The sequence below is a fragment of the Lolium perenne genome, chromosome 5 (assembly GCF_019359855.2).
Source record: "Lolium perenne isolate Kyuss_39 chromosome 5, Kyuss_2.0, whole genome shotgun sequence".
In the NCBI taxonomy this organism is placed as follows: Eukaryota; Viridiplantae; Streptophyta; class Magnoliopsida; order Poales; family Poaceae; genus Lolium; species Lolium perenne.
The window spans coordinates 242,194,219-242,265,286 of NC_067248.2; the positions used below are offsets into that span (position 1 = coordinate 242,194,219).

Sequence of the window (71,068 nt, forward strand, 5' to 3'; positions counted from 1 at the left end):
ACAAGCAACTTATAAGAGATAAAATGCATAAGTACATATTCAATACCACAATAGTTTTTAGGCTATTTGTCCCATGAGCTATATATTGCAAAGACAAAGAATGGAAATTTAAAGGTAGCACTCAAGCAATTTACTTTGGAATGGCGGAGAAATACCATGTAGTAGGTAGGTATGGTGGACACAAATGGCATAGTGTTTGGCTCAAGGATTTTGGATGCATGAGAAGTATTCCCTCTAAATACAAGGCTTAGGCTAGCAAGGTTATTTGAAATAAACACAAGTATGAACCGGTACAGCAAAACTCACATAAAATACATATTGTAAGCATTATAAGACTCTACACCGTCTTCCTTGTTGTTCAAACCCTTACTAGAAAATATCTAGACTCTAGAGAGACCAATCATGCAAACCAAATTTTAGCAAGCTCTATGTATTTCTTCATTAATAGGTGCAAAGTATATGATGCAAGAGCTTAAACATGAGCACAACAATTGCCAAGTATCACATTATTCAAGACATCATACCAATTACCACATGTAGCATTTTCTGTTTCCAACCATATAACAATTAACGAAGCAGTTTCAACCTTCGCCATGAACATTAAAAGTAAAGCTAAGAACACATGTGTTCATATGAACCAAAGGAGCGTGTCTCTCTCCCACACAAGAATGAATTTATTCAAACAAAACAAAAACAAAAACAAACAGACGCTCCAAGTAAAGTACATAAGATGTGATGGAATAAAAATATAGTTTCACTAGAGGAACCTGATAATGTTGTCGATGAAGAAGGGGATGCCTTGGGCATCCCCAAGCTTAGAGGCTTGAGTCTTCTTGAAATATGCAGGGATGAACCACGGGGACATCCCCAAGCTTAGAGCTTTCACTCTCCTTGATCATATTGTATCATCCTCCTCTCTTGATCCTTGAAAACTTCCTCCACACCAAACTCAAAACAACTCATTAGAGGGTTAGTGCATAATCAAAATTCACATGTTAAGAGGTGACATAATCATTCTTAACACTTCTGGACATTGCACAAAGTTACTGAAAGTTAATGGAACAAAGAAATCCATCAAGCATAGCAAAACAGGCAATGTGAAATAAAAGGCAGAATCTGTCAAAACAGAACAGTCCGTAAAGACGAATTTTTAAGAGGCACCAGACTTGCTCAGATGAAAATGCTCAAATTGAATGAAAGTTGCGTACATATCTGAGGATCACTCACGTAAATTGATAGAATTTTTTGAGTTACCTACAGAGAATTCAACCCAGATTCGTGACAGCAAGAAATTTGTTTCTGCGCAGTAATCCAAATCTAGTATGAACCTTACTATCAAAGACTTTACTTGGCACAACAATGCAACAAAACTAAGATAAGGAGAGGTTGCTACAGTAGTAACAACTTCCAAGACTCAAATATAAAACAAAAGTGCAGTAGCAAAATCTGTAGGATAACGTTGCATAGAAAACAAAAAATTTCCTACCGCGAACACGCAATCCAAGCCAAGATGCAATCTAGAAGACGGTAGCAACGAGGGGGTATCGAGTCTCACCCTTGAAGAGATTCCAAAGCCTACAAGATGAGGCTCTTGTTGCTGCGGTAGACGTTCACTTGCCGCTTGCAAAAGCGCGTAGAAGATCTTGATCACGATCGGTTCCGGCGCCACGAACGGGCAGCACCTCCGTACTCGGTCACACGTTCGGTTGTTGATGAAGACGACGTCCACCTCCCGTTCCAGCGGGCAGCGGAAGTAGTAGCTCCTCTTGAATCCGACAGCACGACGGCGTGGTGTCGGTGGTGGTGGAGAACTCCGGCGGAGCTTCGCTAAAGCTACGCGGAAGATATGGAGGAGAGGGGGCGGCTAGGGTTTGGGAGGGGGTGGCAGGCCACTTCAAGGGGGGCGGCCAGCTTGTGGTCTTGGGGTGGCCGGCCCCCTCCCTTGGCCCCTCATTATATAGGTGGATCCCCAAGAGTTGGTCTCCAAGTCTTCGAATAAGACCCGAACCAAAAACCTTCCATATGGAGGGGAAACCTAGCCAAGCTAGGACTCCCACTAGAGGTGGGAGTTCCACCTCCCATATGGGGGGGTGGCCGGCCCCCTAAGGGGGAGTCCACTTGGGACTCCTCCCCCACTAGGGTTGGCCGGCCATGGAGGTGGAGTCCCATGTGGACTCCACCTTCCTTGGTGGTTTCTTCCGGACTTTTCTAGAACCTTCCATAGAACCTTCCGCGACATTTTAATTCACATAAAATGACATCCTATATATGAATCTTATTCTCCGGACCATTCCGGAACTCCTCGTGATGTCCGGGATCTCATCCGGGACTCCGAACAAATATTCGAACTCCATTCCATATTCAAGTTCTACCATTTCAACATCCAACTTTAAGTGTGTCACCCTACGGTTCGTGAACTATGCGGACATGGTTGAGTACTCACTCCGACCAATAACCAATAGCGGGATCTGGAGATCCATAATGGCTCCCACATATTCAACGATGACTTTAGTGATCGAATGAACCGTTCACATACAATACCAATTCCCTTTGTCACGCGATATTTTACTTGTCCGAGGTTTGATCTTCGGTATCACTCTATACCTTGTTCAACCTCGTCTCCTGACAAATACTCTTTACTCGTACCGTGGTATGTGGTCTCTTATGAACTCATTCATATGCTTGCAAGACATTAGACAACATTCCACCGAGAGGGCCCAGAGTATATCTATCCGTCATCGGGATGGACAAATCCCACTGTTGATCCATATGCCTCAACTCATACTTTCCGGATACTTAATCCCACCTTTATAGCCACCCATTTACGCAGTGGTGTTTGGTGTAATCAAATTACCTTTCCGGTATAAGTGATTTACATGATCTCATGGTCATAAGGACTAGGTAACTATGTATCGAAAGCTTATAGCAAATAACTTAATGACGAGATCTTATGCTACGCTTAATTGGGTGTGTCCATTACATCATTCATACAATGACATAACCTTGTTATTAATAACATCCAATGTTCATGATTATGAAACTAATCATCCATTAATCAACAAGCTAGTTTAAGAGGCATACTAGGGACTTCTTGTTTTGTCTACATATCACACATGTACTAATGTTTCGGTTAATACAATTATAGCATGATATATAAACATTTATCATAAACATAAAGATATAAATAATAACCACTTTATTATTGCCTCTAGGGCATATCTTCTTCAGTCTCCCACTTGCACTAGAGTCAATAATCTAGATTACATTGTAATATACCTAACACCCATGGCATTCTGGTGTTGGTCATGCTTTGCCCTAGGGAGAGCTTTAGTCAACGGATCTGCTACATTCAGATCAGTGTGTACTTTGCAAATCTTTACTTCTCCATCTTCGATGTACTCGCGAATCGAGTGGTAACGCAGCTTGATATGCTTCAGCCTCTTGTGTGACCTTGGCTCTTGTGCATTGGCGATGGCACCCATGTTATCACAAGTAGAATGATTAATGGGTCCAATGCACTAGGAACCACACCGAGCTCTACAATGAACCTCTTCATCCATACCGCTTCGATGAAGCCTCACGAAGCCGCTATGTACTCTGATTACTGTTGAAGACTTCGCCACCGTGCACCGCTTCGAGCTTGCCCACCATCGCGGCACCATTCAATATAAACACGTACCCAGATTGTGACTTAGAGTCATCAGGATCAGTGTTCCAACTTGCATCGGTGTAACCACTTACAATGAGCTCTTGGTCACCTCCATAACAAAGAAACATATCCTTAGTTCTTTTCAAGTACTTCAGGATATTCTTGACCGCTGTCCAGTGTTCCATTCCTGGATCACTTTGATATCTGCTAGTCAAACTAACAGCATGTGCTATATCCGGTCTAGTACATAGCATGGCATACATGATAGATCCTATTGCCGAGGCATAGGGGATTTTACTCATCCTTTCTCTTTCTTCTGCCGTAGCCGGTCCTTGAGTCTTACTCAAGACTTTGCCTGGTAACTTAGGTAAGAACCCTTTCTTACTTTCGTCCATTCTAAACTTCTTTAGAATCTTGTCCAGATATGTACTCTGTGATAGCCCTATTAGGCGTCTTGATCTATCTCTATAAATCTTGATGCCTAATATATACGATGCTTCACCAAGGTCTTTCATTGAAAAACTATTATTCAAATAACCTTTAACACTGCTTAATAGTTCTATATCATTCCCGATCAATAATATGTCATCTACATATAATATCAGGAATGCTACAGGGCTCCCACTCACTTTCTTGTAAATACAGGCCTCTCCATGACACTGTATAAACCCGAAGTCTTTGATCACCTTATCAAAGCGTCGGTTCCAACTTCTCGATGCTTGCTTCAGTCCATAGATTGAACGCTGAAGTTTGCATACTTTGTCAGCATTTTTAGGATCGACAAAACCTTTGGGTTGTACCATATACAACTCTTCCTCAATGTCTCCATTAAGGAACGCCGTTTTGACATCCATCTGCCAAATCTCATAATCGAAAAATGCAGCTATTGCTAACAAAATCCTCACAGATTTTAGCTTCGCTACAGGTGAGAAAGTCTCATCGTAGTCAACTCCTTGAATTTGTCGGAAACCCTTTACGACAAGTCGAGCTTTATAGACAGTAATATTACCATCGGCATCTGCTTTTTCTCTTGAAGATCCATTTATTCTCGACAGCCTTTCGGCTATCAGGTAAGTCTACCAAAGTCCATACTTTGTTATCATACATGGATCCCATTTCGGATTTCATGGCTTCTTGCCATTTGTTGGAATCTGGGCTCATCATCGCTTCTTCATACGTCGCAGGGTCCTCATCATTGTTATCCACAATCATGACATTTAGACAAGGATCATACCAATCAGGAGTGGTACGTTCCCTTGTCGATCTGCGAGGTTCAGTAGTTTCCTCGTTCGAAGTTTCATGATCATTATCATTAGCTTCCTCTGTTGCCGGTGTAGGCGGTACAGGTACAACTTCCGATCGCGCTACTCGATCAACGAGTATAGATTCATCAATCTCATCGAAGTTCTACTTTTTTCCAAATACTTCTTTAGTGAGAAATTCTTTCTCAAGAAAGGTTCCGTTCTTAGCAACAAAGATTTTGCCTTCGGATCTGTGATAGAAAGTGTACCCTATAGTCTCCTTAGGGTATCCTATGAAGACGCATTTCTCCGCTTTGGGTTCTAGCTTGTCCGGTTGTAACTTCTTTACATAGGCTTCGCAACCCCAAACTTTCAGGAACGACAGCTTAGGTTTCTTATTAAACCACAGTTCATACGGTGTCGTTTCTACGGATTTTGATGGTGCTCTATTTAAAGTGAATGCGGCTGTCTCTAATGCATAACTCCAAAATGATAACGGCAAATCAGTAAGAGACATCATAGAATGAACCATATCTAAGAGAGTTCGATTACGACGTTCGGACACACCGTTACGTTGAGGTGTTCCCGGCGGTGTCAATTGTGAAAGTATTCCGCATTTCTTTAAATGCATGCCAAACTCATAACTCAGATATTCACCTCCACGATCAGATCGTAGAAATTTAATCTTCTTGTTACGTTGATTTTCTACTTCACTTTGAAATTCCTTAAACTTCTCGAAAGTTTCGGATTTATGTTTCATGAAATAGATATACCCATATCTACTCAGATCATCTGTGAAGGTTAGAACATAACGATAACCACCGCGCGATGCTACGCTCATTGGTCCGCATACATCGGTATGTATAATTTCCAATAAGTCAGTAGCTCGCTCCATCATACCAGAAAATGGAGTCTTAGTTATTTTTCCCATTAGACATGCTTCGCATCTATCAAGTGACTCAAAGTCAAGTGATTCAAGTAATCCATCAGTATGGAGTTTCTTCATGCGTTTCACTCCAATATGACCAAGACGACAGTGCCACATATAAGTAGAATTATCATTCAATTTAATTCGTTTAGCATTAACGTTATATATATGCGTATCACTACTATCGAGATCTAACAGAAATAAGCCATTCTTTTGTGGTGCTCGACCATAAAAGATATTATTCATAAAAATAGAACAACCATTATTCTCAGACTTGAATGAATAACCGTCTTGCATTAAAGAAGATCCAGATATAATGTTCATGCTCAACGCAGGTACATAATAACAATTATTTAGGCTTAAAACTAATCCCGAAGGTAGATGTAGAGGAAGTGTGCCGACTGCGATCACATTGACCTTGGATCCGTTTCCAACGCGCATCGTCACTTCATCTTTCAGCAGTTGTCGTTTATTCTTTAGTTCCTGTTTCAAGTTACAAATATGAGCAACCGAACCAGTATCAAATACCCAGGTACTAAAACGAGAACCAGTGAAATGAACATCTATAACATGTATATCAGATATACCTTCTTTCTTCTTCTTGACAAGGCCGCTCTTCAGATCAGCCAGATACTTGGAGCAATTACGCTTCCAGTGTCCCTTCTCCTTGCGAATAGCACTCAGCATCAGGCTTAGGGCCGTTCTTAGGTTTCACAGGAGGCGTGGCAGCTTTCTTGCCACCCTTCTTGAATTTTCCCTTAGACTTGCCCTGTTTCTTGAAACTGGTGGTCTTGTTGACCATCAACACTTGGTGCTCTTTCTTGATCTCAATCTCAGCAGCTTTTAGCATGCCAAAGAGTTCAGGTAACTCCTTGTTCATGTTCTGCATATTGTAGTTCATCACGAAGTTCTTGTAACTTGGTGGTAGTGATTGAAGGACACGATTAATCCCCAGTCTGTTAGGAATCACTATTCCCAAGTCACTGAGTTTCTTCGCATGCCCGGTCATGGCGAGCATGTGCTCACTAACGGAGCTGCCTTCTTCCATCATGAAGCTGAAGAATTGTTTCGATGCTTCATAGCATTCCACGGCCGCATGAGTCTCAAAAATAGCTTTCAGCTCTTTCATCAACTCATGAGGATCGTGGTGCTCAAAACGTTTTTGAAGATCGGATTCCTGCATCGCATAGGATGGCACACTGAACTTGAGAGTACCGTATTTTCTGAGTCTCGTAAACAGCTTTTACTTCATCGGTTTCAGTTTCTGCAGGAGGGTCACCTAGCGGTGCATCAAGCACATATTGCAGATTTCCGCCAGAGAGGAAGATCCTCACATGACGGAACCAGTCGGTGAAGTTGCTACCATTGCTCTTAAGTTTCTCTTTCTCTAGGAACTGATTAAAATAGATTGGGGACGCCATCTCTACAACATATATTTGCAAAAGTTTAGACTAAGTTTATGACAAATTGAGTTCAAATTTTAATTCAACATAATTAAAAATCTAGGTGAACTCCCACTCAAAACAATATCCCTCGCATTGTCTTAGTGATCACACGAACCAAATCCACCGCACCTAAACCCGATTATCACGAGAAAAGGTGTGATTTCAATGGCGAACACTCAAAGTGTTCATCATATCAACCATATGATTCATGCTCTACCTTTCGGTATCACGTGTTCCGAGACCATGTCTGTACATGCTAGGCTCATCAAGGCCACCTTAGTATCCGCATGTGCAAAACTGTCTTGCACCCGTTGTATGTACTTATTGAATCTATCACACCCGATCATCACGAGATGCTTCGAAACGACAAGACTTGGTAACGGTGCTACTAAGGATGAACACTTTATTATCTTGAGATTTTAGTGAGGGATCATCTTATAATGCTACCGTCGCGATCTAAGCAAAATAAGATGCATAAAAGGATTAACATCACATGCAGTTCATATGTGATATGATATGGCCCTTTTGTCTTTGCGCCTTTGATCTTCATCTCCAAAGCACGGACATGATCTCCATCATCTTCGGGCATGATCTCCATCATCGTCGGCGTAGCGTCAAGGTCAATGGCGCCGTCTTCATGATTGTCCTCCATGTAGCAACTATTACAACTACTTTGAAATACTACTCAACATGAATTTTAAAGACAACCATAAGGCTCCTGCCGGTTGCCACAATACAATAATGATCATCTCATACATATTCATCATCACATTATGGCCATATCACATCACCAAACCCTGCAAAAACAAGTTAGACGTCTCTAATTTGGTTTGCATATTTTACGTGGTTTAGGGTTTTCGAGAGAGATCTAATCTACCTACGAACATGAACCACAACGTTGATACTAATGTTTTCAATAGAAGAGTAAATTGAATCTTCACTATAGTAGGAGAGACAGACACCCGCAAAGCCTCTTATGCAATACAAGTTGCATGTCGAACGAGGAACAAGTCTCATGAACGCGGTCATGTAAAGTTAGTCCGAGCCGCTTCATCCCACTATGCCACAAAGATGCAAAGTACTCAAACTAAAGATAACAAGAGCATCAACGCCCACAAAACCATTGTGTTCTACTCGTGCAACCATCTATGCATAGACACGGCTCGATACCACTTTGTAGGATAACGTTGCATAGAAAACAAAAATTTCCTACCGCGAACACGCAATCCAAGCCAAGATGCAATCTAGAAGACGGTAGCAACGAGGGGGTATCGAGTCTCACCCTTGAAGAGATTCCAAAGCCTACAAGATGAGGCTCTTGTTGCTGCGGTAGACGTTCACTTGCCGCTTGCAAAAGCGCGTAGAAGATCTTGATCACGATCGGTTCCGGCGCCACGAACGGGCAGCACCTCCGTACTCGGTCACACGTTCGGTTGTTGATGAAGACGACGTCCACCTCCCGTTCCAGCAGGCAGCGGAAGTAGTAGCTCCTCTTGAATCCGACAGCACGACGGCGTGGTGTCGGTGGCGGTGGAGAACTCCGGCGGAGCTTCGCTAAAGCTACGCGAAAGATATGGAGGAGAGGGGGCGGCTAGGGTTTGGGAGGGGGTGGCCGGCCACTTCAAGGGGGGCGGCCAGCTTGTGGTCTTGGGGTGGCCGGCCCCCTCCCTTGGCCCCTCATTATATAGGTGGATCCCCAAGAGTTGGTCTCCAAGTCTTCGAATAAGACCCGAACCAAAAACCTTCCATATGGAGGGGAAACCTAGCCAAGCTAGGACTCCCACTAGAGGTGGGAGTTCCACCTCCCATATGGGGGGGTGGCCGGCCCCCTAAGGGGGAGTCCACTTGGGACTCCTCCCCCACTAGGGTTGGCCGGCCATGGAGGTGGAGTCCCATGTGGACTCCACCTTCCTTGGTGGTTTCTTCCGGACTTTTCTAGAACCTTCCATAGAACCTTCCGCGACATTTTAATTCACATAAAATGACATCCTATATATGAATCTTATTCTCCGGACCATTCTGGAACTCCTCGTGATGTCCGGGATCTCATCCGGGACTCCGAACAAATATTCGAACTCCATTCCATATTCAAGTTCTACCATTTCAACATCCAACTTTAAGTGTGTCACCCTACGGTTCGTGAACTATGCGGACATGGTTGAGTACTCACTCCGACCAATAACCAATAGCGGGATCTGGAGATCCATAATGGCTCCCACATATTCAACGATGACTTTAGTGATCGAATGAACCATTCACATACAATACCAATTCCCTTTGTCACGCGATATTTTACTTGTCCGAGGTTTGATCATCGGTATCACTCTATACCTTGTTCAACCTCGTCTCCTGACAAGTACTCTTTACTCGTACCGTGGTATGTGGTCTCTTATGAACTCATTCATATGCTTGCAAGACATTAGACGACATTCCACCGAGAGGGCCCAGAGTATATCTATCCGTCATCGGGATGGACAAATCCCACTGTTGATCCATATGCCTCAACTCATACTTTCCAGATACTTAATCCCACCTTTATAGCCACCCATTTACGCAGTGGTGTTTGGTGTAATCAAAGTACCTTTCCGGTATAAGTGATTTACATGATCTCATGGTCATAAGGACTAGGTAACTATGTATCGAAAGCTTATAGCAAATAACTTAATGACGAGATCTTATGCTACGCTTAATTGGGTGTGTCCATTAGATCATTCATACAATGACATAACCTTGTTATTAATAACATCCAATGTTCATGATTATGAAACTAATCATCCATTAATCAACAAGCTAGTTTAAGAGGCATACTAGGGACTTCTTGTTTGTCTACATATCACACATGTACTAATGTTTCGGTTAATACAATTATAGCATGATATATAAACATTTATCATAAACATAAAGATATAAATAATAACCACTTTATTATTGCCTCTAGGGCATATCTCCTTCAAAATCATGGGTTGTCTCCCATAAGCGCTTTTCTTTAACGCCTTTCAGCTAGGCGCAGAAAGTGTGTATCAAGTATTATCAAGAGACGAAGCATCAACATCATTTTCACAATTTATCCCATTAGGTATCTTAGATGCTCCTTTTTCTATAGTGGTATTAAGAGCTTTATCAATTTTAGGCCTATACTAGTTTTTTGGTTTAGGCACCTTAGAGACATACATGAACTTTTGCTCCTTACCCACATAAGCTTTCTCTCTAAACTCAATAGATGAAAAAGTTGAACCCAAGGTTCCCATAGCTTCTTCAAGTTCACTAATCCTTTGGGTTTGATTATCATGAGTAGCACAAGCTTCTAGGATGGTGATTCTCTCATTAATTCCACCTAGAGATTTGTCAAGTTTATCAGTGCTATTAAGTAATTCTCCCAGTTTAGTCTCAATACTTGGAAGGTTTTGCTCTATGGTTTCCAACTTTTTCATGACATCTTCAAGAGAGATTTCAATTTTAACTTCATTAACAGGCGGTATTCCAAATAGACTCTCAATAATGCAACTAGCTTCTAAGGCAGGGGTACCTAGGAAATTACCTCCCGCGAGACAATCAAGAACATACCTATTCCAGCTAGAGATACCAACATAAAAATTCCTGAGTAGGATAGTGGTGGAGTGTTTCTTAATGCACCTATTATGAGCATCACTAATTCTATACCAAGCATCTTTTAAACATTCTCCCCCTGTTGCTTGAACGAACGGACTTCAACTTCAGGATTACTCATTTTAGCAATAGTAAATAAAGCAAACTGGATAAAGTAAATGCAAGTAACTAATTTTTTGTGTGTTTTTAATATGGAGAACAAGACAGTAAATAAAGTAAAACTAGCAACTAAATTTTTTGTGTTTTGTTTTAGTGCAGCAAACAAAGAAGTAAATAAAAATAAAGCAAGACAAAAACAAAGTAAAGAGATTGGAGGTGGAGACTCCCCTTGCAGCGTGTCTTGATCTCCCCGGCAACGGCGCCAGAAAAAGAGCTTGATACGCGTACAGCACGCGTCCGTTGGGAACCCCAAGAGGAAGGTGTGATGCGCACAGCGGCAAGTTTTCCCTCAGTAAGAAACCAAGGTTTATCGAACCAGTAGGAGCCAAGAAGCACGTTGAAGGTTGATGGCGGCGGAGTGTAGTGCGACGCAACACCAGAGATTCCGGCGCCAATGTGGAACCTGCACAACACAACCAAAGTACTTTGTCCCAACGTAACAGTGAGGTTTTCAATCTCACCGGCTTGCTGTAACAAAGGATTAGATGTATAGTGTGGATGATGATGTTTGCAGAGAACAGTAGAACGAGTATTGCAGTAGATTGTATTTGATGTAAAAGAATGGACCGGGATCCACATTTCACTAGTGGTGTCTCTCCGATAAGAATAAGCATGTTGGGTGAACAAATTACAGTTGGACAATTGACAAATAAAGAGGGCATGACCATGCACATACATGTTATGATGAGTATTGTGAGATTTAATTGGGCATTACGACAAAGTACATAGACCGCTATCCAGCATGCATCTATGCCTAAAAAGTCCACCTTCAGGTTATCATCCGAACCCCCTCCAGTATTAAGTTGCAAACAACAGACAATTGCATTAAGTATGGTGCGTAATGTAATCAACAAATATATCCTTAGACATAGCATTGATGTTTTATCCCTAGTGGCAACAGCACATCCACAACCTTAGAGGTTGCTGTCACTCCCCCAGATTAAATGGAGGCATGAACCCACTATCGAGCATAAATACTCCCTCTTGGAGTTACAAGCAAAAACTTGGCCAGAGCCTCTACTAGCAACGGAGAGCATGCAAGATCATAAACAACACATAGATGATAGATTGATAATCAACATAACATAGCATTCACTATTCATCGGATCCCAACAAACGCAATATATAGTATTACAGATAGATGATCTTGATCATGTTAGGCAGCTCACAAGATCCAACAATGATAGCACAATTAGAAGAAGACGACCATCTAGCTACTGCTATGGACCCATAGTCCAGGGGTGAACTACTCACACATCACTCCGGAGGCTACCATGGCGGTGAAGAGTCCTCCGGGAGATGATTCTCCTCTCCGGCAGGGTGCCGGAGGCGATCTCCTGAATCCCCCGAGATGGGATTGGCGGCGGCGGCGTCTCTGGAAGGTTTTCCGTATCGTGGCTCTCGGTACTGGAGTTATTCTCGACGAAAGCTTATGTAGGCGAAAGGGTAGGTCAGGGGGCGCCACGAGGGGCCCACACCACAGGCCGGCGCGGCCAGGGCCTGGGCCGCGCCGCCCTGGTGTGTGGCCGCCTCGTCGCTCCACTTTGTTTCCTCTCCGGACTTCTGGAAGCTTCGTGGAAAAATAAGATCCTGGGCGTTGATTTCGTCCAATTCCGAGAATATTTCCTTACTAGGATTTCTGAAACCAAAAACAATAAAAACAAAGAATCGGCTCTTCGGCATCTCGTTAATAGGTTAGTGCCGGAAAATGCATAAATATGACATAAAGTATGTATAAAACATGTGAGTATCATCATAAAAGTAGCATGGAACATAAGAAATTATCGATACGTTGGAGACGTATCATCCCCCAATCGTTCGATCCGGCGCATTTGTCAAACGGGGTTTGGGAGACGCAGCTGGATATGCTCTTATATGCTTGAGGTTTCTTTTGAAGCAAGGATTGACATTCCGTGGACATGATGAGAGTGAAGAATGAAGAAATTTGTGAATGTTATGTGGGAATGATTTCTTGCTAAGGTGACATTGTTGCAATACATGTGGCATTCTAGTTCCCTCACCGGAAGAAAAGTATGTGGCTCATGGAAGATCACATAGGTATTATCAAATACAAACAAATGATGATCATTATAGAAGAGAAGTCTATCTTGTTGGTGTTGATCAAATTATTCAAGAGCTCTACAATTGGTAAGATGATGTCAACATGGAGTTGCTAATTTGCATGGCACGTTTGAATCCCTTGAGTTAATTTGCTTCTTATGATGCACAAAAGGTAATGATACTTGCTCAATTATACCCCAATGACAAGCGCGGATTTGATAAGGCTTGATCTCCAAATTGAAATCTTTATGATGATATGAAAAAAATATGATAGGTTCAAATGTATCAATCATCTTGGTGAGATATCTATTTTTATTGTTGAAACAAAAAAAACATGTTGTTTATGATTTGGTTTACATGCTTCTCAAATTGATATTGCTCCTACCGATGACAACGACAAATGTCAAAAGAGTATTTTATACAATGAGTCTAGTGAAAAATAAGTTGAGAAATAGCATGGGTGATGAGCTCTTGAACCATTGCTTAGTGACATTTATCGAGCGAGATGTGTTATTGAAAGTGAAGCTGACAAAGTCAAACTTTCATGGGAATGCGAGGGCGTAGAGTAAAGAACTAGTAGTGACACAAATTTCTATTTATGTTATCCATTATGTAAGATGGTAATCTGTTGTCTATATATATTACTCATTTAGAAAAAAATTATCACAATTAGGGGAGCGAAAAAATGAGGTGTGCCCACCATCTAACTTTTTCATGCGTCCGTCACTGGTTCTAGCTAGAGAGAAACGTGAAAACCGCTACGTCATGGCGGCATTGGTCGAATGCAACATATGTGCATGTGTGCTCATAAACCCACATGAAAGGGGGTTTCATCTACGTTATGGCGTAGCGACATTGTGCGAACGCATCCCAGTGAATCACGTGTGCACGCGAACCCACATGCAAGGGAGAGTGGCGGATTCTAGCTTAGCTGAAAGCGGAAAACTCGACATGGCCACGTGAAGGAACCTGGTGCATTGTCTACGTGTGCACGTGGACCCCACGGGCAAAGCCGTGTGTGATAGTTCCAACTAGAGAAAAATGTGGAAGCCGCTGAGTCATGACGGCGTTGGCTGAATGCAGCCCGTGAGCAATAGCGAAGCCCGGGACCAAAAACTGTGGGGTCGGACTACCTATACAGCAAGCACGAATACCAAAATATCCAAAATTTAAAGGTGTTTTACTAAAAAGTTGTGACCCATCAGCCTTGTACACAGCTCCGCCACTACCCGTGAACCACGTGTGTACGTGGGCCCACATGAAAAGAGGCGTCGACGTAGCGGTGTTGGTGGAACATATCACCGTGAGCCACGTGTGTATGCGGGCCCACATGAAAAGATGCATCGACGTAGCGGTGTTGGTGGAACACATCACCGTGAACCACATGTGCACGCGGGCCCACTTGCAAGGGAGAGGCACGAATTCTAGCTCAACAGAAAGGAGAAAACTGGACGTAGCCACGTAAACGGATCTTGTCTGTGTGCGCATGTGAACCCCACAGGCGACGCTGCGCGTGATATTGCCAGCTGGAGAGAAACGTGGAAGGCGATGCGTCATGGCGGTGTTGGCCGAACGCAGCCCGTGAGCCACGTGGGCCAGCTCAGCAGAAGGTAGCCACATGTGCACTGCATCCTATGTGGCGAGGAAGAGGTGGAGACCAGCGAGGCAGAAACCAGTGAGCCAGCTCAGCAGAAGGTAGCCACGTGTGCAATGCATCCTATGTGGCGAGGAATAGGTGGAGTCCAGCGAGGCAGAAACCAGGGAGCGAACGCCAGATGAGACATATCCTGCTGTTTTTGTCCAACGCGTCTTTCCTTTTCGGCCTCTGTTGCCCGTGCGTGGCGGTGCGGCTTCACGTTTTGCTCCACGCCCCGGCGTTCACCCGACGGCTCCCGGCCGCGCCGCCGCCACCAGCCTCGCGCTCCGCTATTTCTACCCCCTCCATAAACCCTAGCCCGACCAGCCCCCGTCCCTCCCTCCCTACCCCGCTCTCCATGGACGGCGCCGGCGACGACCCCACGCGCCGCCGCCGGCTCCTCCCACTGCCCAGCCCGCGTGCCCCCGCCGTCGCCACCGACCCCTCATCCCTCCGCCGCCTCCCGCCGGTCCACCCCACCCCCGCCTCCCCCCGTTTACCCGCGGGTTTTGGCCACTACCAGCCGCAGCCGGGCGGTGGCGGCGCCGGCGCCGGAGGGTCCAACCACGCGCGCTCGCTCTCGCAGCCCCAGTTCTTATCCATGGACTTCCTCTTCCGCCCTCACTACCCCGATCTGGCTGCGCCGGCGCCGATCGCTGTCACCCCGCCACCGTCTGCGCCGCCACCCGGTTCCGAGAAGGGGCCGTCCGGGCTGCCTCCGCTGCGGGCGGGGCACCGGCGGTCGCAGAGCGACGTCCTCCTCGCCATCTCCTCGCAGCCCAACCCGCAGATGCCACCCCCGGCGCCGGTCACCGCGGAGGCCCTCGCGGCCGCCAACAACAGCACCCTCGACGGGATCCTCGGCGCCTACATGGGCCCCAAGGCCCCGGTCACGGTCGCCTCCGCTCAGGAGCGGCGCGACAACCAGGACGGCCAGGTGCGCGCGTGGAGCCCCGCCGACAGCAGCGAGAACGAAGCTGACAGCGGGGACGGCGGCCTGCCCAGGCACGCCCGCAGCTTGTCAGCGGACAGCTTCGTAGGGAAGCTCGCCTTCGGAGCCATGGGCCTGGAGCCGTCCAACAACCTGCCCCCGCCGTCTCCAGGCCCCGGTGCTGCTGCCGGCCTGGCACGCAGCGGAAGTGGTTCCATTGGCGGCGCCGCCGCTATCTTCGCCAAGGAGTTCGCATGTATGGGATTCAGTGAGGCCGACAAGAAGAAGATTATGGAGAGCGATCACCTTTCCAAGATTGTAATGACCGATCCTAAGAAGGTCAAAAGGTTTGTGCTTTCTACAGGGAGTCGGTTCAATTACAATGTTTTCTTTAGTACTGAAACTGATCATCTTTTCAACTTCTTACAGGATTCTCAACAATCGGCTATCTGCTGCCAAGTCAAAGGAGCGCAAGGCAAGGTACATAGCAGAGCTCGAGCGCAAGGTTCAGGTGCTGCAGTCTGAGGCTACCACATTAACTTCACAAGTCAATATGCTTCAGGTATATGCTCTCTGAAGGTGGTGCGCATTTTGATTTTGGCCTATGAAGGTTTGGCCGTCTTACTTACTGTGGCTGTCTATATTTTGCAGAGGGGCTATTCTCTGCTTTCAACCCACAACAGTGAGATGAAAATCAGGCTGCAAGCTTTGCTGCAGCAAGCAGAGTTGAAAGATGGTTAGTTTGCTTCATTCTTTTCAAGTGTTCATTTCTTGAGTTGTCATAGATATAGATAGTACATTGCAGTATAACTCAGCATATGTATCTATGAGTAGATGCCCAGTGCTATACAACAATATCAACTGTTTAGTTCATACTTCAGAAAACTAAATGCCATGATGTAGTAGGCTATAATACTAAACCGTTATGTTGAATTCTGGTGTAGCCTTAGCAATCTGGCACATGTACGCTTCTCTGGACTAGTCACTGCACTGGATATCACAAAAATGTTCGGAATGTGCCATATTTTCTTTATCTTATCTGATAATGGTTCTTCTTCCCAGCAACTCAATTCAAATGATTCTTTTGATGAACAGTAGAAAATCAAGGTTTTGCACTATGGCTAATGCCCACAGTAGTTACCTAAAAATACTAAAACAAACAAAAAAAAACTACTACTTCAGTTATGTTTTTTACTACTTCAGTTATGTTTTTTACTACTTCAGTTATGTTTTTTTACTAGCGTTAAGCTCCCTTGATCACATTACGTTGATGCGGTTGAATAACCCTGTTTTACCCATGTTAGCATGAACTTTGTTGCTTTTTTGCCATATTTAATCTCCAATTTAACTTGTGTATTCACTATTCTCTGTCCAGCTCTGAACGAAGCACTAAATTCTGAGGTCCAGCGCTTAAAACTTGTTGCTGGTGAGACCAGTGATCCTCAAATGCCGAACGCTTCAGAGCAACAAATGAGCACCCGTATGATTCAGCTGCACCAGCTGCTGAAGAAGCCATCAAAGGATCAGCAAGATCAGCAACAGAAGTGGAGCTAGGGTGAATTTCCAAACGAGATCTTCCAAGGGAAATTTCACATCACAGATTCAATTGGTAACACCATATGTGCTGGAAAGTACTTTGCTTGGGTTCCAGATCAACAATCATAGGAAAATCCATTCTTTTCTGTCAAAATTGTTTCGTTCATTGCCGTGTAAAACCCAGGTTGGATTTTGTACTGTACAAAGTGTCTGTTTCTGTCTGTCTGTAACTTTGTGCTGGAATTATCAAAAAACAAAAAGATATGGTACCTTGCTTTTGATGGGATAACTTGAGGGAAATGTACAACATATTCTGTTTGTGGTATGCTTGTGTTCTCCATTAGCCAGTTTGAGGGATGCATAATGATATTGTTGATATAAAGTTAGCTTTATGTTTGGTAGTATGATCGATGTTGCATGATGGTAGCTGGTTGCAGCTTGGTGATAGTTGCTGTTTTGAAGTTTTTGGTTCTGAACAAGAGTTCAGCTCTTGCTTCAGTTTATTCGATACAACTTCGCTACCATTAGGAAGTTTGATATAGGTTCCACAGTTGTAGATATAAGATAGGAATGTGCTTCTGCATATTGGTATTGCAGTGGCACTGCATAATTAGTGGCACATACATATATCATGCATTTCCAATAATGCTTGAATTGCTCTCTGATATAATTAACTGCCATTTTAAGCAGCTGAAAGTATACAAATTTTGTAAAGTCTTGAGTGACATACAGAGATAGTTTTGACCTGCAGAAACCATAAGTGGTTTGTTATTATACTAAATATTAGCTTTTGTAAATCAAAACTCATTTTCTCTACCCTGAGTACTAAACACTACAACATTCTAATGAATATTAATTTTTTTGACTTGCATTTGAAAGAAACTGGTTATGAACCTGCTAAGACCTGTCCATAAGTTCCAGCTAAATTTCTGCTTGACAAACCAAACCATGATTAAGTCGCAGGAGGCTAGTATTACATTTTTCATGCAGACGTTGCATGGTCTTTATATCTTTGGTGCACGAAAGTTGCAGGTAGCAAGCTCAAATGGATAACAGTTTCAAGAACAAATAGCACGCTGAAAGAATTTTACATTTCGACCTATGTTTTCATGCCAGAGTTCTCAGTGGAGCAAGTTTCTCAGATACCCAGCTATCCAATGATTGTTTTTATCAACACAAAAGGTGGTGGACAACTGGGACATGATTTAATTGTCACATACCGTAAGCTTCTCAACCATGCTCGGGTACATATTTTAAGGTCACCAGATATACTTGTTTGCTATTACAGCAACTCTGCATTTTTACTGCAGAGCCAAATATATAACTTAAGGTATTTGATCTAGTTAAGTCTTGCACAAACTCTATAGAAACTTGGAAAGACTCAAGCGTGAATGGCAGGGGGCGTGATGGTGATGCTTTTGCTGCTGAAACCCATAGAAGATTGAGGTTAATAGTGAGTGCAACTAGGCATCGATTCTCCGGATATATTGCTAATGTTTCTACTTGTATTATTTTGTCCCTTACCTTATTTGAACAAGCTGAATTTACACACTATTGTTATGGAAATTTAATTAGGTTGCTGGAAGCGATGGAATGACAGGTTGGTTGCTTGGAGTTCTATCTGATACGGTCTAGAGCGTTCCCAAAAGTATACTTTTTTACTTGAGGTATATTTTTGATGAATATCCGAGGACTAGAGCATTCCCAAAAGTACTTTATTTGCTTGCGGTCTTACACTTTTCTGTATACTTAGTTTATAGATTTTCATAAATGTGACTTAGTTTTTTTTTACATGGTAACTTAGTTATAAGTTTTCTTTCACTGATAATAGAAATATGAGTTTACTTGATTTACATTGTCCGTTTGTCCATCTAAAGATTGAAATGCAAATGCCAAAAGGAGATTGTTTTTTTAATCATGTGAGTCCCATAGTATCTGTATTGCCATATTTTTTATTTGTCCCAGGAATATTCTTACACTGTGTGGGGTTTTGGAATTATTTCAGTATGAGTTAGTTATTTTTCCAGTGCACTTTCTGTGTTCGTGATTGATTTTTAATTGTTTCTTGTTATTTTAGGAAATTGAGCAGAAAAAATAACATAAATCAAATTTTTGCTTACCATATTAACTTGTTTTAGCTCAGTTTTCTAGTAGAACGTGGAATTCTAGTGTACAAAAGTGGTTTTCGAATTTTGATTTGAACTTTTTTTATCAAAGTCAACTCAGTATTCATAAAGTCAACGCAAAATACGTTGGTGAGTTGACTTTGATAAAAAAATATTCATATCAAAATTCGGAAAGCACTTTTGTACACTAGAATTCCACGTTTTACTAGGAAACCGAGCTAAAACAAGTTGATATGGCTTGCATATTGGTATAATGCATGGGTGTGTAGCTACCCATGCGGGTAGCAAATGCACTCTCCTTCTCGCCACAGTCGGCATCTCGCTGTGCTCTCTGCATCGCACGGATCAGCGACATATCACCTTGCATCTGCTGGAACTACTCCTGCATGCATCACCACCTAACTACATGCAGAACGAAATAAACATCAAGATTAAAACCTAACATTTTGAGCACAGATGGAACTTTGAAGTTTCAGTTATAACATTACAGTTTCCGTAAAAAAGATTAAAATAAGACAACCTATAAGGTTAAAGGCACGAGGATTTCACAAATAAGATCTGTACTTATAGGAGGATCCGACTTACAAACCTCGTTTCTGCTAATCTATTACTCTTCTTCTAAATACTTGCCAGGACAGTCAATACCTGAAATGTTTCGGCTATGGTAATTTTCTAAGTATTTAGTTTGATTGTGTTAAAAGTACATTTGAAAAAAAAATATGGTTGACGTGCACTTCCATAACATCTGATAACTTCCATATGTACAAAATGGATACGTGCAAAGCCAAAAATAGGGCCAGGTATTGGCAGATGGAGTATGTTTAGGTTGATTTCATAAGCAATATGATGTCAGAATTCTTCTTCAAAATTTGACACTACTTGGTAATGTTGTTAACAAGTTTTTACACAAATTCCAGTCTATTGTTTGTCTGATGGACTGAATCCCTGGGGAACACCAAGAGGAAGCAAAGAAAACTAAGTGTAAAACATGATGTTAACACCATTTCTAGCACTGAAAAGTCTCTGGTGCTATCGTACTTAATTTAAACATTTCTCTCTTAATACAGACAGATTTGGTAATGCCTCCACTTGTTGACGATGGACTTCTAGAGATCGTGGGTTTCAAAGATGCTTGGCACGGCCTTGTGTTGTTATCTCCAAAAGCCCATGGCACTCGTCTCGCATTATTATTTGGTTACCTATTTACTACTACTCCGTTCTAAGATGTAAGGTGCCACACATCTCGAGTTTGACCAACGATTATACAAACAATAAAATGGGACTGATGTGACCCAGAAGTGATATCATTGGAAAATATTTTTCAATAGAATTGAACGATATTATATTTATGTCACAATTCACATATACCACATTTTGTCAATCTAACTGTTGATAAACTTCAATCTTGAGATGCATGGGGGCCTTATGCAGTTACATTTCAGAATAGAGAGAGCAGTTTCTACCACCAACCTGCCCTACGTGGCTGAACTTTAAATCACCTCGTTAGTCAACAGTCATGGGACGGATGGAGTAGACAATATGTAAACTAGCTTCAACATATTTTTGCACTCAGGTTAAACTTTCATGGACACTGAAACTCTATTCCTTCCCAGGCCCATGGTGTTCGATTCAAATTTCACAGGGGTGCAGCTGACCATGCTTACATGAGACAAGCAACCTCTTCCACAGGATGACGGTAAGGTCGTGATGGGGATATCCCATGCTGGGCAGGTCAACATACTTGCCACCAAAGACTATAGCTAAAGGCATCAACGAATCCTCGGCTATGTCAACAGTCAATACAGATTCAAGCTCCAGCGATGACTCGGACAATGACTTCACAGAGGGGCGGAAGAACTTCGGTGCTGCCTTGTCGTTCCGCTATATGAGTGACGTATAAAAAAAACAGTAGAAACTTGCATCCTAAAATTGGCTTTGTAAAGTCTCTCTCATAGGAGATAGCTTGTTGCACTAATTTTGTGGAACAGTGGACGTTGCCCCTGTAAGATCCTATTGCTGCCAAGGTTTGTTGTGTATGACAAAGTAGTGGGGTACTGACTATATTGCACCATAAGCATTTGCAAGTTCAGTTTCACAAGCCAGTAAGGTGGCAACACATAGACTGAGAAACAACAATGATTAGATAAACTGGAATCAGTCAGTAAGCCCAGAAGGTTGATCATCTGGCACAGCATTGCTTGTACTCCCTTCATCCCAAAATAACTTGCTCAACCTTTTCTAGATAGATGAAAGATTCTAAAAACAGCGGGTAACAATTGAGTTGTCACAACAATCCTGAACTTTACAATTCAGGATCATCTGCAAGTAAAAGCTAAGGCTTCATGGCTTTTGGTCTAAAAATAGAGCTATTTACTCTTGCAGGTAATCATGCACAGTATGATGATATAACAGCGAGTCGTCCTCCCTGTAGTGGAGGAGGTAGTAGCATTGCTTGCAGAAATAACAGGGATTATTCGGAGCCCATTTGTCGTCCACCGTCATCTTTGTTGCAAGGTAGATCTGGCACACTGAACACTTCTGGAAACGCTTCTGCATCTGGAATGTCATGAGAGGGTACTCTGCTTGGTTCTGTGTGTCCTCCGGGTGGATCAGCCTCATGTCTCTAATGACAAATGTGTGCTTGCAGTTCCCCTGAAAATGCTGTCCGTGTCAGAGAAATGAGGGAAATCATGATTTTTTTTAAGATGATGTGCTGTTTTTGCTGTACAAGCTTATGCACTGCAATGATATTAAGCATCACATGGTACTGCAGTTCTAAGTTAACTGTTCATGGATTCTGGACAGATAAAACACATTGTAACTTGTTTTCTTGACGGAAAAAGGCTACCTATCACATCATTTATAATGATTAATGAACATTCGATTGCACATACAGGATATGATATAAAAAAACATTAGGACAACAGGTGGAATAAGAGACTGGGCACCAACTTTTGTTTCTCAAGAACAACGAAATTGTGGGGAGACATAAAAGAACAACATTGGAACCTGGTGGCAGTAGAGGTACCCAGCACCGAGTCGGAAGTGCAGGTCTGAGAAGTAGGTACTTTGCATTTTTGCAGATTTAAACTCTGGTACATTTGAAATATTCAAACCCCTCAGTAAGTCTTTTTGTCGTTTCTTTAACGCCCCAGAACTTATGGCATCCCACTTCTCTGCCACCTCATCACTGGACTCGTTAAGCCAGTCAAGTATAGGCTTACTGTAATCAACGGCAGAATAATGTCTCATGTCATTGTAGAACGTGTCCTGATAAAAAGTGGAGATTAGCAAAGTTGCAACACTTCTGTAAGAAGTAAGAACTTGTCATAAAGTTACAAAGGGATATAAGAGAGAACATACCTCAATAAGAAAATAGCCAGAATGATCGCGTTGATTGTTCACCTCCATCAACTTATTAGTTGAACAGTAGATATTGTCCTTAAGATCTGTAAGGAGCTGACTTCCCAACACAAGAAATTCCTGGCTCTGCAAGGCACGGAGATCACCACAAAACTAAATCGACACATACTTCACACTGCAGATAAGCATGTGTAACAAAAGTTCAAGATATTACTTTCACAGAGCTCTGCCTCTGATCATAAATTTCGACACAAAGAATTACGTCTGGATAGACTATAGGTATGTGTTCCTCAGATTTCGAAGCTTTGTGCTGTAAACAAAAAGTGCTGTTGGTAAGAGAAAAATTCTGAAGACAAAAGGGAGAGCTTGTGTAAAGAAGTGTTGCAAGTGATAAAAACTGTAACATTCAATGCAAACCTTCCAAGGGGCACTGTTGTATGAAAGAGATTTTGCCACGTCAGTTTTCTCCGCTGATGCCTTGGAACTTCTGGACATCGCAGAATCACCACTGCACTCAAAGAATGATGGACATCACAAAAAAGCTATGATAAGGAAAACAACAAATCAAACAAAAACTCTTAGATTGGGAGCACAATATTCCTATGGGCTAAATATCATACGTGTGTAACTGATAACGCCACCATGAGGATCTACGTCCAAAAGGAGCTAGGTCCAACTTGACGCAAAGGCTAAGGCCAACTTCATTGTTCTTATAGTTTCAGCCAGCATGCATATTTTAGTGCAAACATGGATTCAGCCTCATAGCTGGATCCAGCTAATATTTGAGTACAAAAAAAAATCCTTACTTTCTTGCACTGTTTTTTTTTCCTAAAAATACTCCATCCGTTTCATTAGATGTGTCTGCTGTCTCAAGATGTTTTGGTGATGTTTTCTACCTTGTGACCCTAATAGAAGATTCTGATCTTTGTGTTCCCAAGCTTCTTCGCACTATTGAAGCAACCTTTTTCCATTGTAAAACTCATGTTTGATCTACTCCTAGTACTGGTATTCGTATTCCATATCTCCACATAGTTCAAGTTACAATGTCACATTTTATCTACTCCATCTGTTTGCTCTATTAGTACAACTCTTGTACCCTTGCATTCAAATTGATGAATCCATGCATTCCAAAATGGCTAAAGTGAACCAATTTAGGCAACTGCAGCTGACAGTCATGTGGAGTATAGTTTCTTTCGATGCTTTGGTTAGGATGGTTTATTTTCAACTAAACAAAAAAATATCAGCACACAGTGGCTGAGGACATATGTAGTGAAATAAGGGGACTTATAGTAGAAGGTTATGTTATAATGTTATATGAAAGAGACAAGAAGCTGTTTAATTGAAGTTAATCAGTGCTTCCCAAGGCTTCGAGATTCTGAGTTCAATATCGGAGTCAGAACCATAATGAACTGGGTACATCTGATTCTGCTTACTACTTAGTCAAACTTCTCCTGCCACGTTTTTGCAAAACAAAATATACCAAACTAAGTCCTTCTATATGTAAGAGATTGAGGATCCCAGAAATTTAAGTTAGAACCCATCTGTTATTTCAGCAAGCATTGTGCAGACAGATTTTATATCTGATGACTAATGAATTAGTTACATCCCACTAAGAATGGATAAAACTCTAGTCCAAAAGGCAATAAGTATATAGCCAATCACAATCATAACACTGATAGATGTAGATGAGCGAAGTTTAACCATGTTACCTGAATGAGTGCAGCATGGCTCCACGTCTGTCTTCCTCTTGCTTGATCTTGATTTCTGCCATCTTCTCTGCTTTAGTAAGATACCTCCCCTGATTATGGCGGTATCATGGATATAATATGGTACAAAACCACGATCAGAATTTGCAGACGCTAAAAGGGGATGCACTTCAACGACAAGAGAAATCAAAGGTTAATGCTAACAAACTAACAATCAGTTCTTACAAGGTACAGATATCACCGAAACATAGGCCTAACTCTCATTAAAGCCTAAGTTTCGGAGGGAATTCTTTTATTGAATATTAAAGCCAAGTTGTAAAAGAGATTTTGCAAATAATGCAGCTATTTTATTATAACTGGCAAATATGTAATATGATTTTGCCAAAATGACCGAACCATGTATATCCTGCTTCCTAACCTGAGACCTAAAGCAATACAAGATGAATATGCCCCGAAGAACTGATGCAACAGCGGCACAAATCAACTACACTGCTAGACAAGACAAATTAATCAAAAACCGCATTAACAAAGCACATATAGGCAATAAATGGAGTGACATACTTGAAAAATATGTGCTCGAACTTCCCTATCAAAATGCCTGCCTCTCTTTTTGCCTTTTCTACATTTTTTTTGTCCATCTACGCCTTCTGGGTCATGCGGAACAACTGCCATATCCTCACTAGGCAATACACGAGCGCCAGTGTCCCAGTCCTCCTACAAGCACCGGAAAAATATGTACATTAAAATACCATTCACAGGCCCGCAGCAGAGGGATAAGAGCAACCGGATTAGCAGTGGAGACTGAGGTTACCTCCATAGCCTCCTGGAGAGCGCGCTCCACAAGCTCCTCTTCAGAGAGCACCTTCAACGCATCGACGCTGCAAAACACACACAGAGACCAACCTGCATCATTGGAGTAATATCAAAGTGCACACACAGCACAGCAGGCATTGTTGTGATATGACAGGATGGAATCACGGGCTTTACCAGAGCTCGTCCTCGAATTCGTCCCCGGGGTCGCCCAATTCGTCACGCAGGGACTGCACGCACGCGGACGAAAACACAGTGTCATCGTCATATCTTAATTCCAGCGGGGTTTTGACAGGGGATAATAATAGGCACCTACCTGAATCTGGCGGAGCGTGGAGGACAGAAACTCGGGGACGGTGGAGATAGGGCCGACCATGAAGGGGACGAACACCGGGCCGCCCCGAGCGAAGGGCACGCGCGGCCGCTCTCGGGCGGCGGCGGAGCTCTCCGCCTCCTCTCCAGCCGCTGCCATCGCCTGGCTACGCGGGTAAGTTTCGCTGTCGCTTCACTGGGTTTTGGCGCCGATACGGTGTGAGAAGCTCCATTCCATGGCAAAAATGGAGGTTTCAATTGGGAACGAGGTCGAGCTAATTACCGCCGGCAGCAACATGGAGGAGGTCGACGGCGGCGGTGGATTGGATCGAGCGGGAGGTCGCCGTCGAATCTTCCTGCTGCGGGTGGAGATACGGAGGGGGGGGGGGGGGGGGGGGGGGGGTTGGTCTCCGGAAAAGTTCCTGCTGCGGCGGGAGAGGCGGACGCGTGGTGGCTGCGGGGGGGAGCAGCGCATGAGTGGTGGCTGCGGGGGAGCGGCGGCTGCGGGGGAGTGGCGAGGAGCAGCGGCGGGTGGCGAGCGCTAGAGAAGCTGCGGCGGCGGGGGAGGGGGTGGAGTTCCGGCAGCGGCGGCGGGGGAGTGGTGGAGGAGCGGCGGCGGGTGGCGACCCTAGCCTGCCATGTCGGGGGCGAGCTCGACGAGTTGTTGTTCTGGTCGAATAGTTTTTGCTTTTTTTTTACTTTTCTTTTTTTAATGACGAAATGGTTATTTTGTTAAGGAATGTCTACTGACAATTTTTTTGCCACTTTTTTTTACACTAAAATATAACAAAATAAATCTAAGAAAAAATAAGAGCGTGCTACAACATTATTCCTCACCACACAAAAAAGATCACATGGGAAACTTACTTTTTTAGCAAATGGCATGGCATATTATCGTGAAATTTTTACTCTCAAATGCATTCCACTTTATTAATTATATTAATTAGAGTTATCATGATCACGGTATGCTTAGAGCAAGTAGTACAATAGAGTCTAGTAAGCTGACTAGTGACTATAAGACATTAAATAATATATTTTAGATGAGTTGGAGGAGAGAGAAGCGAGGTGGGCTGTTATGCAATAGCCAGCTCTTGCACGTGCTTCTAGTCACTTTGTGAGGGTGAAAGATGGGTCATATGTTAGTAAAGTACTTCATTTATATAGCTAACTATTGTACATGTTAGCTATATGTTGATTATAAATGACATGGCATCTTGTTATAGCCAACAATTGGCTATACTATTGGAGTTACTCTTATAAATAATTTGTGATATTAAGATTGGAGCCAATGTAATAACAAGTCTTTGAATATCACCATTCAAACAGAGCAATCATTAGACATTATTTGGGCTATCAACCCCTCGAAGATGGTAAGCGCATGGCAACCAATGGTCGACGTTCATAATCTGCGAGGTATGAAAAACTAAATTGATCACTGGAGAGGGTCAAACACATCTACATATAGCTCTCGTGCAAAGGTAGGTAGCGCCTGTTGCAGCCCGGTTGCTATGGAGGAGGCTGAAGTGTCGGCGACACCACGGCTTGAGACCCCACGTAATCTGTCGCCACCATGCGCAGGGTTGCGCCAAGGTGGAGACTCCCATCGGCGGCGGCGGGACTAGGACCCCACCTGGTGGTTGTTGGCGGTCTTTTTGAGCCACTTGGGCATCTTCATCGCCAGCGAGAGTAGGCGGCGATGGTTTGCAGGCAATGGCGTTAGCCGTGGGAGTGGGGGAGGAGAGATGGGCACATGATTGGTTTAAGTACCCGTAGCCATCAATGCCGGCGCATGCACGCGCAGCATCCAACGCTATCGGCTTCAATATCGGCGCAAGAGTTGAGGTGGTGGGGCCAGTGGTGAGCGATGGCTTTTATGGCCATGGCTGTTGCGGATGGTCAGCCTTCTGCCACCGGGTCACTTCCAAGCGGGCTGGCAGCACGCGGAGAGAACACGCGCGCTATCCGCGCAACGTCGGCGCCGACGTATCGTTGTCCCAAATCTGGTGGGCCAATGGGTTGCGTCGGACAAGTTGATCCGTTTGTATCGCCCTACTAGAACGTGCGTGACCGATCCGCTTGTCCCCGCGGACCGTTTCGAACTGACCAACACTCAGATATTACGTCAATGTGGTTTGTGGGAGTAGCAAAACCACCTTTGTGAGCGAGGTGGCGTCGTCTTTCCAATGCCCACCTCATCACGCCTAACAGTTCAGAGCAACAAATGAGCTCCAGGATGATTCAGCTGCACCAGCTGCCATCAAAGGCCCAGCAAGATCAGCAACAGAATGGAGCTAGAATGAATTCGCAAATGAGATCTTTCAAGGGAAATTCAAGGTCTGGCGTTAATTGGTTATGCCTGGCAATGACTTTGTTGAAAGCATTGTCGAAGATTTTCTTCAAGGTGAAAACTTAAGATCTATGATCGGGCGATGACGATGTTTATGCACTGTTTCGCTTTTGAAGAGCTGGACTTCAGGTGCTATCTTGGTGGTGGTAATGTTGTTGTTTCAAGGGTTGAATCACTGTAGCGGGACTTTTTTTTTGTAATTCTTCTTTCTTTTTTGGTTGTGTGCATCCGTAGTACCGCTAGGGCAATACATTGTTGCATAGGTATATGCTTATGTTCTCCCTTAGCCGTTTTCAGGGTTGCATAATGATGCAGCCCTACCCAAGGTCGACACTACATCAAGACCGACTAGCCCTCCTCGTGGCCCCATGACACGAGCTCGAGCCAAAGCACTACACCAAGAGGTGAATTCGCTCCTCTCCATGTATACATTTGATACTCCCTTGTATGGTATACTACTTCATGCAAATACCTTGTGTTCCATCAGGTACATCGACCAAGACGCGAACCATGAAGACCGAGCCAATGAAGAGAGAGCTGGAAATGACGAAGATGGAGCTACAGCGCCCAGGCCGGAACTTCCGCCCTCCAAGACCCGAACTTCCGGCCAGATTCTCCCAAGATGCCCCCAAGATGCCCTCCAGCGCGCAGGAAAAAGCATCAGGCCGGAACTTCCGCCCCGAGGGACCGGAACTTCCGCCCCGCCGGAACTTCCGCCCAAGTTCCAAAAATACGCGAAATCAACACTGGATGTTACTGCAAGGAAATGGACGGTTTCCAGAACTTGGCCGGAACTTCCGGCCCGGCCGGAACTTCCGGTCCCCAGGACCGGAACTTCCGCCCCTGACCGGAACTTCCGCCCAAACCCACCGGAACTTCCGCCCTGTCGAGTTTCAGCACAACAGCACTTTTCAGCATGTAACTTACCCCTTCGCCCCACCTAGTATAAATAGCCATGTTGGCTCAGATCTGAGATTTAGACTTGATGATGAATTAAACCTGAGCTGTGCTCACCCTTGTGGGAAAACCAATCTAGATCTAGGATCTTGAGATTACCCACCCGGGCTCCGATCGAATCCTTTGTATCTCTTTGGCGACTTCTATCAAGTTGGTCTTTTGCTTGCACTTCTATCCTTTGGATCTTTTGCATGCACTTCTATCGATTTGGTCTTTTCGCCCTTCTAGATTCATAGGATCTCGATACGTCGATCTTTTTGCGAGACTTCTACCTAAGGGTCTTTTCTTGCAACTTCTATCGAGTTGGTGGTTCGGGCCAACGAGGGAAAACCGATTTGTGTGTGTGTGTGAGTTGTATCCCGCGCTTCCCCCACGTGTTCATCGCGTTCATCCACCTCCCCCACGAACTCCACCCAAATCCGTGAAGATCGGGCCATCCCTAGGGCTTAGCCCACATCATATGGTATCAGAAGCTCTTTGGTTGCCACGGATTTGACCTCCACCCCGCCCAATTCCACCAATTTCGCCCAAAAAATTTACAAAAAATTTTCCCAAAAAATAGCCTCCAATTGGCCTTGGATCGATCTCTCGATTTGTTGAGTTATTTGTGGTTTTGCTCCAATAGAAACTTGTCTTTGGTGTTGATCTGCAATTCCCCCACCTTCCCACAGCTTCTAGTGCCAAATTTTCCTCGAATTCGAAGGATTTCGGCCCGGATTTCCGCCCAAATCGAAGAACAGCCCGCAGATCTGGTTGCGACCGGAACTTCCGCCCGGCAGAACCGGAACTTCCGCCCGGGACCGGAACTTCCGCCCCTCAGGACCGGAACTTCCGGCCGGCCGAAATTTTCACAGCTTCCTTCGTTTTTCGTTTTGGTGCTAACCCCTTGTGTTTGGACTTCGGTTTGTGTGCCCTTTCAGCTACCACTAAGCTTCCGCAACATCAACAACGACGACGGCACCCCGAGGATCCAAGCGGTTCATTTGACACCTCCACCATAGCAAGTTCATCATCGTCGACCACCATCATCAAGTGGTATAACTTGCCCCCTAACTTGTAGCCGTAGCCTCTTTTGCGTACCTTTCCTATCGAGAGTGGCTTTCTAGTGTTGCGAAGCATTGCGCAAGCGTCCCGACCGTGAGGGTGTGCGTGTGTTGAGCAAAGCTACGAAGCAAGCTCGTGTGAAAAGAAAAGCAAAAGAAGTGTGACATACTTACATAGATAGTAGTATCCTTACATAGCGAGAAAAAGAAAGAAAAATACAAAAAGAGAAAAAGAGTGTGAGTAATACAAAGGAGTCCAAAGCTTATAAGCAAAAGAGAGAAAAGAGAAGAGAGGCGTCTTGCGCAAATCTTGTTGCTTCTCAATTTTGCAACCAAGCCACGGTCTCTCTTGTGTTAGCGTGACACCGAGCTAGTAGTCTTCGTTAGGACCAATCTTGTTCGTGCTCATTTTCCAAGTCGCGCTAACCCCATTTTGTCCCACGTGTGTGTTCCACCTTGTGTATGCCTTTTGCGATCACCGCCTTTGACTTGTGACTTTTGGATCTTACCCACTTTTGACAATAGACTTTTCGTTTGGTTCTTCCATTTGGCTTTCCACATCCATACCTAACACCATATAGAGTTTTGTTTTTGTGTGTGTGCATACATATCGGTTGTCCTTCGCCTTGAAACACCTTTTCGATTTTGGTTCGCAAGTTTTGACTTTCTTGGTAGTTTCTCCTAACCACCCACCACATAGTTCTTGTTTTAGTTGTAACCATGTCTAGTGGAGAAGGGAACCAACTACCGATGACTCGGCACCAACATTGGATAGCTACTCAAGCCGTCAACAAGAGCATCCATGACCTCACGGCAAGGATCGATGAGACCGTCGCACGCTATGAAGAACGAGCTCAAGTGCAAAGGATAGATCTCAATCAACAAGTTCAAGACCTCCGTGAGAAGATGGAAGATCAAGACCAAGAGTTGAAGGCCACACTCGCCATACAAGCTCAAGAAACAAGGGAGATGAAGACGGCGTTGGACAATATCCTCACTACACTCAATAGAAGACACCACTCAAGGTCTTCCCGCTCTCAAAGCTCAAGGTCAAGAGCTCCTACACCGTCTCACCATGACTCAAATGAAGACCCACGCCACCATAATGTGGATGTTCAAGTGCTTCAACAACAAGCTCAAGAAGCGGAGCAAGCTCGACTTCGAATCTTCCAAGAACGACAACGCCTTGAAGAAGAGCGTCTTCGGCAAGAGGATCTCAATGTTCAATTCCAACAAGAACAAGAACGCCTTCGACATGATCAAGAGCTAGTTCGTGCAAGGAAACAAGAGCGTATTCGCAATGAACAACAAGCACTTGAAGAACAAGAGCGGCAACGACAAGTACAAGAAGCTCAAGCTAGAAGGCAACGCCTTAATGAAGAAGAAGAAAGGCATGCGCATCAAGAGCGCCAACTCATCAATGTTGTGCAACCTCAACATCATGGTGCACCCCGCCCTCGTGGTCGAGACAACCGTCGCCATCATGATGATCGCCCTCATGGAAGAAGACCACCTCCTAGGGAAAGAAATGAGGAATCAAGTAATCAAGCATCAAGTGAAGAAAGTGTGATGCCTCGACAACGACACAACAATGACGACCAAGATGAAGATCATGGAAGACTACCTCCTCCTCAGCAACATCAAAACAACAATAGAGATGCTCAAGGTCCACAACCTCGCCCTTCACAACCTCGCAACCATAATGAGGATGAAGATGATGCAAGACCGCCTCCTAGACGCAATGACCGCAATGAGGAAGAAATCTTTGGGAAGCTCAAGTTCACCATGCCCAAGTTCCAAGGAGAAGAAGACCCCGATGCATACTTATCTTGGGTACTCAAGGTTGACAAGATCTTCCGCATACACAACTTCTCCGAAGCAAAGAAGGTGGCTATGGCATCACTTGAGTTTGAGGGATATGCAAACGTTTGGTGGGAAGAAGTGAACAAGAAGCGTGCTAAGGAAGAATTGGAACCCATTGGCACATGGGAAGAGATGCAACAAGTAATGCACAAACGCTTCGTGCCCAACCACCACAAGCGTGACCTCTTCAACAAGCTCACTCAACTCAAGCAAAGCTTCAAGTCCGTCGAGGAATACTACAAGGAGATGCACATGACAATGATGAGTGCAAATGTGGACGAGCGAGAAGAGCAAACAATGGCAAGATTCTTGAATGGATTGAACATTCCCGTCAAGAGGATAGTGGAGTTCTTGCCGTACACCAACATGGTTGAGTTACTTCATCAAGCTACAAGAGCCGAGCGCCAAGTGCGAGAAGACATAGCAAGTGCCAAGACAAAGTCCTTCTTTGCCGCAAGAAATGCAACAACCACCTCCTCAAGCATCAAAAACACAAGTGCTATCGCCTCCAAGGATCCTCCCAAACAAATGAAGAGTGCCTTCAAGACAACAAGCTTCAAGCCGGATCAATCCACTATGTCCTCCAAAGCTTCCACAGGATCTAGTAACATCACTTGTTTCAAGTGTGGTGCCCAAGGACATAAATCCTTTGAATGCAAGAACACAAGAGTTATGATAACTCGAGATGATGGAGATGTGGAGTATTTGAGTGAAGGTGAATATGAAGCCTTGGTACAAGCCGCAACAAATCATGAAGATGATGACTTGGAAGATCAAGAGAAAGTTCTATGTGTGCATGACGCAAACCCATCACTTGTGGTGACCAAAGTGTTGACAACCCATGTGCTCCCAAATGAAGACCAAAGATGCAATATCTTCCAAACAAGAGGCAGAATCAATGGCAAATCAATAAAGGTTATCATAGATGGTGGGAGTTGCCACAATCTTGCAAGCACCGAACTATGCTCCAAGCTCAACCTCCCACTAAGGAAACACCCCCATCCTTACCATGTGCAATGGCTAAGCGACAATGGAAATGTGAAGATACAACACACCGTCTCCGTATCCTTTAAGATTGGATCCTATGAAGATACCGTTGATTGTGATGTAGTGCCCATGTCGGTGTGTCACATGCTACTCGGTCGGCCTTGGCAATATGACAAAAGAGCAAACCATGATGGCTACACAAATGCCTATAGCTTCAAGGTCGGCGACAAGACATACATCCTACGCCCAATGACTCCTAGCCAAGTAATTGCGGACAATGCAAAGGCTTTAGCGAGGGCTAAGGAAGCTTCTACCACAAGTGAGATGAGCGGTGAGAGAGTGACCCACCACAAAGAAAGTGAGCGCCACAAGCCATATGTGAGTGAGATGAAGAGTGTCCTCATAGCTACCAAGAGTGAGATGAGAGAAGTGCACCACAACCCATCCACCAAATTGCACTACGTGCTCATATGCAAGGGGCCATCTTCGGAGACTAACAACTTAACATCACTTCCTTCGTCTTTGTTGTCTATTTTGAAGGAATTCCAAGATGTCTTCCCCGACGAGCTCCCTCGGGGACTACCACCGCTTCGAGGCATCGAACACCGCATTGACCTCATACCCGGCGCTCCTCTACCAAACCGCGCCGCCTACCGCACCAACCCCGAAGACACAAAGGAGATCCAACGCCAAATACAAGGCCTCCTCGAAAAAGGGTATGTTCGCGAAAGCTTGAGCCCTTGTGCGGTTCCCGTTATACTCGTACCTAAGCCGGATGAGACGCAACGGATGTGCATGGATTGCCGTCCCATCAATTCCATCACCGTCCGCTATCGCCACCCCATCCCGCGCTTAGATGATATGCTAGATGAATTGAGTGGTGCCACCATTTTCTCTAAGATTGATTTGCGTAGTGGTTACCATCAAATTCGTATGGCCATAGGCGACGAATGGAAAACCGCCTTCAAGACCAAACTTGGTCTCTATGAATGGCTTGTTATGCCATTTGGCCTCTCTAATGCACCTTCGACTTTTATGCGTCTCATGAATCACATCTTGCGTCCTCTCATTGGCAAGAGTGTGGTTGTCTATTTCGATGATATTCTTATTTATAGCAAAAATCTCGAGGAGCATGTGCAACATGTGAGAGAAGTCTTATGCATCTTGCGTCGTGAAAAGCTTTTTGGCAACCTTGCCAAGTGTACCTTTGCTCAAAACAAGTTGGTCTTTCTTGGATTTGTGGTTTCCGCCGATGGGATTGAGGTTGATTCTTCAAAGGTTGAGGCCATCCACAATTGGCCTACTCCTACAAATGTTGCACAAGTCCGAAGTTTTCATGGACTTGCCGGTTTCTATAGACGCTTTGTGAAAGATTTTAGCACTATTGCTTGCCCTTTAAATGAGCTTACCAAAAAGAATGTTCCGTTTGTTTGGGGCAAGGCACAACAACACGCTTTTGATGAATTGAAAAAGAGACTCACCGAGGCACCACTACTCGTTCTTCCTGATTTTGAACAAACTTTTGAGATTGAATGTGATGCGAGTGGACTTGGAATTGGTGGTGTTCTTATGCAAAATGGCAAACCCGTGGCATACTATAGTGAGAAGTTAGATGGCGCACGCCTCAACTATCCTATATATGACAAGGAACTCTATGCTTTGGTTCGTGTTCTTGAAGTTTGGCAACATTATCTTTGGCCAAAAGAGTTTGTCATTCACTCCGATCATGAGTCTTTGAAATATTTGAAAAGCCAACACAACTTGAACAAGAGACATGCTAAATGGGTCGAGTTCATTGAGTCCTTTCCATATGTAATCAAATACAAGAAGGGCAAGGACAATGTTGTTGCGGATGCTCTTTCCCGCAAACTCACCCTTTTACTCACTCGATTGGATTTCCATGTTTTGGGACTTGATGAAATCAAAGATTTATATGCCTCCGACACCTTCTTTGGACCCATATTTGAAAAGTGTTCTCATGTTAAGGGCATCGATGATTTCTATTTGCACCAAGGTTTCTTGTTCAAGGGCAACAAACTTTGCATTCCTATGTCCTCGCTTCGCCTTTTGCTCTTACAAGAATCGCATGGTGGTGCTCTTATGGGACACTTTGGAAGAGACAAGACATATGCATTGCTCTCCACTCACTATTATTGGCCAAGAATGAAGAGAGACGTGGAGCGTCTTTGCCGCCGGTGTACAACATGCTTACAAGCTAAGTCCACTTGTAACCCCTATGGTCTTTATACACCATTGCCTATTCCTCATGCTCCTTGGTCCGACATAAGTATGGATTTTGTATTAGGATTGCCTCGAACTAGATATGGTCATGATTCTATCTTTGTAGTGGTTGATCGATTCTCCAAAATGGCTCATTTCATACCATGCTCTAGAACGGATGATGCTTCACACATTGCCTCCTTGTTTTTTAGGGAAATTGTAAGACTCCACGGTGTACCAAGAAGCATTGTGTCGGATCGAGATGTCAAGTTCATGAGCTACCTTTGGAAGACACTAATGGCCAAGTTCAACGGCAAGCTTTTGTTCTCATCATCATCACATCCACAAACCGATGGGCAAACCGAAGTGGTGAATCGAAGCCTCTCCACACTCCTCCGAGTCCTTGTCAAGAAGAATTTGAAGTCATGGGAAGATTGCATCCCGCATGCGGAATTTGCCTACAACCGCTCCAAGCATTCCACAACAATGCGAAGCCCTTTCATGGTCGTCTACGGGTTCGAACCACCTACGGCAATGGATCTACTTGCACTTCCACTACATGAGCAAGTCAACATGGACGTCGACAAGCGAGCCCAATACATGAAGAAGCTACATGAAGACACAAGGGCAACGATCGAGCAACAAGTTCTCCGCCAAACCGCTAGACTCAACATAAACAAAAAGGCACGGATCTTCAATGAAGGAGACCTCGTATGGATACACCTCCGCAAGGACCGCTTCCCTCATGAACGCAACTCCAAGCTCAAGCCCCGAGGTGATGGTCCCTTCAAGGTCCTAAAGCGCATCAACGACAATGCCTACGTCATCGACATACCAACATCCAAGTACTTGGTGAGCAACACGTTCAATGTGTCCGACCTCTCACCCTACTATGGCGATGAAGAGAACATAGAGTCGAGGACGACTCTTTCCCAAGGGGGGGGAGATGATGCAGCCCTACCCAAGGTCGACACTACATCAAGACCGACTAGCCCTCCTCGTGGCCCCATGACACGAGCTCGAGCCAAAGCACTACACCAAGAGGTGAATTCGCTCCTCTCCATGTATACATTTGATACTCCCTTGGATGGTATACTACTTCATGCAAATACCTTGTGTTCCATCAGGTACATCGACCAAGACGCGAACCATGAAGACCGAGCCAATGAAGAGAGAGCTGGAAATGACGAAGATGGAGCTACAGCGCCCAGGCCGGAACTTCCGCCCTCCAAGACCCGAACTTCCGGCCAGATTCTCCCAAGATGCCCCCAAGATGCCCGTCCAGCGCGCAGGAAAAAGCATCAGGCCGGAACTTCCGCCCCGAGGGACCGGAACTTCCGCCCCGCCGGAACTTCCGCCCAAGTTCCGCCCAAGTTCCGAAAATACGCGAAATCAACACTGGATGTTACTGCAAGGAAATGGACGGTTTCCGGAACTTGGCCGGAACTTGTCCGGAACTTCCGGCCCGGCCGGAACTTCCGGTCCCCAGGACCGGAACTTCCGCCCCTGACCGGAACTTCCGCCCAAACCCACCGGAACTTCCGCCCTGTCGAGTTTCAGCACAACAGCACTTTTCAGCATGTAACTTACCCCTTCGCCCCACCTAGTATAAATAGCCATGTTGGCTCAGATCTGAGATTTAGACTTGATGATGAATTAAACCTGAGCTGTGCTCACCCTTGTGGGAAAACCAATCTAGATCTAGGATCTTGAGATTACCCACCCGGGCTCCGATCGAATCCTTTGTATCTCTTTGGCGACTTCTATCAAGTTGGTCTTTTGCTTGCACTTCTATCATTTGAATCTTTTGCATGCACTTCTATCGATTTGGTCTTTTCGCCCTTCTAGATTCATAGGATCTCGATACGTCGATCTTTTTGCGAGACTTCTACCTAAGGGTCTTTTCTTGCAACTTCTATCGAGTTGGTGGTTCGGGCCAACGAGGGAAAACCGATTTGTGTGTGTGTGTCAGTTGTATCCCGCGCTTCCCCCATGTGTTCATCGCGTTCATCCACCTCCCCCACGAACTCCACCCAAATCCGTGAAGATCGGGCCATCCCTAGGGCTTAGCCCACATCACATAATATTACTGGTATAAACTTAGTTAAGTGTTTTTTTTTGTTGGTTTGGGGTTGCTTATCAAGCTCGCCGCTCGATAACTTAGCTAAGTGTTTAGTATTGAAGTAAAAGGGGTATATCTTTTTTTTTGCGGGTGGGGTATATCTATTTTAACAAAGGTAAACGGAAAGTCAATCGAGAAGATTGATACTACAGGTTCAACAGTTGTAGATACATCCTGCATTGCCATGAAATTTACTGTCGAACAAAAGGGGTATATGTATTTTACAAAAGTAAAGGGAAAGTTGGTAATGATATCTGGTCCTTGTGCCTAGATACCCTTAAACCTTTTGGCTTTTGAGCAGAATGAAAGGCTAGAGAGATTTTCTGCAGAGTTCACGGCATTTGCCTCTGGCAATCTTACTGAGCATATAGAGGGACAAAGGAGTATCATCTTTTGCCTTTAATTTTTCAGTTTTATTAACAAGAGAAAGTTGAGTTGACATCTTTGCGCTTTTGATCAAAGCTGATTTTGTTTGCCTCACCTTTTTTCTTGGAAAAGAGCTAGCCAAACAAAATACTGTTAATTAGTCCTTGCACTTCAAACTTATAATGTGCAACCATGATCATGCCACAAACCACACAAAATATATAGGTGAAAACCCCATGTGGTCGGTAAGCACAAATCACCAGCCATTCAGTCATCCCTAACAAGCCAAGAAGATCATCACCAAACACACCAGAGAGCTGCCGCGGAGAACGCCGAGCAGCTGGCTGCTCAGCAGCCATTGGTGGCCTCTGCCGGCGGTGCCGCCTCCGCCACCGTCTTGCACAGGTTTTCGCGCAGCGCGAGGTTCTCACGGCGGAGCACGCCAGCCCTCTCCCGGAGCCTCTCGTTCTCCGCTAGGATGCGCCGGTTCTCAAGGTGGAGCTTCAGGTTCAGCATGGCCATATCCGCCTCTGCAGCTCTCCTCCTCCTCCTTCTGATCAGCCCTAGCTCTGCTCCTGCAGCCCTCCTCCTCCTGCTGATCAGCCTTAACCTGCATATGAACAGGTACAGTTGTTTTAAGCACACATGCAGCATCATGTTCCTGGATGCATCAGAAAGAACCATACATCTACACAAGGAGCAAACTCCATTCCGGCTACTGCTGCAAAAAGTAATCTAGGTCAGGAATAATCAAATAAGTTCATAGATTAATTACCTCTTCCTCCTGAGAGTCATCACTGAGACGTCTGGCTTCTTCTGCTGCTGCCGCCGCCTGATGAACACAGCAGGGGAAGACCACTGTATCTTGCTGTTCCAGGAACCAGAGCACATGTTGGCGAAGGACGGTGTCTTTGTGTTTGCTCCTAGATGGCTAGATCCCAGTCATGGGGCTTTGCAATGAGCCGTCTGCCGGTAACGCCATATTTATAAGGCGGCTCCTTTCGCTTTGGTGCTTTAGATTTTTTGTTGTTGTTGGGTGGTGCATGAACACGTTTGATATGACACCATGTGAAGGATAGGATCATAGGAGATGGAACCCTCTCCATCATGGACAGCATGGACCATATATGCGCCAAGGCATCCATCTTCATGGCACGAATCATTCAGCACACAATTTCCTCCCCAAAGTAAAATAAAAAGGCCGGAGAGTGACAAAAGAATCAAAATCGATGTGATTATTACATGGTTTCGGATGCTACGAGAACACTGGCAGGTTGCACATGAGACAGCATCATCTTCCTTTTGACGGTGCAAGGTCGGAGGACAAAAGAAGGGAATCATTTCAGCAGGGAAGGCATCAAGCTCCAAGAGACTAGTTGAATTCCTATGCTCCAAAAGTTGACTAAGAAGGCCGTATTGCACTAAAAGCAGATTGCCGATCGTGCGGAGTATCATTGATTCTTGAGAGGAGGTATTTGCGTCGGAGCATGATGAAAATTCAGAGTTTTTTCCTCGGTACTTGATCGACGCACGACACAACAAGTCAAAAAGGCTTTCAAGCGTATCAATTCTTCTTTTTCTTGCTCGTGCAGTGCAGTTTCTTCGTCGCTAAGATGTGCTGCACTCTTTCCAGCTCTCTATCGTTCCACACATAGTACTACTCGCTTTTTCGAGATGAAGTGTAGTGGTATTCACTCTATTTTGGCTGTTTATAGTTTCTTTTCTTTTTGAAAAAAACTCAAGTTGCATAAAATTGCACACTGCTAATCCTAAAACTGCATTCTTTGAGTGAAATATGAGCATGGTGTTTTTAGCTTTTAATAACTAGGAAATTTCTATACAAAGGCCTCGAAATAACGCGAATGCGCAAGACTGTACAATGGGTCGCTGATCGAGCAGCGGTTCAACGCCAACGCAATACCATCATAGAGAGAATCTTTAGAGAGGAGAACTCTGGAGCCAGGAAAGATGATTTGGCCAAAAGCTGCACTCATGGCTCTCACACGAGTGCTGTGGAGCCGCTCCAGCCCTCCGATAAAGCGCCTACTCATTCGATCAATGTACCCAAGTGGAGGTTTCATTCCGATGCTTGACATGCCTGCACCATTGACAAGGCGTCCGCTGCAACTTTGGCCATTCGACACTACCCCCCATGCATGAACCTGGTTCATCAGTGCAAAAGTGTTGCATTACACAGGAATTTGGCAGTGGGATCTTGGTTCAAGATTAGCATCATGACTTCACAGGTCACATGCCAAGTTTCGTCTAAAAGTTCACGTGCCAAGAGCAAAGGCATTGGTACCTGGAGGCCCTCTTTGATTCTCAGAATTTCATGGAAATCGCTACAATTTGCACAGAGGGAGATCCCACAGATTGGAGAGGTTCAGCACTTAATATCTGTGGCAAAAATGACTAATGGTCATGAGCAAATGAAGTCAGATAAAGTTTGCACATGGATCTGGTGCTAAGTGCCAAGTAAGGTAAATTTCTTCTTACACAAATTTCAGCGCTGAATTTTCTGAACTTAAAAAAAAAAACAAGACTGCATGGAATTAGGTCTAGCACATACACAATAGATGAAAAATTCATGCCGATTTCAGTCTGGTAGCAATTATCTTTAGGTGCGTAGCCGCGAGCCTCTGAGTTGTTTTCTTCGTCAGCACTCTCTTTTTGCAGTAAAACAACGCATCAAGAAGATGCAAGCAAACACGTTCAACACCGAGCCTTCGTCGGCATTTTGTATCCATTATCTTTTTGTATTTTCTATATCAGGTGTAACTAATTCACATATTGAGAGTGCATTCAAGTTTATAGGAAAGAAAGTGTGCAGATGTCGTTCCCAATAAGCTTCAGAAACGTAGATGTTTCAACTATAAGTAACTCATTGGCAATGCTGTCACAACAAGTTGAGGAAGAGTATGCATACAGGTTATGGACTGTTACTGTTAGTGCCCTCTTGCGATCCTTTGAAGATACGGTACGCAGCTATGCACATCGTTATGTTACCGATCACTGTTAGAGCACCTTGAATCGCTACAAGTACCTGCGGATTTTGTCGTCAGTAAAACATCATCACATCGGGAACAAAGTCAACGAACATGAGCAAAACAATTACTATGTTTAACTTGAACCTACTTGGACTTTTCTTTTGCCTGCGTTTTTTTCATGATAACGACTAAAGGGCTATAAAATATTATAATTTTGACGCAACACCAAGGAGCATAAAGACTTTAGCTGAAAATAATTATCAGTGTAGCCCTCTATGTATCAAGTGCATTTCTAATTTGCTACTGCTTTCCTTAATATAAGACGTTTTGGCATGCTCTCAAATCTACCCCTGCAAGTCGTGAGGCTCAACCGGCGGAGCACTGGCTCCCACTTAACACTGGCTCGCATAAGGCGAACTCTGGCAGTGCCTTTTCTCAAGTTGATGGTCACGAGAACAGAGCGTCGCTCTGCTGGTTAGGTGTGCGGGAGTGCACGCCAGCCACCCGGGTTCGATTCTAGAGGGAAACCTGGAGCTCATGGAGTTTTCTTCTGTAAAAAAATGCTAATGAATGCCAGTGCCTATTGCCTGGGTTGGTCTCGGGTTTTTTTTCAAGTTGATGGCCACAGAGGTGCGGGTGTGGTCTTGAGAGAACACCAATACACCATGGCGATTTCCCTGCGGAAGCATTACATTTTTTCCCTCTTGTTGCTGATCCGGATAGAGCAGAGCTTCTGGCCTCTCGTCGTGCGGTCCAACTCACCAAGGAGCTGGGAGTGTCGAAGATTGTCCTGGAAACAGATTGCTTGGGTGCTGTGGGAAAGGTAGTAAGCAAGCAGCTGGATCGCTCGGCTCATGGTCCCCTGGTTGAAGACATCAAGGCACTTCTGGGCGAGTTTGATGATTATTCGGTCAAGAATGTGTGACGGTCTTGTAATGAAGTTGCGCATAGGTTAGCTAAGGGAGGTTGTGATAATAAGATTTATAAAACCTGGATGGGTTTGATATTTGATGGACTTGCTGGCATCTGACGCTCGTGATTAATATAATGCAGCCATTTAACGTCAAAAAGACGTTTTCGCAGTTCGGCGGGAGTATTATCTTGTAATTTCAGGGTAGGGCAGGCACACAATGACAGTTGACAAATGATAACGACTAAAGGACTTGCAAATATTATAATTTTGACGCAACACCAAGGAGCATAAAGACTTTAGCTGAAAATAATTATGACTGTAGCCCTCAATGTATCAAGTGCGTTGCTAATTTGCTACTACCTCAGTTCCTTGCCAAAACGCCACACAATGACAATTGACAATTGACAACAGTTACAAAATATTGGGAGTATCAATGAGTAGCAAGCGATTGTTTTGTATTGAGGGTAATATCATCATACCTCAAGAGACTCTGAATTGTAGAAGAAATGCCACGTGCACGCGCACATCGCTCCACCGAGAAGTGGAACCTATTGGGCACAAATGCAGACATGTGAGTCAACAAGCATATGAACTGTCACCAAGAGTTCAAGACTGCCATTTGCAATAGCAATCGGAATTTTTCGATAAAGAATAGCAATCGGAATGCACGTTTCTAAAAGGAGGCACCGAGTGGAGTGAACCAAAACATCTGTCAGCATCTTGATACCACGCGAGCAAGTCTCGCAACATTTCACACATTCAGATACGTTATCCACAAGGACTTTTTTCTTCATGAAGTCGAAATTGGGAAATCCTTATCAAAGTTGAGGCTCACCATCCCCCAGGAGAGGCCTTTCCAGCCCTTCAACCCCGTCCGCTCCCCGTAATCCCAGACCAGCGCCATCGCCGTCACCCTGCAACCCCCCACCAAGATTTGATCTTCAGATTTTGCGGGCGCGGAAGCAAGAATGGCACAATGAATCGCTCCGAGCTAAGATAGCAGCGCTGTGGCGGGGGAAAGCACGTACCACTCGGCGACGCTGGAGACGTGGACGGCCCAGGTGGGCAGCGACAGCGCGTTCGCCGGCTCGGCCAGCGCGGCGAGCGCAGGCGGAGAGGCCGCGGCCGCTGCCACGGTGGCGGCCACCGCCGCGAGGGCGACGCCCCTCGCCAGGTGGGCCGCGGGCGGCGGAGGTTTCCTTGGCTCCCGTCGAGGTGGAAGAGGGGAGGGGGCCAGCGCTGCTACGAGCCGGAGAGACGCCATAGGGAGAGCCTGGTTGGCCTTCAGCCCTTCACAGAGCTCGCGTCACTGATGAGGTTTCGTACTTTCGTACAGTACAACTGGCCTTGCGTTTATCTGTATCCGTATGTGTACTCTGATGTGGTGCCATTCTTTTAAGAGATATTAGCACGGCGCATACACGAACTTGTCCCGCATGTGCATACTCCTCCACAAACTTGCAAAATGTGCTCCACTTGGCCGTCAACTTGACAGTCGGGTGCAAATCTGAACCGAGCAGTCCGAATTGGACGCGTGGATGACACGTTGGCTTTGGTCGGCGCTGTATATTTGCAAGCACCCCCCTCGCAGAGTAGCAGCAACAGTTTTAGCCCTTAACTTTTCATCTCCTGGAGCACTCGTCCTCGTTGGCGATCAGTTGGGCGACGCCTCGGGTTCTCCTCCTCCACGCCGACGGCGACGGCGCTGACGATTCCGCCGCGATGCCACCTGACCCTCACCTCCGTCCGTTCATGGCGGAACCCCCGAACTACGGTACGCCGACGTCCCCTGTTTCCTCTCCCCTGTTTCGTCTCCCCTTTTTCCTCTCCCCTGTTCGGGTTGGATGGGGTTTTTGCTAGGGTTTGCGCGTTGTTGCTGGGCCGCAAAAGAAGGTCGATTCGGTTGTGGGTTATTAAGGTCTGCACATTAGTCGGGATTGCACCTAGGAGACTCGAAGTTCTGTCGATTTTGTTTCTAGATTTGTGATGCCATTGAGTCGGGATTCGGTCAGGTGACCTGAAAATTGACACTTCTTGTGGATGGGAATTTGTGTTGCGATGCCGTTCGTAGAATTTTGGAAGGTCGAAGACGAAGGTGTGCAAGCAATGTTGGGGAAAAGTTAGAGATTTTAGAGACAGGCTGTGTGTAGGTTAAATGGGTTTCCTTTACTGAAATTGTTGGTTCCTGATAGCAATGCAGTTATCTGTTTTTGTGTTGAAGCAAATGTTGTCATCAATTGCTGCATTGAAACTTATTTCTTTAATATGTATGTAATCGCAGGATATGATGAAACACTATTTTCTGTAGTAGTGCAACACAATGGTTTTTTCTGCGGGTTACATGAAAATCTGTGTTATATTCAAGCATCAGTTGAGCATTGGGATGACTGCAGTACTGATACTTGGTCAATTCACTGGATTGATGAACTGCTGGGTCAGATGGGGTATGAGAGGGATGGGAGAATGCATGTTTACTGGTGCCCACCTGGCAAGGAGGTAACAGATGGGTTAGTTTGCATAGAGAAAGATGCAGATATAGTAGCAATGTGTGCTGCTGTCAGATATGAGAAGTCTCTTGTTCTCATGATTGATCACACCAACTTCCTGAAAACTCTTAGGGATGATGTTATCATACAGGGCAGTCCAGCACTTCCACCAGTTATCAGTCCAAGAAAAATGCCAACAAAGAGAGCTCCAATGCTTATGGTTGTAGCTGATCAAGGAACATCTAGAAATGGAGGTGAAACTTTTGAAGATTTTCGAAGAGCCGAAGAAGATGAGGACAGTGATGATTCAGAGTGGTGGGATAGTGATTATGAAGCAGCCGATGGTGACGATGATTTGTTTGCTGAGAATGTAGACAAAGAGGTGAAAGACAACAATGAAGCTGAGGAGGTTGCAGACTTGGAAGATGATACAACTCTTGATGATGCTGATCTTCAGTTTTCAGCACATGTGCAGGAACATTTGAAGAACACATTCAGTACATTCAATGCAGAAGTGGATATGACCAATCCAGAGTTCAAAGTGGGGATGATATTCAGTGGTGTGAAGGAGTTCAGACAAGCATTGCAGATGTACAGCATAAAGAGAAGAGTGAAAGTCAACAAGATAAGGAATGATCCAATGAGGGTGGAGGCAATTTGCAAACCTAATTGCACTTGGCAGATCAGAGGATCATGTGACAGCAGATTTGGAGCTTTTTCAGTCAAGAGTTATACAAAGAAGCACACATGCAAGTCTGACTGGGAGGTGAAGGCTTTGACATCCAATTTCCTGTGTGATACTTTATGGAGCTGACAGTCCTGGAGCTTATGAATGGCTAGAAGAACAACCACCTAACACATGGATCAAGGCCTTTTTTAGTGAGTTTCCAAAATGTGACATGTTGCTCAACAATCATTGTGAAGTTTTCAACAGGTATATTCATGGTCTGCTTATCATGCTCTGCTTATCATGCTTGTTGCTTATCATGCTTGTTGCTTATCATGCATGTTGCTTATCATGCTTGTTGCTTACCATGCTTGTTGCTTATCATGCAGCTACATTTTGGAAGCCAGAGAAATGCCTATGTTGTCCATGTTGGAGACTATCTTCTACAAGATGGTTAACAGGACAGTGACAAAGCAAAAAGAGGCTGAGACCTGGACTGGAACAATATGTCCAAAGATAATGAAAAAACTTGAAAAAAGTATGGAGTGGAGTAAGAATTGCATGGTTACTGCTGCTGGTGGAGGAGAATTCAAAGTTTCATCTGGAGGTGCAGGTCCTGATTATTCTGTGGATTTCAAGACCAAATCTTGTGACTGCAGAAGGTGGCAACTGTGTGGGATTCCTTGTCATCATGTACTTGCTTGCTGCAGGGAAGATAGGATAGACCCTGAGTCTCTTGTGCATAGTTGTTACAGCATTGAAACTTACAAGAGAGCTTATGCACACAATTTGCATCCACTAAGAGGCAGAGCTTTCTGGGCAAAAGTCAATGGAGAACATGTATATCCACCTCTGTACACTAAAGTCATGGGCAGGCCCAAGAAGAACAGGAAAAAAGCTCCAGAAGAAAAGCTGAAGAAGGGAAGGACAACTCTTAGCAGACATGGGGTAACCATGCATTGTTCCATTTGTGGGCTACCAGATCACAACAAAAAAGGTCATGCCAATTACATTCTAAGCCAGCAACAAGAGCAACAAGAAAATGTGTGGGAAGAAGATGGAGATGATCCTTCCATTCTTGAGGTATGCAAAGGCACATTACTCTTCTTGTTAATGTTCTGCTTGTTGTTAATCTTCCTTGTTGTGTGCAGCACATTACTCCACAGCATCCTATACCACAGCTGGATCCCATGCATCAAACAAATAGCATGATTTACAGAATGGGGCAAGAGGTATGATTTATAGTGCAACACAAAAATAGCATGATTGTACTGCTTGTGCATTCACTATACTGCTTTTGCTCTATGTTTGCAGGACAGAGCTATTGCTCCACAGAGAAGGGCCCAGGTTCCATTACCTGAGAGTTCCTTTGTTGCTGAAGCAAGGCACTCAATCCCAGTTGCTTCTACTAGAGTGACAACAGCAAGCACTAGAGGGAATTTGAGAGGGAGGGGGAGAGGTAGAGGAAGGGGAAGAAGTACAGCAACAACAGCTACAAGGAATACCTCAACAGCAACTGGTACTGCTGCAGGCAACAAAAGAACTGCTGCTGCTGCAGGTGCAAGCTCCTCATCAAGGCCACCTCCAAGGAGGAGGAACTACAATACAGGGCCAGGTACTGCACACTATCTCCTTTTTGGTGATGATGAGCAAAGAGGCCAGGCAGATGGAGAAGGAATTCCAGACCTGAATGCACCAGTGCCTGGAGAAGAAATTCCTGTGTCACAAAATGCACCACAATGAACTTGTACTGCTTTGGTAATGCACAATGTTGCCAGGCTGTTGTTGCCTAGGTTTTTATGAAGTTGTAATGCTTTTGCAATGCACAATGTTCCCAGGCTACAAGATCTTTTGTAATGCACAATTTCCCTGTTTATTTGCAATGCACAATGTCACAATATGGTACACTACTTGTTCTGTCAAATTCAGTTCAGTTAAATTCAGTTACTTGCATGCTGACATTCAGTTACTACTTGCAATGCACAGTCTTTCCAGGAAACAAATTCAAACACCATCCATTGTATTCATACACAGTCAAATTCAGTTCTGACATTCAGTTACTTGTAATGCTTTCCAAGCCACACATTCATACACCATCCATTGTATTCATACAAATCAATCCGACAGCTTGCTCACACAAATCCCCTGGTCATCAGTGCAAATACAACATACATCATGATACATGTGGCAACTGACACAACAAATCTTATTTCTCTCTTCTCCCTCGCTCTCATGTCTGCCTTGTGAGCTCTCAAAATGGTCTTCTTCTCAATCTTCATTCTCTGAATCACAGCTTCTAGATCAGATACTTCCTTCTCCAACTCCAAATTGCGTGCTCCAATCTTCTGCATCATCGTTGAACTGTCGAATTGCTTCTGCCCATCTAGATCCAGCACTGGCACTACTCTACGCACAACACTTGGACGCTGCACACACGAAGTCAGGTCGAAATTAACAATGGTGCTTCAGAGAGAGCGAAGATCCAGAGAGAGCGAAATTATTACCTACCTGTTCGTCCCAACGGAGCTCGCCGGACAACCTGACTCGAGGCGCGCCTGTGCTGCCGCTCCAACCATCTTCGGCCAGCTCATCGTCGGGGGAGCCTGCCACCACCTCTCCAATCCTAGCTGTCGGGGGCGCCATAGTATAGTACCGCGCCGCCGCCTGCCTCGCCGTCGCGCCGCCGCCTGCCGCGCCGCCGCGTGCCTCTCCAATCCTAACCGTCTGGGTCTGTCGATTTGGGAATAGATGCGTTGGCCTTCTTTATGATGTTTACATATTCACAGGGGCTTTCTGCAAAAAATCATTGACAGCCGCGTCCCCTTCTTGACACGCTGTCAATCGCCTTTGACAGCGTCGGCTGCCACGTGTCTTCATCTGATACGCTGTGCGGAAAAATGAACCCGACTGTCAAGTTGACGGCCAAGTGGAGCACATTTTGCAAGTTCGTGGAGGAGTATGCACATGCGGGACAAGTTCGTGTATGCGCCGTGCTAATATCTCTTCTTTTAAGAACGGTTTATTTTACTCCGTATAAAATATTTAAATATTACACCAGACCTACGCATAACTAGGATCCAGACAAAATTTATTATGGTTAATCTAAATGGAGAGAATGATCAATTTGTTTGGAGTTTGACAATCAATGACTTGTTTACAGTCAAATCTATGTACGACGACCTTATGAATGACCACACACTCTTTTTGAGAAAGTACCTATGAAAATTTAAAATCCCACTTAAAATAAAAATATTTATGTGGTTTCTGAATAATAAGGTTTTGCTTACTAAAGATAATTTAGCTAAACGTCGGTGGAATAAGTGTACGAAATGTGTTTTTTCGGAGAGCATGAAACTATTGAACATCTTTTAAACTTGTCCTTTAGGTAAACTACTTTGGCGGACGGTTAATTTCACATATAATCTTCCACCTCCAACCAATATTACGAATATTTTTGATAATTGGTTAAATGAAGTTGATAGATAATCTAAGGCATTCATTCGTATTGGGGTTTCTGTCTTATGTTGGTCAATATGGAGGGCGAGAAATGATATTATTTTTAACAAAAAAACAATCTTTTCACTTTTTGCACGTTATTCATATGGTGTCACATTGGGTTCAGTTGTGGGCTCTGTTGCCACCGGAGGGGCAACGTGATGTTATGGCTACTGACTGCACACGGTTTCAGATGGTCGCTCAGAATATCTTGCGCTAGGCTGATTGGCGACATACTAGGCGACTACTTTGATGTGTAGTCTTTTTTTTGCTTTATTTCTTTTGCTGGTTGATCCTTGTATCAACTCTGGACGATGCTTGAGATGTTGTACTCGTAACTTTTTAAATAAAAAACCGAGCGCATCATCACGATGCAGAAGTCGGGGTTTTAATCCCCATTTCAAAAAAAAAAAACTAGGATCCAGACAACCAAATAAGTCCAGTAAAGTGAAAAAATATAAAGACGCAATACAAGTAATCATTAAGATGCGTATGGAGGTGTTGGACCAACCCATAGATCCTGATGTCATCTATGTTGCACAAAACTATTTCTCACCTTGTAGACACCTTGTTTCGATTCAGTGCATGTTGTAGAGACAACCATGTACAAAACAAAGTTGTTCAAGAAAAACTTGCATTAGAGAAAAAAAAATATTTTTTAAACTTACCATTTCTACATAGCTAAAACATATCAAATCACGGCAAGCACTCCCATCCTAATAAGAATTTCAAACCTATGATCAACGCCATATAACCAGTCACCAAATATATTAGCAACGGTACACGGTGGGTACGACTTACAAGGTAAAAACCACTTGGATGACTAACCATATTGATCTGGCAAATTCACACTATAAGAATAAGTGTTTGTGATATGGGGTGGTCCGATCTTCTCAGTAAGCAACGATGGTGATGATGATCACGGGGTGATAGCAGCGGAGGAACACGACGATGTAGTGGATGATAACTTGTATGACGCAACGAGATCTCTCGATTGGTCCCTGTCGCCAATGCAACAGCTCTCAACCCTGCAAGATATTCGCAACTTCACACACTTGCGCACGTAGCCGCCGACCACGAAGCGGTAAGTTGCAACCTTCTAATTCCCAATGGAACAGCAGATCACACAAGACTTTTTCAGGATCTACACAATATCAAGCAATATGGTGTAGGGATTCAATAGTTTTGCATAAGCAAACAACTAAGAACTAGGGTTTATCTTAAACGTGGTCTAAAGCAGCTAGGGGGGCGTCCTGGGCACTTATATAGGTGTCCGGGACAAGTTCTGGTCGAAAAAATACAAAGAAAACCGACCCAGAATAGATCTGGTCGAGACAGACTCGGACGCGTCCGGTCTGGAATCCGGTCGACCGGGCTGTGGACCGGGCGGGCCGGTCGGTGGTCCGGTCAACCGGGCGGCAACCGGGTTGGCCGGTCTGGGGTCCGGTCAACCGGGCGGCAACCGGATATTTGCGAGAATTTCCGGTCTTCATCCGGTACGATAAACGGCGTCCGGTTGGCGCCCGGTCGACCGGGCCATGGACCGGATCGGCCGGTCTGGCGGCCGGTCGGACCGGGTGCTGGACCGGCCTGGACGTCTTCTTCTCCTCTCGCGCATGCCTCCCGCTCCTCCCTCGCGCGTTCATGAGATATCTTCATGTCCAGCTCCATGTCCAGCTTCACGTCCAACTTGACGTCCGTCTTCATGTCCAGCTGCTCCTCTCCTCCTCGTGCGATGCTCGTCTCCTCTTGATACCTGATGGTACATAAGTAATAGGACTTAGGCAGTATAAAGTTCTCATCAATCAAAGTACCGTTTAGAAACAAGTTCACATGTTGTTTAAGTAGCTTCGCACGAGCCCTTGTAATCGGTCCAATCCGAACTTCATTGGACTTGAGCTTCACAGCAGGTTCATCTTCATCTATCAATGACGGAGGTAGTGGTGTAGTAGGGATGTCCTCATCATCTCCCCCCCCCCCCTTCAAAAGGCGTCGACCCCGACGCTCCAAGGTCTTCTCCGTCATATGGTGTCAAATCAGCAACATTGAAAGAATTACTGACACCAAACTCATCAACTGGAAGATCTATCGAGTATGCATTATCATTGATCTTGGCAAGCACTTTGTAAGGACCAGCACCACGAGGCTTCAACTTAGACTTCCGCAGCTTCGGGAACCTATTCTTGCGAAAATGTACCCAGACCATATCACCAGGCTTGAACAACATCTTTTTGCGCTTCTTATTCATCCTTGCAGCATTGTTCTTGCCTTTCTTCTCTATCAACTCTTTAGTCTTCACATGGATCTTACGCACAAAATCTGCCCTCTTGGATGCCTCCATATTAACTCTCTCACGTATGGGCAACGGCAACAAGTCAAGTGGAGTAATGGGTTTGAAACCATACACCACCTCAAAAGGACATAGCTCCGTGGTAGAATGTACCGCCCTGTTATAAGCAAACTCCACATGCGGCAAATAATCTTCCCACTCCTTCAGGTTCTTCTTGATCATGGATCTCAATAGTTGTGACAATGTTCTATTCACCACCTCATTTTGACCATCAGTTTGGGGATGACAAGTAGTACTGAACAGCAGCTTTGTCCCTAGCTTTCCCCACAGCGTCTTCCAGAAGTAGCTCATAAACTTCACGTCACGATCAGAAACAATAGTCTTCGGAACTCCATGTAGTCGAACAATCTCCCTGAAAAACAGGTTAGCAACATGCGACGCATCGTCGCTTTTGTGGCAGGCAATAAAGTGTGACATCTTAGAAAATCTGTCCACTACCACAAATATAGAATCATGGCCTCTCTTAGTACGCGGCAAACCCAACACAAAATCCATACTTATATCCTCCCAAGGTGTAGTAGGTGCCGGTAAAGGAGTATACAAACCGTGAGGCTTCAGCTTGGACTTGGACTTGTTGCAAGTAATGCATCTCTTCACATACATGTCCACATCCCGCCTCATCTTTGGCCAATAAAAGTGGTCAGCTAGCATGAGTAGCGTCTTCTCACGCCCAAAGTGACCCATCAAACCTCCAGCATGTGATTCCTGCAATAAGAGCAAACGCACAGACGATTCTGGAACACATAGTTTGTTAGCTCTAAACAAGAACCCATCATGTATGTGATATTTTTCCCATGCTTTACCAAGAGCACATAAGCGATATGGTTCAGCAAAATCATGATCAGTAGCATATAAATCACATAGCACTTCTAATCCAGGAATTTTAACATCAAGTTGAATTAATAGCATATTCTTCCTAGATAGAGCATCAGCAACAATATTATCTTTTCCCTTCTTATGCTTAATAATGTATGGAAAAGACTCAATGAACTCAACCCACTTAGCAAGACGCTTATGCAAAGTAGATTGGGCTTTCAGATATTTCAAAGCTTCATGATCAGAATGTATGATAAATTCTTTTGGCCACAAATAATGTTGCCAAACCTCAAGAACTCTAATTAAAGCATACAATTCTTTATCATATATAGGATAGTTCAACTTAGCACCAGACAGTTTCTCAGAAAAATATGCAATTGGGCGACCCTCTCGCATCAACACACCACCAATTCCAAACCACTATCATCACATTCAATCTCAAATTGCTTATTGAAATCAGGAAGTGCAAGTAACGGTGCAGAAGTTAACAATCTCTTAAGTTCATCAAAAGCATGATCTTGGGCTGCGCTCCACTTAAATATAACACCCTTTTTAGTCAAGTCATTCAAAGGTGCAGCAATAGTACTAAATTTGGGCACAAATCTTCGATAAAATCCAGCTAGACCATGAAAACTTCTAACTTGACTCACATTCATGGGAGTAGGCCAATTTTGAATAGCTTCAATTTTAGACACATCTACTTCTACTCCATGCTGAGAGACAACATAACCCAGAAATATGACCTTATCTTTGCAAAATGTGCACTTCTCAAGATTACCATAGAGTTTATTATCACGCAACACTTGCAAAACATGTCGAATATGTATAGTATGATCCGATTCATTGCGGCTGTAGATTAATATGTCATCAAAATACACAACCACAAACTTGCCAATAAAATCACGCAAAACATGGTTCATCAGTCTCATGAAAGTGCTAGGTGCATTAGTCAAACCAAAAGGCATTACTAACCACTCATATAAACCAAATTTTGTTTTAAAGGCTGTTTTCCACTCATCCCCTTCTTTCATCCTAATTTGATGATAACCACTACGCAAATCAATTTTAGAGAACACAGCAGCACCACTCAATTCATCTAGCATATCCTCTAAACGGGGAATAGGATGACGATATCGAATAGTAATGTTGTTTATCGCTCTACAATCTACGCACATACGCCATGTACCATCTTTCTTAGGAACAAGAATAACAGGAACAACACAAGGGCTAAGGCTTATGGGGATATAACCTTTGTCGAGTAGCGCTTGTACTTGCTTCTGTATCTCCTTCGTTTCTTCGGGGTTCGTTCTATATGGTGCCCGATTGGGTAGCGAAGCTCCGGGAATCAAGTCGATTTGATGCTCAATACCTCGCAATGGTGGAAGTCCTGCGGGTACCTCATCCGGAAACACGTCGCCAAATTCCTGCAAAACATTAGAAACACCAAGAGGAAGAGGGGTCATGTCGTTAGAAACCAAAACCGTACCCCTGTACAAGAGCACAAGAGGCATGGCTGTAGGATCCTCACTAAATTCTCTCATGTCTTCTTTGGTGGCTAATGAGACTAAGGAATTCACTCTCTCACTTTTCGTTATATCACTCACAACATTACAATTCTCTCGCCTATCTAAAGAAACATCCTCCAAATTCACTTCAACTTTCTGACGAGATTCATTGACAATTTGCTGTGGTGTCATAGGCTGTAAGTTAATTTTCTTGCCCTTGAACTCCAAGTGATATGTATTGGCACGGCCATTGTGTTGCACAGAACGGTCATAAAGCCAAGGCCGACCCAATAAAAGGTGACACACCGTCATAGGAACGACATCAAAGTCAATGCAATCCTTATACGGTCCAATAGCAAATTCAACACGCACCATGTGGTTTACCTTCATCTCACCATTGTCGCTCAACCACTGAATATAGTATGGATGCGGGTGCGGTAGATACTTCAACTTCAGCTTGGTGCACAATTCCTTGCTTGCTAAATTGTGGCAACTCCCGCCATCAATAATGACCTTGCAAGCCTTGTCAGGACCAACTAAAGCCTTTGTTTGGAACAAATTGCAGCGCTGAGTAGATGCACTAGGCAACACATTAAGAGCACGCTGCGACACAACAATGGTGCGAGCATCAGACGGGTATGCATCTTCACCATCAGTGTCATAGTCATCATCTTCTGGAGCATTAGGATCAACATCATCTCCAGTCTCATACTCATTGTCCTCATTGATAATCATGACTGCGGTTAGGACAATCTCTCTTGAAGTGACCCTTGCCACCACATGTATGACAAGCCATATCACGGTTACGCGCAGTAGACACATTAGAGCCACTCGTACTTGCAGCAGATTCGGACTTCTTTGTGTTAGACACATTGGAGACCGGCTTACTAGGCGGAGTAGAGTAAGGGGCGGAGCGCGTCGAAGGCGCCGGCGCCGTAGATGGGGCTGCGCGGGGTGTGAAACGCCCAGCTCCTGTAGCTCGTCCTTTGATCTTTTCTTCGTCAGCCAACTGTGATTCAGCTTCTCTTGCATGATGTAACAATTGATTCATATTAGTGTAGCTGTAGTGACGAACAATGCCTTTGATATCATACTTCAAACCGTTCAGAAAACGCTGCATTGTCATCTCAAGAGACTCACGGACACGGCCACGCTGCATAAGCATCTCCATCTCCATGTAGTATTCATCGACAGTCTTCACACCTTGTCTCAATAGAGTCAGCTTATCATATATATTCCGCAAGTAATTTGTAGGCACAAAGCGAGAAGTCATCGCCTCCTTCATGGCACGCCATGTACGTATAGGTTGCTCACCATCCTCGTCTCGGTTACGAACAAAAGCATCCCACCAACGCAAAGCATAGCCATCAAATTCGGAAGAAGCAAGCTTGATCTTCCGATCTTCAGTATAATGTGGGTGTAAGCTCCACAACTTCTCAATCTTGAGCTCCCAAGTAAGGTATTCTTCAACATCAGCTCCTCCTTCAAATTTGGGTATAGAAAACTGAAGGAGATATGCCCTAGAGGCAATAATAAAGTGGTTATTATTTATATCTTTATGTTTATGATAAATGTTTATATATCATGCTAGAATTGTATTAACCGAAACATTAGTACATGTGTGATATGTAGACAAACAAGAAGTCCCTAGTATGCCTCTTAAACTAGCTTGTTGATTAATGGATGATTAGTTTCATAATCATGAACATTGGATGTTATTAATAACAAGGTTATGTCATTGTGTGAATGATATAATGGACACACCCAATTAAGCGTAGCATAAGATCTCGTCATTAAGTTATTTGCTATAAGCTTTCGATACATAGTTACCTAGTCCTTATGACCATGAGATCATGTAAATCACTTATACCGGAAAGGTACTTTGATTACACCAAACACCACTGCGTAAATGGGTGGCTATAAAGGTGGGATTAAGTATCCGGAAAGTATGAGTTGAGGCATATGGATCAACAGTGGGATTTGTCCATCCCGATGACGGATAGATATACTCTGGGCCCTCTCGGTGGAATGTCGTCTAATGTCTTGCAAGCATATGAATGAGTTCATAAGAGACCACATACCACGGTACGAGTAAAGAGTACTTGTCAGGAGACGAGGTTGAACAAGGTATAGAGTGATACCGAAGATCAAACCTCGGACAAGTAAAATATCGCGAGACAAAGGGAATTGGTAATATATGTGTATGGTTCATTCGATCACTAAAGTCATCGTTGAATATGTGGGAGCCATTATGGATCTCCAGATCCCGCTATTGGTTATTGGTCGGAGTGAGTACTCAACCATGTCCGCATAGTTCTCGAACCGTAGGGTGACACACTTAAAGTTGGATGTTGAAATGGTAGCACTTGAATTATGGAATGGAGTTCGAATATTTGTTCGGAGTCCCGGATGAGATCCCGGACATCACGAGGAGTTCCGGAATGGTCCGGAGAATAAGATTCATATATAGGATGTCATTTTATGTGAAATAAAATGTCGCGGAAGGTTCTATGGAAGGTTCTAGAAGGTTCTAGAAAAGTCCGGAAGAAACCACCAAGGAAGGTGGAGTCCACAAGGGACTCCACCTCCATGGCCGGCCAGCCCTAGATGGGGTGGAGTCCCAAGTGGACTCCACCATAGGGGGCCGGCCACCCCCCACATGGGAGGTGGGAATCCCACCCAAAGAGGTGGGAATCCCACCTTTGGGTGGGAGTCCTAGTTGGGCTAGGTTTCCCCCTCCTATGGAAGGTTTTGGTTTCGGGTCTTATTCGAAGACTTGGACACCAACACTTGGGATCCACCTATATAATGAGGGGCCAAGGGAGGGGGCCGGCCACCCCAAGACCACAAGCTGGCCGCCTCCCATAGAGTGGCCGGCCACCCCTCCCAAACCCTAGCCAAGCTCCTCTCCTCCATATTGCCCGCATAGCTTAGCGAAGCTCCGCCGGACTTCTACACCGCCACCGACACCACGCCGTCGTGCTGTCGGATTCAAGAGGAGCTACTACTTCCGCTGCCCGCTGGAACGGGGAGGTGGACGTCGTCTTCATCAACAACCGAACGTGTGACCGAGTACGGAGGTGCTGCCCGTTCGTGGCGCCGGAACCGATCGTGATCAAGATCTTCTACGCGCTTTTGCAAGCGGCAAGTGATCGTCTACCGCAGCAACAAGAGCCTCCTCTTGTAGGCTTTGGAATCTCTTCAAGGGTGAGACTCGATACCCCCTCGTTGCTACCGTCTTCTAGATTGCATCTTGGCTTGGATTGCGTGTTCGCCGTAGGAAAATTTTTGTTTTCTATGCAACGTTATCCTACAGTGGTATCAGAGCCGTGTCTATGCATAGATGGTTGCACGAGTAGAACACAATGGTTTGTGGGCGTTGATGCTCTTGTTATCTTTAGTTTGAGTACTTTGCATCTTTATGGCATAGTGGGATGAAGCGGCTCGGACTAACTTTACATGACCGCGTTCATGAGACTTGTTCCTCGTTCGACATGCAACTTGTATTGCATAAGAGGCTTTGCGGGTGTCTGTCTCTCCTACTATAGTAAAGATTCAATTTACTCTTCTATTGAAAACATTAGTATCAACGTTGTGGTTCATGTTCGTAGGTAGATTAGATCTCTCTCGAAAACCCTAAACCACGTAAAATATGCAAACCAAATTAGAGACGTCTAACTTGTTTTTGCAGGGTTTGGTGATGTGATATGGCCATAATGTGATGATGAATATGTATGAGATGATCATTATTGTATTGTGGCAACCGGCAGAGCCTTATGGTTGTCTTTAAATTTCATGTTGAGTAGTATTTCAAAGTAGTTGTAATAGTTGCTACATGGAGGACAATCATGAAGACGGCGCCATTGACCTTGACGCTACGCCGACGATGATGGAGATCATGCCCGAAGATGATGGAGATCATATCCGTGCTTTGGAGATGAAGATCAAAGGCACAAGAACAAAAGGGCCATATCATATCACATATGAACTGCATGTGATGTTAATCCTTTTTATGCATCTTATTTTGCTTAGATCGCGACGGTAGCATTATAAGATGATCCCTCACTAAAATCTCAAGATAATAAAGTGTTCATCCTTAGTAGCACCGTTGCCAAGTCTTGTCGTTTGAAGCACCTCGTGATGATCGGGTGTGATAGATTCAATAAGTACATATGACGGGTGCAAGACAGTTTTGCACATGCGGATACTAAGGTGGCCTTGACGAGCCTAGCATGTACGTACATGGTCTCGGAACACGTGATACCGAAAGGTAGAGCATGAATCATATGGTTGATATGATGAACACTTTGAGTGTTCGCCATTGAAATCACACCTTTTCTCGTGATGATCGGGTTTAGGTGCGGTGGATTTGGTTCGTGTGATCACTAAGACAATGCGAGGGATATTGTTTTGAGTGGGAGTTCACTTAGGTTTTTAATTATGTTGAATTAAAATTTGAACTCAATTTGTCATAAACTTAGTCTAAACTATTGCAAATATATGTTGTAGAGATGGCGTCCCCAATCAATTTTAATCAGTTCCTAGAGAAAGAGAAACTTAAGAGCAACGGTAGCAACTTCACCGATCGGTTCCGTCATGTGAGGATCTTCCTCTCGGCGGAAATCTGCAATTTGTGCTTGATGCACCGCTAGGTGACCCTCTGCAGAAGATGAATCCGATGAAGTAAAAGCTGTTTACGCGACTCGGAAAACTCGGTACTCTCAAGTTCGGTGTGCCATCTGTGCGATCTGGAATCCGATCTTCAAAAACGTTTTGAGCACCATGATCCTCATGAGTTGATGAATGAGCTGAAAGCTATATTCGAGACTCATGCGGCAGTGGAATGCTATGAAGCATCGAAACATTTCTTCAGTGTATGATGGAAGAAGGCAGCTCCGTTAGTGAGCACATGCTCGCCATGACCGGGCATGCGAAGAAACTCGATGACTTGGGAATAGTGATTCCTAACAGATCGGGATTAATCGTGTCCTTCAATCACCGCCACCAAGTTACAAGAACTTTGTGATGAACTACAATATGCGTAACATGAACAAGGAGTTACCTGAACTTTTTGGCATGCTAAAAGCTGCTGAGATTGAGATCAAGAAAGAGCACCAAGTGTTGATGGTCAACAAGACCACCAGTTTCAAGAAACAGGGCAAGTCTAAGGGAAAATTCAAGAAGGGTGGCAAGAAAGCTGCCACGCCTACTATGAAACCTAAGAACGGCCCTAAGCCTGATGCTGAGTGCTATTACTGCAAGGAGAAGGGACACTGGAAGCGTAATTGCTCCAAGTATCTAGCTGATCTGAAGAGCGGCCTTGTCAAGAAGAAGAAAGAAGGTATATTTGATATACATGTTATAGATGTTCATTTCACTGGTTCTCGTTCTAGTACCTGGGTATTTGATACTGGTTCGGTTGCTCATATTTGTAACTCGAAACAGGAACTAAAGAATAAACGACAACTGCTGAAAGATGAAGTGACGATGCGCGTTGGAAACGGATCCAAGGTCAATGTGATCGCAATGGCACACTTCCTCTACATCTACCTTCGGGATTAGTTTTAAGCCTAAATAATTGCTATTATGTACCTGCGTTGAGCATGAACATTATATCTGGATCTTGTTTAATGCAAGACGGTTATTCATTCAAGTCTGAGAATAATGGTTGTTCTATTTTTATGAATAATATCTTTTATGGTCGAGCACCACAAAAGAATGGCTTATTTCTATTAGATCTCGATAGTAGTGATACGCATATACATAACATTGATGCTAAGCGAATTAAACTTAATGATAATTCTACTTATATGTGGCACTGTCGTCTTGGTCATATTGGAGTGAAACGCATGAAGAAACTCCATACTGATGGATTACTTGAATCACTTGACTTTGAGTCACTTGATAGATGCGAAGCATGTCTAATGGGTAAAATGACAAAGACTCCATTTTCTGGTATGATGGAGCGAGCTACTGACTTATTGGAAATCATACATACAGATGTATGTGGACCAATGAGCGTAGCATCGCACGGTGGTTATCATTATGTTCTAACCTTCACAGATGATCTGAGTAGATATGGGTATATCTATTTCATGAAACATAAATCCGAAACTTTCGAGAAGTTTAAGGAATTTCAAAGTGAAGTAGAAAATCAACGTAACAAGAAGATCAAATTTCTACGATCTGATCGTGGAGGTGAATATCTGAGTTATGAGTTTGGCATGCATTTAAAGAAATGCGGAATACTTTCACAATTGACACCGGCGGGAACACCTCAACGACACGGTGTGGCCGAACGTCGTAATCGAACTCTCTTAGATATGGTTCGTAGTATGATGTCTCTTACTGATTTGCCGTTATCATTTTGGAGTTATGCATTAGAGACAGCCGCATTCACTTTAAATAGAGCACCATCAAAATCCGTAGAAACGACACCGTATGAATTATGGTTTAATAAGAAACCTAAGCTGTCGTTCCTGAAAGTTTGGGGTTGCGAAGCCTATGTAAAGAAGTTACAACCGGACAAGCTAGAACCCAAAGCGGAAAAATGCGTCTTCATAGGATACCCTAAGGAAACTATAGGGTACACTTTCTATCACAGATCCGAAGGCAAAATCTTTGTTGCTAAGAACGGAACCTTTCTTGAGAAAGAATTTCTCACTAAAGAAGTGACTGGAAGAAAAGTAGAACTCGATGAGATTGATGAATCTATACTCGTTGATCAGAGTAGCGCAAGACGGAAGTTGTACTGTACCGCCTACACCGGCAACAGAGGAAGCTAATGATAATGATCATGAAACTTCGAACGAGGAAACTATCGAACCTCGCAGATCGACAAGGGAACGTGCCACTCTGATTGGTATGATCCTTGTCTAAATGTCATGATTGTGGATAACAATGATGAGGACCCTGCGACGTATGAAGAAGCAATGATGAGCCCAGATTCCAACAAATGGCAAGAAGCCATGAAATCCGAAATGGGATCCATATATGATAACAAAGTATGGACTTTGGTAGACTTACACGATAGCCGTAAGGTCAAGCCGAGAATAAATGGATCTTCAAGAGAAAAACAGAATCTGATGGTAATATTACTGTCTATAAAGCTCAACTTGTCGCAAATGGTTTCCGACAAATTCAAGGAGTTGACTACGATGAGACTTTCTCACCTGTAGCGAAGCTAAAATCTGTGAGGATTTTGTTAGCAATAGCTGCATTTTTCGATTATGAGATTTGGCAGATGGATGTCAAAACGGCGTTCCTTAATGGAGACATTGAGGAAGAGTTGTATATGGTACAACCAAAAGGTTTTGTCGATCCTAAAAATGCTGACAAAGTATGCAAACTTCAGCGTTCAATCTATGGACCGAAGCAAGCATCAAGAAGTTGGAACCGACGCTTTGATAAGGTGATCAAAGACTTCGGGTTTATACAAAGGTCATGGAGAGGCCTGTATTTACAAGAAAGTGAGTGGGAGCTCTGTAGCATTCCCGATATTATATGTAGATGACATATTATTGATCGGGAATGATATAGAACTATTAAGCAGTTGTTAAGGGTTATTTGAATAATAGTTTTTCAATGAAAGACCTTGGTGAAGCATCGTATATATTAGGCATCAAGATTTATAGAGATAGATCAAGACGCCTAATAGGGCTATCACAGAGTACATATCTGGACAAGATTCTAAAGAAGTTTAGAATGGACGAAAGTAAGAAAGGGTTCTTACCTATGTTACTGTGCAAGGTATTGAGTAAAACTCAAGGACCGGCTACGGCCGAAGAATGAGAAAGCATGTGTACTATCCCCTCTGCCTCGGCGATAGGATCTATCATGTATGCCATGCCGTGTACTAGACCGGATATAGCACATGCCGTTAGTTTGACTAGCAGATATCAAAGTGATCCAGGAATGGAACATCGGACAGCGGTCAAGAATATCCCGAAGTACTTGAAAAGAACTAAGGATATGTTTCTTTGTTATGGAGGTGACCAAGAGCTCGTTGTAAACGGTTACACCGATGCAAGTTGGAACACCGATCCCGATGACTCTAAGTCACAATCTGGGTACGTGTTTATATTGAATGGTGCTGCAAAGAAGCTGGGCAAGCTCGAAGCAAGGCACGGTGGCGAAGTCTTCAACGTAATCGAGTACATAGCGGCTTCAGAGGCTTCATTAGAAGCGGTATGGATGAAGAGGTTCATTGTAGAGCTCGGTGTGGTTCCTAGTGCATTGGACCCATTAATCATTTACTGTGATAACATGGGTGCCATCGCCAATGCACAAGAGCCAAGGTCACACAAGAGGCTGAAGCATATCAAGCTGCGTTACCACTCGATTCGCGAGTACATCGAAGATGGAGAAGTAAAGATTTGCAAAGTACACATTGATCTGAATGTAGCAGATCCGTTGACTAAAGCTCTCCCTAGGGCAAAGCATGACCAACACCAGAATGCCATGGGTGTTAGGTATATTACAATGTAATCTAGATTATTGACTCTAGTGCAAGTGGGAGATCAAGGAGATATGCCCTAGAGGCAATAATAAAGTGGTTATTATTTATATCTTTATGTTTATGATAAATGTTTATATATCATGCTAGAATTGTATTAACCGAAACATTAGTACATGTGTGATATGTAGACAAACAAGAAGTCCCTAGTATGCCTCTTAAACTAGCTTGTTGATTAATGGATGATTAGTTTCATAATCATGAACATTGGATGTTATTAATAACAAGGTTATGTCATTGTGTGAATGATATAATGGACACACCCAATTAAGCGTAGCATAAGATCTCGTCATTAAGTTATTTGCTATAAGCTTTCGATACATAGTTACCTAGTCCTTATGACCATGAGATCATGTAAATCACTTATACCGGAAAGGTACTTTGATTACACCAAACACCACAGCGTAAATGGGTGGCTATAAAGGTGGGATTAAGTATCCGGAAAGTATGAGTTGAGGCATATGGATCAACAAGTGGGATTTGTCCATCCCGATGACGGATAGATATACTCCGGGCCCTCTCGGTGGAATGTCGTCTAATGTCTTGCAAGCATATGAATGAGTTCATAAGAGACCACATACCACGGTACGAGTAAAGAGTACTTGTCAGGAGACGAGGTTGAACAAGGTATAGAGTGATACCGAAGATCAAACCTCGGACAAGTAAAATATCGCGAGACAAAGGGAATTGGTAATATATGTGTATGGTTCATTCGATCACTAAAGTCATCGTTGAATATGTGGGAGCCATTATGGATCTCCAGATCCCGCTATTGGTTATTGGTCGGAGTGAGTACTCAACCATGTCCGCATAGTTCTCGAACCGTAGGGTGACACACTTAAAGTTGGATGTTGAAATGGTAGCACTTGAATTATGGAATGGAGTTCGAATATTTGTTCGGAGTCCCGGATGAGATCCCGGACATCACGAGGAGTTCCGGAATGGTGGGAGAATAAGATTCATATATAGGATGTCATTTTATGTGAAATAAAATGTCGCGGAAGGTTCTATGGAAGGTTCTAGAAGGTTCTAGAAAAGTCCGGAAGAAACCACCAAGGAAGGTGGAGTCCACAAGGGACTCCACCTCCATGGCCGGCCAGCCCTAGATGGGGTGGAGTCCCAAGTGGACTCCACCATCGGGGGCCGGCCACCCCCCACATGGGAGGTGGGAATCCCACCTTTGGGTGGGAGTCCTAGTTGGGCTAGGTTTCCCCCTCCTATGGAAGGTTTTGGTTTCGGGTCTTATTCGAAGACTTGGACACCAACACTTGGGATCCACCTATATAATGAGGGGCCAAGGGAGGGGGCCGGCCACCCCAAGACCACAAGCTGGCCGCCCCCCATAGAGTGGCCGGCCACCCCTCCCAAACCCTAGCCAAGCTCCTCTCCTCCATATTGCCCGCATAGCTTAGCGAAGCTCCGCCGGACTTCTACACCGCCACCGACACCACGCCGTCGTGCTGTCGGATTCAAGAGGAGCTACTACTTCCGCTGCCCGCTGGAACGGGGAGGTGGACGTCGTCTTCATCAACAACCGAACGTGTGACCGAGTACGGAGGTGCTGCCCGTTCGTGGCGCCGGAACCGATCGTGATCAAGATCTTCTACGCGCTTTTGCAAGCGGCAAGTGATCGTCTACCGCAGCAACAAGAGCCTCCTCTTGTAGGCTTTGGAATCTCTTCAAGGGTGAGACTCGATACCCCCTCGTTGCTACCGTCTTCTAGATTGCATCTTGGCTTGGATTGCGTGTTCGCCGTAGGAAAATTTTTGTTTTCTATGCAACGTTATCCTACAAAAACTTGGGCTTACCCAAGCCATCTTCCTCATCTTGACCACGACCATTGCGGCCAAGTGGAGCCCAACCGCGAGGACGATAACCACGTGGCGCACCACGAGCATTGTGTGCGTCATCTTGAAGCTCAGGATCATCATCGTCGTCTTGTTGTTGTTGCGCGGTCAAATTCTCAACAGCCAAGCGCAAATCAGCAAGACTACGCTGTACATTCGTCATTTGATCTTGCATTCTAGTGACGGTCACATGTGTAGCATCCAGCTTTTGGGAGATCTCTTGGACCGTCCCTTTGAGTTCCTCATCCTGAGCGCGGAATTCACGTCGCATCTCATTACGAAGAGCCTCATACTCCCTCCATGTGATGATATCCGCAGCACTCTTGTTTTTCTGGTTAACAAGTTTATGATCACTAGCAGACATCGTTAGTAGATTAGTGCACTAAATCAAAAATATATGGTGGTACTCTCACAACTCACTCAAAACTGATAAGAAAAGGAGATCTTACCGTTCCAAAGCAAATTAGTGTTGCTTACCACTTGTCGTAACAACTAGTGCACGGATGTAGCGAAGCGAATATCAAGGGTATAAGAACAAATCACACGACAAAGCAGGATATATTTGGGGCTGTAGATAGGCTACCTATTTGCACCAATAACAAGCTCTAGCGCTGACCGTAGACAACCAATGATACTCACACAAGGCGATATAATGGGGCAATGCAACTATATGTGGGAAAAGTTGCAATGCACACGAGAGACGCTAGCAAAGCTCAACGAGACAGGCACAAGATTGCTCAACTACGGGTGCAGTAAAGTAAACTTAGGCCTTCACTTGATTCAACTAGCACTTCACTTTTCTTTTTGGATTTTCTTTTTGTATAACACACGCAGCTATGTAGCTCTTTTTGCTTCTTTTCTTTTCTATTTTTTTTTTTTGATTTTATGACTCAACTCCTTGATAACACGGCCAACAGAAATTGCAAAGCACCGATAACCTAACGAGCAGCCTGTCGAGCGGTAAAACTAGTCTCTTCTGGGGAAGTTCCTAGTCACTTTATATCGATAGGCTGTGTCTATGGTTGGGAACAAGCACACTGTACGCTATGTGGACTCGGAGTAACAAAAACTGACACTATGTGATAATGGAAAACACAAGATGATATGGGGTGGCCCGATCTTCTCAGTAAGCAACGATGGTGATGATAATCACGGGGTGATAGCTGCGGAGGAACATGACGATGTAGTGGATGATAACTTGTATGACGCAACGAGATCTCTCGATTGGTCCCTGTCGCCAATGCAACAGCTCTCAACCCTGCAAGATATTCGCAACTCCACACACTTGCGCACGTAGCCGCTGACCACGAAGCGGTAAGTTGCAACCTTCTAATTCCCAATGGAACAGCAGATCACACAAGACTTTTTCAGGATCTACACAATATCAAGCAATATGGTGTAGGGATTCAATAGTTTTGCATAAGCAAACAACTAAGAACTAGGGTTTATCTTAAATGTGGTCTAAAGCAGCTAGGGGGGCGTCCTGGGCACTTATATAGGTGTCCGGGACAAGTTCTGGTCGAAAAAATACAAAGAAAACCGACCCAGAATAGATCTGGTCGAGACAGACTCGGACGCGTCCGGTCTGGAATCCGGTCGACCGGGCTGTGGACCGGGCGGGCCGGTCGGTGGTCCGGTCAACCGGGCGGCAACCGGGTTGGCCGGTCTGGGGTCCGGTCAACCGGGCGGCAACCGGATATTTGCGAGAATTTCCGGTCTTCATCTGGTACGATAAACGGCGTCCGGTTGGCGCCCGGTCGACCGGGCCATGGACCGGATCGGCCGGTCTGGCGGCCGGTCGGACCGGGTGCTGGACCGGCCTGGACGTCTTCTTCTCCTCTCGCGCATGCCTCCCGCTCCTCCCTCGCGCGTTCATGAGATATCTTCATGTCCAGCTCCATGTCCAGCTTCACGTCCAACTTGACGTCCGTCTTCATGTCCAGCTGCTCCTCTCCTACTCGTGCGATGCTCGTCTCCTCTTGATACCTGATGATACATAAGTAATAGGACTTAGGCAGTATAAAGTTCTCATCAATCAAAGTACCGTTTAGAAACAAGTTCACCTGTTGTTTAAGTAGCTTCGCACGAGCCCTTGTAATCGGTCCAATCCGAACTTCATTGGACTTGAGCTTCACAGCAGGTTCATCTTCATCTATCAATGACGGAGGTAGTGGTGTAGTAGGGATGTCCTCATCAGTTTGATTATCTCATCATGGTACTTATGTGCTAATTGTGTTTCACAAAGGTTCTCTATGGTAAGGATTAATTCTAAGCGAAGATACCAAATATTTTTGTCTTAAGCGAAATTTTCATTTTCCATTTTTTATTATCAACTCGCACCTCTGGTTGGACCAGTAAAGTCTACTGAGACTTTACCATTCTCATGTAGGTTCCACCGAAATTTATCAGACCTTTGCCAAATGATGTAGCAAAGAATTCCATCATGCAAGTCTAGGACCAACTAAATCCCTTATGAATGTAACATTTGGTGGAGAAGGCTCCAACACCTTAGTGATGGTATCGCTCTTGTGACATACAATGTTGTATAGAGATGTATATTGTTTCCAAGGTGTAGCATAACACAACCACTTGTACTTTCATGATCTAATTTCCGAGCCTTCCTTAATCATAAAGGATGCAAATCGGAAGTATTTCTTCGTTGTCATTAGACCAACCTAGAAATGCGAGACCTAGGTTTCCAATAGACTTGGGAAAAGGCATGTGGGCCTATGTATTTCAGGGCGGAGGGAGTATTTTATATTCATGCTCAAAGTGTGGAAAACATGTTTTGGGATTCTTTTTATTTTTAGTGGAAATACCAAAATTTTAGAAAAATAGCTTTATATATTTTCATTCTTTCAAAGTGTTATTTTTGTTTTTTTAGGGTAAACCATACAGCGCATTTTATTCAGAAGCCAACATAGTTACATCATCCAGTACAAAAGTAATAATAAAACTAGGTGGAGCATCATCCCAACTTACTACAAAATTTGATGCAAAAGAAAATTTAGCTAATTGGTGTGCCACTTGGTTGGGTTCTCTTCCACAATGTTCAAAGCTTATATCTTTGAAAGAATGCACCTTCAGGAAGCAATGAGCTAAATTTGACGTATAAAGGCTCCATATTTCAATCTCCGATTTGCAAGACATCTTGTTTGAAAACATGCTTCTGGCCTTTTCTACATTCTTGTTCAAAACATTTTTCTTAGATATTTTTAGTTTTAGTGGGAATAAGGGAATTGTTCAAAAATTATCTCTTCATGTTGAAAGTGGCATTTGCTTTTCCCCTCTCTTTTATTTTTCCCTATAATTTTGAAAGGGAATTGAATTTTTCGAAAAAAAAAAATGCCTTAGAAAGAAGCGCCAGAAAGGGAAGCGTAAGAAACACGGGAATGTCTTTGCGAATGGCCGAATGGATCGCTCCTCTTCTTTTTTTACCGTAGCCGGGAAAGGGAAATTGGTCTGCTTAAATTTTTTGAAACCATATTTGGTCGGAAGTGATCGCCCAGGATTGTTTCAACAACAGAGAGAAGCTAATAAGTCTGCAAACCTTTGTGCAAAGCATAATCTTTCCTTATCTGCACCTGTAGCTTCTTATGGACCATCCATGTTTTTTTCTAAGCGAGTCTGTTCATTCAGAAAGGTTGACGTCCTTGGAAAAAAAAATCTAAGGACGTTTGACTCAAAACAAATTACTATCTTGATGTTAAGACTGCTTTTTTTGCAACTCGCTGTCATGAAAACTAGTATATATTAACACATGGTAAGAAAAGAGTTAAGATTTTTTAATTAAAATGTACTTGAGCAAGATACAGTTCCGAAGCTCTTGCCCATATACATGCAGTTTGAGCTATAGTGCATTTTTATGAGCGAAATCAAATACGTACTAATGAAGTATGCTTGTTGCATGCACATGAATACATGATGATTTACATGCAACATCGTTGCAGGTAATGGTATGCAATGTAGCCAAACGAGATTCGGCCAAAATTCTACAGAATGCTGACGGCTGAGGAAAAGTTTTGAACGTTTGCTCCCTAACTCTTCTTTTCACTTTGTAAAAACTGTGCACGGAGTTCTAGGACGCGTTTGGTAGTCTGTGCGGGTTTTTTTTTTTACATGGGTGGAGAAATAACACGGCCGTTTGGTTGCGCACTCTCGTTGTTGCATCGTACTATTTTAAAAGCAGTGTTTTTTCGAGGAATGCCTGAATCAGCAATTTCTATAGGGTATGTCCCTTTTTTTCACTCCTCTTCTCGGCAGATGCAACCACTGCATGTGGAGTTGCTTACGCTTACTCTTCCTTACACTAGTCCACACACCTTCTCTTCAAATCAATACAACCATACTTCGAATCAAAATGAGGAGGTGAGAGGTAAGTTCACCATGTGGACAAGTGGTGAAGCTAAAGCTGGCTATGAAACCAAACAAACTAAACCTTACGTTTCTACTGGGCCAAAAAACTCTGCACATGCGACCAATGAGAGGCGTTTTCTGGCTCATGGCCCGTTCGCAACGCGCATGCACTCCCACTCATGCAAGAAATAGGCCCAACCTACCAAACGAACCCCTATGCTATAGATACGAAGTAAAATGCAAAATGTACAGAACAACACAACATCAGTTGATGAGTTCAGATGAATCCACCAGAGGCACAGATTATTTCTCTCTTTCTATCTTGTATAATCTGGGGAGAGTTCACCTCCAGGAACCCTAAAAATATTAAAGATATTTTCAAGGAGGATCATACGAAAGGAGGCATGTCATGGTACGGTCACTTGGCCATTGGCACCCAAGCCATCCCATAAATTTTGTGCGACCCTTCGCCTCCAATAAACTTTTTGAGCTAGCACCAACAAAATTTCGCAGTGAATTTTACTGTCTGTCAGACTAGCTCTGTGGCTGCTCCAGCAGGGGCTGCGATTATGTTCTCTTGGACCATACCATGACAAGACCAAACCCCATAAGGGACATCAGCACAACCTACAGACAGAAGGAGGAAGCAGTTAGCAAGCGTCAAGTCCTAATTAATTCTGTGAAACATAAATACCAGAAAAGTGTGCTCCTTCTGAGTTAGCAGTCTCAAAACTTGAATAAGTTAATGATTTCTGAACATGTATTACTCCATGAAACAATGAGGGATTTAAGACTTTATTAAATAGGTGTAGCTGCTCCTGATAGTAAGCAACATTTGAAAAAACAAACCCACGAGTTACTGCTTAAATGAAGAGATCAAAGCAATAGGTGGGTCCTTTGTTGTGTGTGGGAGGAAGGGGGGTAGAGGGTAGACATACTGATACTGCTGGAGGCACTCCCACTAGAGGGTCTGGGAAGAACCTGTTTGCTAAAGCAAGAGCAAGAAGGCTACTTTGCATCCCTGCAAGGAATATTGGTGAGGCAACAGAAGCAGCTGCAAACAATATAGGGTAATGCAACTGCAAACAAGACATACCTGTCTCAAAAGAAATCGTTCTTTGTAGGGCCTTCACATCATCTGACTTACGGAACCAAGTACCAGCAAGATGATATCCAGCTACAAAAGATGTTGTATGGAACGCCAAAAGGAGAAGCACAATGGATAGTCCATATGGTGACAAAACAGCCTTAATATTTATAGCCAATGGTGAGCCAACACATAAAGCAGTCACAAACACCGATAGTGGAGGGAGAAATGGCTGAATAGCCGAACAGAGTCTCGGAAGAAATCTTCACAGTGTAAAGAAAGAAGAAGTTAGACATATTAACACAAACTTTTCGAATGGATATTACTCTAGGTGGGAGGCAACAGATCAAAAGCAACGTTTTGTCGGATCTAGCATAGTTGTTTCTTATACTTCAGAGAAATGAAGTGAGTACCTATTCAGAAGCAATCCAGCTGCAATTGGAGCAACCACTATCTGCACAATGCTGGACATCATTCCTATGACGTCTACGGGTAATTTCTTGCCGATGAGCAAGTAGGATAAAGTTGGGGTAACAAAAACCGCAGTGGCTGTAGACAACGATGTCATAACGATGCTGAGGGGAGCCATATGTGGATCTGTCAGGAACGTTGCATAGTTCGACAGTTGTGCTCCGCTCACACATGAAACCAACATGACACCAGCACCTAGAAACAAATCCAAGTCAGGGTTCAGTTCTCTACCTGGCAATGTGCCTTTTGAAATCATGCTAAAACTGAGTAAATTCAAATCTCCTACCTACAGCAGTAGGCAGATTGAAAGTTGCAACCGCAAGAGTGCCAAAGAGGAATCCAAATAAAGGCTTGGCAATAAACTGTCCAATATAGCCAGCAGCGATAGCATCTGGCCTTTTAATCGCTTCAATGAAGTCCTCAACACTTGAATTTACACCCACAGCAAACATCAAGAACCCCAATGCCGGTGCATAGTACCTGCCAGGTTATTGGCACACAGTCAGTCATATAAGAATGTAAGTAGTCACTAGCACACGCACAGCACAATGATGATTGTACTGCATCAGGCATGCTACCAGCGTATGCTTGGAGCTAATGAACGGGTGGGGTTTAGATGTTCAGGGAGTATTCAGTTATACTTGCAGAATGGAGCCCTGTTCCTTGACTAGTCACACCATCACCTGATGGCTTGTTCCATCTAGTTAGATTCAGTTACTGAAAGTTTAAATATTTCTGAATTGTTTTTTTTTTCATTCAGTTGGTACCTAATACCTGAAAAGGTATCATCTCTCTATCTTAACTGAATACTCCCTCTGTTTCGTATTAGTTGTCAATGATTTGGTGCAAAGTTATACTAAATCAGTGACAACACTAATATGGAACGGAGGGAGTAACATTTATCCTTAGTTGAGTACTACTTAGCAGTGACCATCTCTCCATTCACTATATGCGGTGAATTCAAATTAGTGCAGAAACATAATTGAGCTTGTCTTGGAGACATAAAGTTAAAAGCAGCCTTGAGGACACATAATTGAGCTTTTCGGAAATGAAGTTAAAAAGCTGCTAATCATATAAAAACAGCCAAAACATGCGGAACCAACCTGGTTGTGAACCATGTAAAGGAAGGTGGGTAGACCAGGGCAAGGATGGTGCTCCCCAGCACTACATGGGGAATAACGGAGTTGGCTCTCTTGAGAATCTTGAGGAAATCAGCTGTGCTCCCCTCCACAGCCTGCAGAACACAAGTCTGACGGGATAAAGCAGGCAGCCACTGAGTGAACACCCAACGCTACTGGATACAAAGAATGGAAAGGGGAAGAGCACCTGAGGAGAAGGTGACAGGGCGTCATCCTCCCCAGCGCCATCTGGCTGGAACGGACTGCTCACGTTCGCCCAGACACGTCCCCTGGTAGCCACCCCGGATCCCTGCTCTGCTCGAAAATAAGAAGAAGCAAAGTTTACGGGGAGTGGCATGGAAAGAAGCTCGGGCCGAGAGCACGTACGCCATGAAACGCGCGGCGGCGAGCTCGCCGGGAGAAGCAGCGAGACGCGATCCGCGGGGCCGCGGGGCCGCCTGCCGGTCGACGACGGGTGGAAGCTGGAGAAGTGGGGCCGTCTCAGCATGGCGGCGGCGGGGGCCATTTGACCGAGCGCGGGGAGGCGGGCGGGAGGGAGGGAGCGGCCGGCGGCGGCGAGGAGGTAGAGCTCCGGGGTTAATGACGTCGGAGGAGACGGAGAGAGCGCTGGAGATTGGTGGCAGATTTGGGGACAGCGACCGGGACAGAAAGGGGCGACTATAGTATTTTGCTGCGGATTAGCAACTTCTGTTTTGGATTTACTCGAGTGTCAAAGTGCTGAGTAGGGACGAGTAGCGACGGGTAGGGTAGTACCGAAAACTCATTTTTACAGGCAACAACACCTACCGAAGTGACGTCGGTAATAACGTTAATCATGTGCTGACCAATTTTTTATAAAATTATGAAACATATTTAAAACATAATTGAAACACTGAAATAGGAACATTTTTATAAAACAAACCCTAGTGACATAAGCAATGATATCATCAGCTTCACTTTTTGTCAGACTGTTTCACAATATTTTTCATGTATCACTTTAGTTTCATAAAAGTTTCACTTATGTTTCAATTATTAGTTTTG

The 71,068-nt window shown here is 44.3% G+C and overlaps 5 protein-coding genes across 7 annotated transcripts; 1 reads left to right on the forward strand and 4 right to left on the reverse strand.

Moving 5' to 3' along the window:
- The first annotated feature begins 14,930 nt into the window (after positions 1-14,930).
- On the forward strand, positions 14,931-17,491 carry LOC127302463 (bZIP transcription factor 29). Its single transcript, XM_051332935.2, has 4 exons — positions 14,931-16,003; positions 16,086-16,218; positions 16,308-16,392; positions 17,032-17,491. The coding sequence occupies exons 1-4, from the start codon at positions 15,084-15,086 to the stop codon at positions 17,208-17,210; spliced, it is 1,317 nt and encodes a 438-aa protein (XP_051188895.1). The 5' UTR covers positions 14,931-15,083; the 3' UTR covers positions 17,211-17,491.
- Positions 17,492-21,442: 3,951 nt separating this feature from the next.
- Positions 21,443-25,921, reverse strand: LOC127302464 (snRNA-activating protein complex subunit). Its single transcript, XM_051332936.2, has 11 exons — positions 25,793-25,921; positions 25,514-25,705; positions 25,375-25,427; positions 25,199-25,265; positions 24,949-25,101; positions 24,391-24,479; positions 23,099-23,189; positions 22,896-22,991; positions 22,682-22,807; positions 22,328-22,588; positions 21,443-21,970 (listed from the first exon to the last, which is right to left on the reverse strand). Exons 2-11 carry the CDS (start codon positions 25,667-25,669, stop codon positions 21,689-21,691), a joined length of 1,374 nt encoding a protein of 457 aa, XP_051188896.1. The 5' UTR covers positions 25,670-25,705; positions 25,793-25,921; the 3' UTR covers positions 21,443-21,688.
- A 1,943-nt stretch (positions 25,922-27,864) lies between these two features.
- LOC127302467 (uncharacterized) lies at positions 27,865-42,662 on the reverse strand. Of its 3 annotated transcripts, XR_011745718.1 has the most exons (6): positions 42,343-42,662; positions 42,150-42,228; positions 41,794-41,862; positions 40,341-40,457; positions 39,717-39,811; positions 39,222-39,576 (listed from the first exon to the last, which is right to left on the reverse strand). XR_011745718.1 is itself a non-coding variant. In XM_051332938.2 (5 exons), the coding sequence occupies exons 1-4, from the start codon at positions 42,576-42,578 to the stop codon at positions 40,344-40,346; spliced, it is 498 nt and encodes a 165-aa protein (XP_051188898.1). In that variant the 5' UTR covers positions 42,579-42,661; the 3' UTR covers positions 27,865-27,875; positions 40,309-40,343. The 3 variants fall into 3 exon arrangements, 2 of the variants coding, with proteins under 2 accessions (XP_051188898.1, XP_051188899.1); XM_051332938.2 differs by lacking the exons at positions 39,222-39,576; positions 39,717-39,811 and adding an exon at positions 27,865-27,875 and having other exon boundaries at positions 40,309-40,457; positions 42,343-42,661; XM_051332939.2 differs by having other exon boundaries at positions 39,222-39,811.
- On the reverse strand, positions 37,550-38,985 carry LOC127302468 (uncharacterized). Its single transcript, XM_051332940.2, has 2 exons — positions 38,190-38,985; positions 37,550-38,024 (listed from the first exon to the last, which is right to left on the reverse strand). The coding sequence occupies exons 1-2, from the start codon at positions 38,303-38,305 to the stop codon at positions 37,763-37,765; spliced, it is 378 nt and encodes a 125-aa protein (XP_051188900.1). The 5' UTR covers positions 38,306-38,985; the 3' UTR covers positions 37,550-37,762.
- Positions 42,663-67,577: 24,915 nt separating the features above from the next.
- On the reverse strand, positions 67,578-70,697 carry LOC127302466 (probable sodium/metabolite cotransporter BASS5, chloroplastic). The gene is made up of 8 exons (XM_051332937.2): positions 70,415-70,697; positions 70,236-70,342; positions 70,013-70,143; positions 69,196-69,389; positions 68,852-69,104; positions 68,448-68,701; positions 68,290-68,372; positions 67,578-67,978 (listed from the first exon to the last, which is right to left on the reverse strand). The coding sequence occupies exons 1-8, from the start codon at positions 70,551-70,553 to the stop codon at positions 67,919-67,921; spliced, it is 1,221 nt and encodes a 406-aa protein (XP_051188897.1). The 5' UTR covers positions 70,554-70,697; the 3' UTR covers positions 67,578-67,918.
- Between the last annotated feature and the right edge of the window lie 371 nt (positions 70,698-71,068).

Coding starts and splice junctions, on each gene's coding strand:
- LOC127302464 (XM_051332936.2), bottom strand. CDS start 25,669: ATGGCAGCGGCTGGAGAGGAGGCGGAGAGCTCCGCCGCCGCCCGAGAG. Junction 22,992..23,098: donor ACAACAGTGCCCCTTGGAAG/GTTTGCATTGAA, acceptor TTTTGTTTACAG/CACAAAGCTTCGAAATCTGA. Junction 21,971..22,327: donor GGTACCTCTACTGCCACCAG/GTTCCAATGTTG, acceptor CAGCATTTTCAG/GGGAACTGCAAGCACACATT.
- LOC127302467 (XM_051332938.2), bottom strand. CDS start 42,578: ATGGCGTCTCTCCGGCTCGTAGCAGCGCTGGCCCCCTCCCCTCTTCCA. Junction 41,863..42,149: donor AAGGCCTCTCCTGGGGGATG/GTGAGCCTCAAC, acceptor TGTGCCCAATAG/GTTCCACTTCTCGGTGGAGC. Junction 40,458..41,793: donor ACAATTCAGAGTCTCTTGAG/GTATGATGATAT, acceptor CAAAATCCGCAG/GTACTTGTAGCGATTCAAGG.
- LOC127302463 (XM_051332935.2), top strand. CDS start 15,084: ATGGACGGCGCCGGCGACGACCCCACGCGCCGCCGCCGGCTCCTCCCA. Junction 16,004..16,085: donor GATCCTAAGAAGGTCAAAAG/GTTTGTGCTTTC, acceptor AACTTCTTACAG/GATTCTCAACAATCGGCTAT. Junction 16,393..17,031: donor GCAAGCAGAGTTGAAAGATG/GTTAGTTTGCTT, acceptor TTCTCTGTCCAG/CTCTGAACGAAGCACTAAAT.
- LOC127302466 (XM_051332937.2), bottom strand. CDS start 70,553: ATGGCCCCCGCCGCCGCCATGCTGAGACGGCCCCACTTCTCCAGCTTC. Junction 70,343..70,414: donor GCCGCCGCGCGTTTCATGGC/GTACGTGCTCTC, acceptor ATTTTCGAGCAG/AGCAGGGATCCGGGGTGGCT. Junction 67,979..68,289: donor GAGTGCCTCCAGCAGTATCA/GTATGTCTACCC, acceptor TTCTGTCTGTAG/GTTGTGCTGATGTCCCTTAT.
- LOC127302468 (XM_051332940.2), bottom strand. CDS start 38,305: ATGTGCTCTGGTTCCTGGAACAGCAAGATACAGTGGTCTTCCCCTGCT. Junction 38,025..38,189: donor ATGACTCTCAGGAGGAAGAG/GTAATTAATCTA, acceptor GTTCATATGCAG/GTTAAGGCTGATCAGCAGGA.